The sequence below is a fragment of the Filicampus tigris genome, chromosome 10 (genome assembly GCF_054856515.1).
Source record: "Filicampus tigris isolate MCC_2025a chromosome 10, RoL_Ftig_1.0, whole genome shotgun sequence".
Classification (NCBI taxonomy): Eukaryota; Metazoa; Chordata; class Actinopteri; order Syngnathiformes; family Syngnathidae; genus Filicampus; species Filicampus tigris.
The window spans coordinates 12,112,113-12,183,852 of record NC_141226.1 but is presented as its reverse complement, the minus strand read 5'-3'; the positions used below and the strand labels follow the sequence as shown (position 1 = coordinate 12,183,852).

At 40.0% G+C, this 71,740-nt stretch overlaps 5 protein-coding genes across 9 annotated transcripts in view; 2 read left to right on the top strand and 3 right to left on the bottom strand.

Annotated features, from left to right (window-relative positions):
- LOC147140841 (uncharacterized) overlaps window positions 1–7,814 on the top strand; it is a 10,609-nt gene extending 2,795 nt beyond the window's left edge. The window contains exon 3 of the mRNA XM_086043239.1: window positions 5,126–7,814. The gene's annotated coding sequence lies outside the window, so the exon portion shown is untranslated. The remainder of the gene's footprint in view (window positions 1–5,125) is intronic.
- Window positions 7,815–15,613: 7,799 nt separating this feature from the next.
- On the bottom strand, window positions 15,614–23,538 carry LOC147140840 (protein-lysine 6-oxidase-like). The gene is made up of 7 exons (XM_086043092.1): window positions 22,817–23,538; window positions 20,008–20,116; window positions 19,789–19,926; window positions 19,061–19,217; window positions 16,391–16,486; window positions 16,187–16,302; window positions 15,614–16,112 (listed from the first exon to the last, which is right to left on the bottom strand). The coding sequence occupies exons 1-7, from the start codon at window positions 23,448–23,450 to the stop codon at window positions 16,106–16,108; spliced, it is 1,257 nt and encodes a 418-aa protein (XP_085899218.1). The 5' UTR covers window positions 23,451–23,538; the 3' UTR covers window positions 15,614–16,105.
- A 5,886-nt stretch (window positions 23,539–29,424) lies between these two features.
- On the bottom strand, window positions 29,425–33,240 carry LOC147140839 (nicotinamide riboside kinase 2-like). The gene is made up of 8 exons (XM_086042900.1): window positions 33,080–33,240; window positions 32,913–33,003; window positions 31,726–31,774; window positions 31,304–31,481; window positions 31,151–31,222; window positions 30,962–31,068; window positions 29,808–29,893; window positions 29,425–29,669 (listed from the first exon to the last, which is right to left on the bottom strand). Exons 1-7 carry the CDS (start codon window positions 33,103–33,105, stop codon window positions 29,808–29,810), a joined length of 609 nt encoding a protein of 202 aa, XP_085899026.1. The 5' UTR covers window positions 33,106–33,240; the 3' UTR covers window positions 29,425–29,669.
- Window positions 33,241–34,687: 1,447 nt separating this feature from the next.
- LOC147140838 (caytaxin-like) lies at window positions 34,688–51,582 on the bottom strand. Of its 5 annotated transcripts, XM_086043777.1 has the most exons (15): window positions 51,371–51,582; window positions 50,013–50,285; window positions 49,604–49,771; window positions 47,275–47,386; window positions 46,563–46,618; window positions 46,278–46,487; window positions 45,302–45,460; window positions 43,311–43,413; window positions 43,097–43,228; window positions 42,932–43,018; window positions 41,828–41,926; window positions 41,688–41,714; window positions 40,997–41,044; window positions 40,667–40,715; window positions 34,688–35,423 (listed from the first exon to the last, which is right to left on the bottom strand). In XM_086043777.1, exons 4-14 carry the CDS (start codon window positions 47,349–47,351, stop codon window positions 40,676–40,678), a joined length of 1,038 nt encoding a protein of 345 aa, XP_085899903.1. In that variant the 5' UTR covers window positions 47,352–47,386; window positions 49,604–49,771; window positions 50,013–50,285; window positions 51,371–51,582; the 3' UTR covers window positions 34,688–35,423; window positions 40,667–40,675. The 5 variants fall into 5 exon arrangements, with proteins under 5 accessions (XP_085899903.1, XP_085899901.1, XP_085899902.1 ...); XM_086043775.1 differs by lacking the exon at window positions 51,371–51,582 and having other exon boundaries at window positions 49,902–50,051; XM_086043776.1 differs by lacking the exon at window positions 51,371–51,582 and having other exon boundaries at window positions 47,275–47,382; window positions 49,902–50,051.
- Window positions 51,583–60,124: 8,542 nt separating this feature from the next.
- LOC147140837 (retinal homeobox protein Rx2-like) lies at window positions 60,125–67,781 on the top strand. The gene is made up of 3 exons (XM_086043054.1): window positions 60,125–60,686; window positions 63,060–63,310; window positions 66,782–67,781. Exons 1-3 carry the CDS (start codon window positions 60,386–60,388, stop codon window positions 67,220–67,222), a joined length of 993 nt encoding a protein of 330 aa, XP_085899180.1. The 5' UTR covers window positions 60,125–60,385; the 3' UTR covers window positions 67,223–67,781.
- Window positions 67,782–71,740: the final 3,959 nt, after the last annotated feature.

Sequence of the window (71,740 nt, the reverse complement as noted above, 5' to 3'; positions counted from 1 at the left end):
ATGTGTTCCGAATGCTACAGACGTTTTGCTAGTTGAACATGGCTGTATAAGTTTTGTTTTGAACAACCAATCAGAAAGATGCTAACTATATTGTCAGCAAGCTAACCTGTGAAGCGAATTTGAAATCTGACTGTATTGAAAGAAACAGTCCCATTGCTAATATATTTGAAGTTACAGAGGCCAACACTAAAGGTCTCTGACTGGTTAGATTGACATGGCAGCGCAGAAAGGTTGAAATCTGATTGGGACAAAAAACAAACAAACAAACAAACAAACAAACAAACAAACGAACGAACAAACAAACAAACAAACAAACAACGCCATATTACCAAGAGAAACACACAATTAAGAAAATGACTGTTGGGGGTAAATTGATAAAAGTTTAGGGAGCAATGTATTAGAATTTAGGCTGTACCTGCAGATCAGTGCTTGCTCCACCACTACTTTACAGTGTTGATGTTGCCAATGACGTCGGCCATGTTTACAAGCAGCTTAGTCACAGTCGGGAACTGAATTGCGGCTCTCTTTCCTGCAGTGACTAAAAAGGGTTTTTATGTGTTCTTGATGCGTGTGTGCGTGTGTCAGGTTGTGTACTTTGTGTGTGTGGGCGGCGGGGAAGGCAGCGTGTCTGTATTTGTTGATGTCACACGACAGTCCACAATGTAAAAGCTTTCTTGTTTAAGAAAACTCCAAAAGCAGTGGTAGGAAGTAACAAAATATATTTTGTTGCCATGGTTAAGTAGATTTTCAAGGTACTGTAGCTGTCTTTATTTTTCTGTAAACAGATATCTGTACTTTCTACTCCTTACTTGGTCGTAGGTTGGGTACCTTTTTCAACCTCTACGGAACATGACAAAAACCAAAACATAAAAATAAAGTCAACTGCAGTTGAGATCTTGATTGATCATGGGGACTCTGAGTGAAAAACGGGGACAGCAGTGACATATGGACAAATGTGTACCAGGGAGCATTAATGACAACGATGCAAGATCTATGATAATAATAATAATTTGAAAAGGATTGTTTCATGTTGTTACGAGAATGATGAAAAAAATCATCCGTCTAATCTGAAAAATGCAAACAAGTATGTTGTTTTATTTCAGCTATTAGCAAAGTAGTACTTTTGTTTTGTTGTCTCCAATGTTAACAAAGTTATGGTAATACATTTTGATAAGGCAAAAGCCTGGCCAGCACTCGCTGCTTTTTTGTCACAATGATAAGAGCATTGTACAAGTTAATGAAAGAGCTAAACTATTATAAGTTATGAAAACACAACGGAAATCTGCAAGTAAATTATGCACCACTGAAAAGGTTTATAATTATACTATAGCCTGTTTTAATTGAAACGCTTCCTCTCACTTCAACATAGTTCCTTGGCACCAAGATGCCTTAAGCATTAAACACCTTTATATCAAGGCCTGAGAACAAAACGGTGAATATGTGAGTTTTTCAGCGAATAATGGAGGATAGATTTGCAGCAACTGTAGATGTATTTGTGAGTAGTAAATTGCAAAAATGGTTTCATATAATCCCATCCAACCATTTTCCGAACCACTTATCCTCACTAGGATTGTGGGGTGTGCTGGAGCCTATCCCAGATGTTTTCGGGCAGTAGGAGGCACCCACAACCCTCGTGAGGATAAGCGGCTTGGATAATGGATAAACGTATGTATGTAATTGTCGATTGTGTATAATTGACAGTAAAAAAACAAACCATTTGTACTTAAGTACATTTCAAAATGTATACATTTCTTTTTAAGTGAGTTAAATCACTACATCTTTTACCAGTCTACCTTTTTTCACAAATATCTTAAGTGCAGCATGTGAATCATTATGCCATATTTTTCCCAAAATGATGTGCCACCAATACAGTGTGCTTTCTTTCTTGAAATTTTCAAGCCCAGCATAAGGAGACTTTTGTCCATTCAGCATTGCAATCCGAGGACATAAAGGGAGATAAAAACGTGAAATGCAGCGTCTTTTAAATTATTTTATTTTGATTGCAGTGTGCATTAGTCATGCCTGAACTGATAGCTGGCGGCAGCTCAGATGCACTTTTTGGCACAAGCACACCCCCGCGGCCTATTGCCTGCAGTCATGTGAAACGACACAACGGGGGCGTCATCATATTTACAGGATGATCACAGCTCTGACTCAGAATTGCCATAATTAACCCGTCTTCGACTTTTCTTGTTCATGGTGATTACCCATTATATCAGGAAGGAAGCACACTTAGATGGTTAAATGTTCCCAAATTAAAAGAAAAAAAAAAGTAAAGACCACCTTTGCGGATGTTGTGGCTAACTTCCTGTACTTCCCTCTTGTGCAGACTATGTGCAACTGCAGTGTATTTTTCTTTTTGGGCAAGCACAGTCTGGTCTTAATTATAAACCCCCCTGGCCACCTGCCATACGGAGTGAGGCGAGCGCTCGGTATATTTGCGGCGTCCATGCAAACCCCACTGCTCCTCCTCCACCGCAACGAGGGGACATGAGCATGTTTAACTCCAACAATTTGATCCACTTTGATGAGAGTTGAATTTGTTTTTAAAAGAGGCATACGGTATTATGCAATTGTTTTCTGTGGGTGCCCTGGCTTTCTCCCATAGCGTGAAAACGTGCATGTTAGGTCAGGGGTTCTCAAACTCTCAAAAGCGCTGATGTTCTTGTGATGTATTATCCTTACTTTAATCAAGCTATTTTTGCTATTTAAAAAAAAAAGGGGTATTGTTAGATGTATAAAGTTATATTTTTGTTTTTCCAAGCATGAAAGGTCGTAATATTATGAGAATAAACTTGTATTTTTTTCAAATAAGGACATCAAAATAAAGTTGTATTTTTGAAGTTCACTAGTTAAAAATATCTTTGACTTTATATCATAACTTGATAACTTAATCTTGGAAAAATATAACAATTCAGGCAATATTCTCACTGTTCTTGAAAAAAAAAAGACTAAACTTTTTTTTCTCTAAAAAGAAAAAAAATCTCAACATTATGACTGGGTTTTTTTTCTCGAAAGAAAAGGGAACTTTTTCATTTTTAAGGCATTAAGTGGTACACAGGGTAGTTATGTTAAATTGGCATCAAGATTATGAGGGGTCTTCGGAAAATTGCAAATTGCAGTGTGAATGTGGTTTATATGTGCCCCTTGAAGAGGCCTTTAACATCTCTCTTTGCAAGCAGCATCTTGCAGATTCAAGTGATGCTGTTGACATTTCAAAGCTCTGAATCCCAAGGATTTAGTCACCCAAGAGTGGGTTCAATGTTAACTGGGTGGCACAACAGATTGGGTGCAATGTTACTCAGCCGCCCATACTGTATTATTCACGAAGAAATCCAATTACAGTCAAACCGCCAATGTTGACAGACCCTAAGTAAAATTCGGAATGGATGGATGGATGTTACAAAAAAAATTGTCACGACAAAACTTTGTTTGTTTGAATTCTAACCCCATTTTAGCACAAGTATCTACACTGACTGAAATAATGCCGATCTGGTCTCAATTTGCTGTTCTCACAAATGTACTTAGTCAGTGTGAAATCTGTGCCTGTTTAGTCGAACACAAAGCTGATACACTGCCTGTCTCTATACTTTGCTGACATAGAAAGATGAACCAATAGTTTAAACGTTTTGGTAGCAGACCTGATGAGCTTTCTGTGGCTTTTTTACATCACTTATCCCCCCTCGACCACCGCCCAAAAAAAGCAGCCTCAACAGGGAGTGTTATGATTATACACCGGAAGTTCCTGGAAGTATGCAGAATGAGATTTAAACCATACATGTGGTCACTTGGTATCAAAGCTAACCTAGACAGTTTTATTATGCCCCTGTTTATGTTCCTTATTGCCTTGGTGGAGGTACTTAGAAGTGTTAAATTGCTCAGAAAATGCTCCAAAGTTAAAGGAAATGAAGTCTTAGCCTCTTTCAAACATAAAAGCGGCCTATTAGACAGACACGGAATCGAGCTTTCAGATAATTAGATACATGATTGATTCTAAATTCAAAATTGCGCTACTTTTGATAGTGCAGACATTCGAACGGTAATATGCAATGTATCGTTAACATGAATGCTGTGAAAAGTAACTACCGGTGCCGTGCACGCTGCTCAGGCATTCACTCAGTCTCAGCCTGACTCTGTAAACAAAACAGCAGCATTTATTTAGGTGAGGTTTCGTATTTCGTAAGAATTGATTATTTTGTTTATTACAAATTCTACAGAGCAACTGTGATAAAACAGCCATGGTGAATTTTACAATATTGTATAAAAGACGGATTTAAAAAAAATCATTTTATCTATGAAATACAGTATAACAACTATCATTTACAATCAATCTTTTTTTTTTTACTGTTAAATTACTATTTTGCAATGTAGGTTTGACAAGCTTGCAGTTGTTGTGACATTTATTTATTGAATTAATATTTACTGGCAATGTAAATTTGAGTCACTGATTTGAGTCAGATTACTATCAATAAACAGTACTTTCAAATTGAAAATAAATGCATAAATAAATAAACTACTCTGATGTCTTGTATTTGTAAAGGTGTGATTTTGAATACACAGTTTTATTTTAGGTTTACTAGACACATTTGGTGCATTTTCATAAAGTAGCTGTATTTTATTGATATTATCAAATTGGAATTTCGAATTTTACTCAGTATTGTAACAGCAAGTAAAGTGGTGGTATTGAAACTCACTATAGTTTTAGACTCTTTAGTGCTGGCAGGCCTGCTTAAATTTTGCACCTTGGCAGCATTGTATGGAATTCTGAACCTCTTCTCGGTTTTAGTTGAAGAGGCTGCAAACCTCAAACAGTGCTTGTATCCTCGCTCTTTTATCTTTTTCCTAATGCAACCAATGGACAACAACTTGCTAATTTGATTTAAAAAAAAAAAATCACAGCAAATGAAGAGAACATGATTCACAAGGACACAGAAAAAAAGGCTACCTTTTCAGAACGGGAAGAGATGAACACTGCTTTTTGGATCTCTGCTGATGTTACTTAACAAGAAAAACCTTGAGCTGAAATGCAGCTTGTATGGACAGTCTGATTTGATGAAAAGATATGAGCTCACTAAGGAGACCAATGTTAATCATTTCTGTTTCTTTTGTGGGGATGTCTTTCCAGGAGGAGAAGCTGTGGAGCGTGGCCTCGGGGCTGGGATATTTCTGAGCGGAAAACTCTCCCTGTGAAGGCTTTACAGTCCCGGTAGTGGAGCTGCCAGATAAATTGATGGACAAACTGCAACCAAACAAGCGCCAAGGGGATATGCGCTGCTTCCCGGGAGGATGTGTGCACGGCCAAAGTTAGTGGCAAAAACGTGTCATGGCACGTCTGTCTTTTGTAATTGAAGAAATGAAAGCATTCATTTCCGTGAGTGAGAAAGTAAGAAAAGGAACCATGGACTGATGGACTATTTAACTAGAAAACAGAAAAATGACTTTTCACAGCATCTCCGGTGATCCAGTAGTTCAGTCGACTCTTAGATTGGGAATTCTCAAACTGGGATCCCCAAGTCGTGACTTGTGGGTCTGCAAAATAACTGGCAATAAATTACGTTTTTAAATTTTTAAAAAGCCTACACATGGGACCGGCGCACCGATCATATAAACTAAACCGCTTACTCCCTACCTCAATTTTGGGCTAATTAAAAGCTTTAATATAATTGTGAGGTATCACATTAATCTGTCAAAAGCTTTTTTTTTTTAGCTGTCTCACACTCTTTTCTCATTTAGATTTATCCAGGCGACTGTGGAAAAATATTTGCGGCTTGGAAGCACAAACCCCAGGTCAAAAGTTTCCCCATATGCTTTTGCAACTCATGAAGAGTTACCATGTCCTCTCTGTTCACAGCCGTGTTGTTAGTGGAATCAGTGCATGTAGCCTAAGCCAGGAGATAAATATAAGATGAATATATTATATCAATTTAAGTCAATTGAACTCGATTACAGAGGTTTCAGTTTTATAACTGCTAGCGAGATTTGAATGTAGCCTCACTAATTTCTGCTCCCCAAAGAATCTCTGACCAAAGCCACACCCCTCACTTGCACAAGCCATGATAGAAAATAACCCGGAATCACAGTGGCCTCTCGTAGCTGAAGTCAGAGGGCAGCCATCTTGCGTTGCCTGTGTTACTGACAACTTTTGTTCGGTTCTTGCTGAAAGCACATTTGTGATTATTGATGTGCATTGTGCAAATAGAATTGATTTGCTGATTTTTTTTTTCCTGATGGGCCTTGCCTTCATCTCCTTGTTCTTTTAGTAGTACTCGCAAATATGGGTAGTTTTCAGAAAGTATGGTCCAGGAGGGCCACGCACTATGGCATTTTCATTGTGGGGACAGAAAATAATGGACGAACGCCAAAGAGAAATCACTCTGCATTTGAATTAGGCGTTGACTTCTCTCTACGGCGAGTAGGTGGCATTACGGGTCTATCTTATTTTTAGATGTCTGTGGCACAAGCCCAATTTTCAGTCATTCTCAATCATGGCTGTTAATGAAGGCATTCTATTATGAAAGCGCATAGTTGTAGTCACAGAACGATGTCCAGCTTCAGCAAAATTGCTCCCGAAACTCAAAATGTTGGAGAACTCCTGTACTATATCCAGAAAAATTACTCGGATGAATTACAAGCACATTGGATCTCCAGTTGTTCGTTGGCTATTGACAATCAGGATCCAAGATCCATTTTCCATTATCCTGGCCTCTTATATGTTAGCATGTCCCTGCTAGCTTGCACATGTGGTTATTACCACACAAAAATTCACACCTATACTCAGGTTTCAATTACTCAAAGATTTGCCCTTTGACACTGCCTATCTGAGCCATCTTGAGGTCAACGGTACACCAGAATCCCACTTTGATAAGTAAGTATCAAATTTTTTATTAAATTTTTTGATTTCAAGAATTTATCACAAAGGTGGTTTGAGGGCCAGTTAATTGCTGCCTGCAGCTTCAATTATACTCGGATTTGTAAAGTCTGTGACCATGAATGCTTCCACCTGTGTCTATACAGCTGTCAGTCATTTAAGTACTGAAAGCCAATTTAAACATTTGAAAACATAGCACTCAAACTACTTGCTGAGCTAGTTCACAGGCAGAAGAAATCAATGTCTTTTACGGGTCAGGGTTAGGGTAGCACTTTCCTTGAAATCAGTGGTTTTCAAACATTTTTCTCCAAGTTCCACCTAAAAAAAAACACTGCTCTAATAATGACCAACATTAAAGTGCATGCACAGTTTGAACATTTACACTGCCCTTAAAAAACTGTACTTAAATAATGATTCAATCAATACATATTGCATATTGTAAAATATATATACATTTTAAAAATATTTTAAAGTATCTTAAAACAAATCATTCTTAAGGATTAAAATCAAATTTAAAAGTTAAATACAGCTGAATAGTCGTTATGCAGTGATTTGTTCATTTATTTGTTTCATTTATCACTAGAGGGAGCCTGCATACCACATTTTGAGAATCACGGCTTTAAGAAGATAAAGTGAAGTGAATTGTGCATGGGGAAAAACAAAGCTATCTTTTTATGACATGATTAAATTATTGCGGTTAACAGCACACAGTCGGTGGCTGCTCGAGCAATGCAGATATGTATCGTTGAAGCTGTTTTTGAAAACAATGGATTTTTTTTTTTTTTCTAAGATGAGATAGAAGTGCACTAAGCGTGAATTCTTCTTCTGTGTGTGTGTGTGTTTCTCAAATAAATCAATTTGACATCTCAATTATCCAGTGGAAGAGATAATGCAGCGCTGAATGTCCTACATTTTAACTTTGAAATAAAAAGAAGTGACTCTAGCATTTCAGTGTCCTTGTCAAGATTTATGGGAGATGAATTTCCCCCAAAAAAGAGAAGTGGGAATAGGCATAACTTCTGTCGATCAGGAGGTGGCACTGTGTGATCTCTTTTTGTCAGGACTACTTCTTCTTCTCCATTTTGCTCAAGCTATCTTGGCTTAGCTTAGCTGGGTTTTGGCCAGCATTTGCGTGTGTGTTTGTTTAAATCTTGTCTGAGAATTTCACCCGCCTGCTCTCACAAGCTCCTGCTGCTATCACAGCTCACCACAGCCTTGGCCCGACAACAAGTAACATCATCTCTGGGCCAACTGCTTGATTCACTGATAGGAAGTCTGTCAGGGTAAGATATTAAAAATAATAATAATGAGATGGTAGTATATGTGGGGTATTTTGAAAACATGTTCCCAATTACCGTTTTTCTAAGACTCACCTCAAAGGACTGACTGGCGAATGACAGAATACCCCATCCAAAAATATTTATGATTACCTATCTTGATTGTTTAAAGTTTTAAACCATAAATATAACACAAACGATGGTACCTAAACAGTTACATGTCATTTCAAACTCATTTTACAACATTACCCTTAAAAATAAATGGCTTACAGATTATTTGATTTTGAAAATATACAGCAGAAGTACACATGTACATGAACATCTCTGTAACTTCCACTAACAACCCAGGCTAAGCTTTGCTCCTCCCCGACATACAAAGATGATTAGTCTCTCAGCCAAGATGTAGCACTTCAACATACTTCCTTGACAGCAATGTGCTCTTTTCCTATTTAGATAGGGATTTGTCAGCATCTTTGTTGATTAGAAAAAGCATACAAACCACAAAATGGTCCGTTTTTCAGCGAGTAGCTGGCAATAGAAAGGGTTAGATGTGAATCAGACAAAAATCAATAGGATACATTTATCTCCCCCATGTAATCAATGAACATTTACATTCATTACTTGGAGGAGACACTATAGGTGTCTTGAAATACCATACAAGTGACCCAACTTACAATTTATTTTGGGAGATTTGAGCCGTTGCTTGGACAATTTATTTTTTTATTTTTTTGCTTTGACTTGCAATCAAACATTTGAGATACACCCTAGATGGGCTGTTGAATAGCACTTATGTGGTAGTGTGATCATACTCAAAAAGTTAAAGGTACTTGTTTATAGTTAGCAAAGAAAAGCAATGCTAGCTACTGGTTACAACATTTGTATGAGGGCCTATTGTCTTTTTCTTTTTTTTTTTTTTGATTGGCTATAATGGCAACCAAGAGCTTGGCAGCTTTAAAGGGATCATTCGGCCTGGGTGGTCCATTTTTCACTAACAAGCTCAGTTTTTTTCAAATCAGGAAAATGAGCTTGCATGATCAATTTTGTCAATTTGTTTTGGAGGAATCAGTAAATCACTAACTACTCTCAAAATTCCCATTTCTAGTCAGCAATATAGCACCCGGGCCAGCTCACTGGCCCATAAACCCCCAGAGACGTTGAGCGTCCGATGAGTGGGATAAGGCCCAGCATTTATCCAATAACCATTCAGTTTCAGACATTGGAACAACCCACTCTAAGCTTCTTTATCGAGCCAGTAGTCGCTCAGCGTCCGAGCGCCGTGGCGCCACGGAGTAATGGATGTCATGTCAGGTACCTGTGATAAGTAGCTGATTCTGAACAAAAGATGAAGGTATTCTAGCGCATATTTAATCCATGAAATTTAGACACAGCAGTACATATTTTCACCACTTTTATGTGGGGGAGTGAGTGTGGTATTTTGGGGAAGCTGAGCTTCCCTTGCAGTCTGTTCGAGCAATCGCCACTGGATATTAGTCTTTAGCCAGACAGGCTAACAAGACGAGATTTATTGCTGGTAGCAACGTCTGCGTTCCGGACTCTTGCTTTTTTTTTTTTTTGCTTCTGAATATTGGTAACTTGTGAGCTAGCCCACTTTCCAGGAATAGTGTTGCTCCTTAATATCCTTTAACTCTTTGATCTTGATCTGTATGCATTAGTTTCCATCTTTGTTTCAAACGATTTCCTTGAGTGTCTTTGATATGGCGAATGTAACCTTCAAAGGCACCCCGCATGATTCAGCCTGAGCACGGCACCTATGATTGCCGTCAAGGCTTTTCAATCACGTTGGAAAGAGGAATGCATTTTTAGCGTTTCGTAAATACCGCAGTTGCCCTGGAATTTTAGACGGCGAACCAAGAGCAACACTCGCCATTGTCTTCTTGCTTTTGTCAACCAGAGAAGGCTGATTTCAAAGACTCTCAAGGACGGAGTACTCAGTTTGCCTAATATTGTAGTTGCTTATTGCCAGAGGTGGCAAAAGTACTGACACTCTGTACTTAAATACAAGTGTATGGATACTTGTGTAAATAAAATACTCTGTTTACTTAAACTTTCTATAGTCAGACTAGCACAGTTAAGATCACAAAATACAATCTTCTCAATCTGGCCTTCTTCCTTTCTGTGATCCCGAGTGCACCAAACAGATGGTTCGCAGGTACACAAAGTGGAGCCTTCCAGACGCAGTGCAACGAATCAACAATGAAAAAAAAAAAACCCTGCAAATCCTCAGAAGCATCCCTTTGTGAATACCACCCAAGTCACCATACCACCCAGCTCGAAAGAGAAACATTTCATCACCGGTCCCCACTCAAGAATTGGAGCATTCCAAGGCATCTGCACCGACGCTGCTCTTAATCTCAAGCGGATGACAGAAGTGCGGAGGAATTTCTCTACTCTGCGTCTGAACGGGCCTGCCACGATGCTTTCCTGCGTCCCTGTCAGTTCTTACGTGGCCCTGGCTTTTTTATAGAAATATGACCCCCAACACCATACCGAAGGATGTCCTAAGGAACGTCTCCAAACACCATCCGGAAAGTGTCTACACTTGTAACAGCTTTCTAAATTGCAATGAACTCCCGTTGACACTCACAAAGTTTTCTGTCGAACTTTGTAAACAATTATTCGCAGATTTTTTTTTTTAGCTATTTGCGCTTTTGTAGCAAAGATGTTTTGACAGTCGGCGAAAGATTGCCACAAGCTTTAACCATCCACTACACCAATCGTACAGCTTAAGTTTGATGGCAGATCCTCTTAAATTATATACCCATCTGAGGTGTGGTCTACAACCAGGTGGTGGACTTTGCCCACCTGTGTGCTGTGTTGTATTGGCTGAACTTCTCCTTGCCAGCTTGAGGGTTTTCGCATCTCAGCGCTCGTGTGAGGCTGGACCATAGACTGGGTCCAGATGTCGGTGCGAAACTCCGCAGCTGAACAAACAGTGGCGAGTCTTCTCTACAGCATGATATGTTTAAAATGACACTCTGGTCTAAAAAGATGTTGGCCAGCTGAGTTGGAAGAACTGCATTCTGATATTGAAAAGTCTACACATTAAAATAAATTTGCAGACACTTTAGGCTTATTATGAAAAATCTACACCAAGGCTGCTCATCAGCATATTTGATTTCTTTTTTAAAACAGACAGATGGTCCAAGTCATTAAAAAAAAGTTCATATAACTAACTTAATTTCCTTATCATTTTATAATTGTATTAATTATAGATAATCAGATTATAATTAATTGAAACATTTATTTGATCACATAAATGCAAAATGTATGTATTACGTGACCAATATCTGTAGTTTTACAATCTTAATTAAATTTTCAACTATTTAATAAGATTAATTAATAATCTAATCTTAAAGGTATTTGTAAAAGTGTTTATTTTACAAATAAATTAAAACAATTTAAACTATAATCTATTTATGATAGATTGCCAATATCTAATGATTTATTCATTAATTTCAGGTGGGAAAAGGACTAAATTAAACTGAAGAAACTAATTTATCCTCTTTGCTAGTGTTTGCTAAAGTCAGAGGGAAGCCATCTTACTTTGCCACTGTTACTGACAACTTATGTTCGGTTCGTTGAAAACACTGTTATCACTGGATTTTTTATGCTAGGATCCTTGTATGGAGTAATGAGAGTCTCTCAAAGAACGAGCTTCACTGTTATCTCAGTATCGTGAATCGTGACTCACAGAAGTTAGGTTTACATTTCGCTGTGATTTTTTTTTTTCTGATGGGCTTTGCTTTCATTTCATTGTTTATGCTTCTGACAACATGAGGCAGACGAATCTTTGAGTAAATATACCTAAGGAGAAACAAATATATAATTTCATTCTTATGGATGAAATGTGCATGTAGCGCGTGCTGTGGCATTTTTTCCGTATAGAGACAGAAACACTGATGAACATCACAATGTTTTAAAGTGGAAGTCAACCCAAGTATAATTTTTTCAAGAATATCTTCCCAGCAGGCCCACTAGTTGAAACACAGCATTCTGATTAATTTTGCGTTTGTGGAATATAAGTTAAGTAGCAAAATGCACTTGTTTTTAGCCATCTCTGGGGGTGGCCATTTTGTCTTCTGTCGACTGAAAATGACATCACAACTGCTTACAACGACCAATCACAGCTGACGTGTTCTCTGAATCTGAGCCGTGATTGGCCGTTGTGAGCAGTTGTGACGTCATTTTCAGTTGACAGAAGACAAAATGGCCGCCCCAGAGATGGCTAAAAACGAGTGGATTAACACTTATTCCGCAATCGCAATATTTATCAGAATACCCTGTTTCAACGAGTGGGCTTGCATAAAACATTCATTCATTCATTCATTATCCATACCGCTTCTCCTCACAAGGGTCGCGGGGCGTGCTGGAGCCTATCCCAGCTGTCTTTGGGCAGTAGGCGGGGGACACCCTGAATTGGTTGCCAGCCAATCGCAGGGCACACAGAGACAGACATTCGCACTCACAATCACACCTAGGGGCAATTTAGACAGTCCAATCAACTTACCATGCATGTTTTTGGAATGTGGGAGGAAACCGGAGTACCCGGAGGAAACCCACGCAGGCACGGGGAGAACATGCAAACTCCACACAGGGAGGCCGGAGCCGGGATCGAACCCACGACCTCTGAACTGTGAGGCGGACGTGCTAACCAGTCGACCACCGTGCCGCCTGCATAAAACATATTCTTGAAAAAAATATGTTTGCGTTGACTTCCGCTTTAAATTAGGTGCGCTTAGCTTCACTTCTTGCTACGGCGAGGAAGCCGCATTGGCATCCATCCATTATCTACACCGCTTATCCTCACAAGGGTCGCGGGGCGTGCTGGAGCCTATCCCAGCTGTCTTCGGGCAGTAGGCGGGGGACACCCTGAATTGGTTGCCAGCCAATCGCAGGGCACACAGAGACAAACAACCACACTCACAATCACACCTAGGGGCAATTTAGAGAGTCCAATCAACGCCGCATTGGCATTCCATTCATATATAAGTCACTGGTGTTTGCTACTTTTTAGCTTAACAAGTATCTAAGTAGACAACCAACTTGTCTGGAGACATTTCAATCTGTCGGTGCTGGCTGGAATGTCCTGATTGGAGCAGAACCGGACAGGAGTTGGGTGGACTTTCCAGACATTTTGAATAACACAGACAATCTACTCTGGCAAGGAAGCATCTTGGCAGCGTTGAACGTAAAACATTTCAGTTGGGATTTATCTCGCTGCAGCTCTGCCACGGTGGGCTGTAAATAACCCACAATAACATCTGTGACTTAAAAGCGCGAACATTGTTTGAAACCGTTTGCTCTCCCCAGGTTTGGTATGTTATTTCTCCCAAAACACCAATAGGAAAGAAACAAAAACCCTTTGCACGAGAACTCACTCTGGGGTGGGTTTGTTGTCTTAATGGCAACCAAACCATGTCTCAATGAAAGTTGTCTTTGCCGGTGGCCTTTTTCTTTTTGAACTGTGCCCTGGAGGAAGGGCGGTGGAGAAGGCTTTCATTCATGCGGCTTTCACAGAGACCTGTCAGCAAACATGCCACTACTGTCTGCCTGCCAAGTGTCTCTCAATCTGCAGCCGCTGCATGCACATGCACCAAAGCAAAAATACCTGGAAAGTCCTGAAACACTTTAATCCCTCAAATAGTCCCAACTGAGAAGAAAATCTCAATATGTCACTTCACAGATGCTGTCGTTCACAAACGGACATTAGGGGATTAGTCCATTTGGAATCCATTGGCAACCAAAACAGCAGCACATGTCACATGTGGCCGCTCCATAGTGTTGTATGCGTCCAAGTTTATGTTGTGTTGCACTTTTGCAACTGTTTTCTCCTGAACCCTCTGTTGCTAACCAAAACAGCAGCAATGCACAAAGTATTGCGTTCGAACAGACTCTGACGTGGTTGCTATGCAATGTTGTGTACATCCATGTGTGTGTGAGTGTTGTGGGGAGCGACTAACAATTACCTAAGGAGATGCTATTGTTATCTGCTGAGCTCATTTGTTAACCAAAATTGCAGACAAAAACACCTCACTCCTTAATACAGTTTTTATTGTATCAAATCGGACATAAAATAACAAACAAAAATGTTCAAGCATTATTAACAGTTTCAAACAACTTTCAGGCATATTGCACAGTCTCTCTGAACGTTCCTCTTACACTTTGGCCTTTATTTTGTATTTTTGGCAGCAAATTCTAAGTCCCAAGTCAACAAACAGTACATGGAGGTCTGTAAGGTAGTAAGTAAATTGATGTCCCAAACTCACTAAATTACATAATTTTGGAAGAGTATTTGGGCCACCCTGAAATAAAAGACTAAATAAATACAATTGTATTATTTGGGAAAGAGAAAGAAGAAGCAATATATTTGCATTAAAAGTTGTATATTCTCAATCTTGAAATCATAATGTTTTGTGAATAGTCTTCTATTTTCTAGAAAAAAGTTGTATTTTCCAAATTAAAAAGTTGTAATATAAGAAAAACGTCAGATTCCTGCAAAACAAGTTGCCTAGAAAAGAGAATAAAATCATATCCTTTCGACATAAGTCATATGTAGCATTTTCTTTGTGTTTTCTTTTACAGGGTGGCCCTAAAAGATCTTCATACAAACCAGTATTAGTATGTTGCATGCATGTTCCATAGATTTCTGACTTTTTTGATCCCCAAATCCATCAATTCTTAAGCAAAAAAGAGTCACTTATTGGGGTTGAACGACTTCAGAATTTGTAGACAACTGTAAGGTGATGACAGTCAAGTCGACGTCCATTAATCGATGACTTCATTTATATTTCTCACTTGTCAACCCAGTCAGAATCGTATGCTCCCCGCCATCTCCGAATGCAGTCGGCACGCCCCTCACTTGGCTCACCCGCTCACATTCACACACTCGCTCATCCAATCCCATTCAAACATCTTCACTGCCACGCAGAGAGCCAGAACACGCAGAACTCCAACTCCAATACACACAGCACAACTGCAGGGGCGCTACTCACTATAATACTGCACAATAATTTTAATAAATGACAAGGAGGAGGGAATTCTTTGCATTAATGTAAACGTGACAGCCTTTCTACCGATCGTGTTATGTGGATTCCTACCAGAGTTCTACAAGCTGCGACAGCCCGCGAGGCAGTGGCGATGTCCGAGCATAATTTGTGATTGGCTGAGTGCGGAATGAAGACTTGAGCGAAATGCTAGCTGGATGATTTACTTTGGCGTACTTAAGGCAGACATTATCGATTCATTTTCACAGTATCCAAAGAGGTTGTTGATCGACCACTGCTTATCCTTGTTTCATCGCCTCAGCAGAAGCTACTATTGTTCGTCTTTCTCGGTTAAAGGAGGGCATTTGATGAATTTGCTAATTTACATCTGATGTGAAGATTAAGGATGTTCTAGCATTTTCAAGTGCGCGTGTATAGCACCTTATATTTGAGGATAGACTTCTATATTTTGCAAGTGAACGTGCCACCAGTCTTTTATTAGTAAAACATTCGCACACCCTTGACGCACAGCTGCTAGTTTGCTCCGCAGACGCCACCATCTTTTGCTTTGTGCGAGGTGTTCATTTTGTTAATGCCAACATATGGGATCGGCAATTTAAGCGCTAACCGTCATTGCTGAGTGGTAAAGTCAACTCGTAGACAAATTGATGTAACCCCGAGTCCCTTGTCCAATTTACTTCAACGGAACATCACATACACACAAAAAATACATTCTATTATTATCCTTTGACAAAAAAGAAACAACACATAGCACCACAGAAAACATCATTGAAGAAATAAAGTAAAACGTGAAATAAAATAAAAATCATCTAGGACCATGACGTGAAAAACAAAGGAACTGTATCAAATGGAACCTCTTGAGCTGATATGACCAAAAAAATAAGATGAACAAAAAAATCATACGTGAGGAGTTTCTGTTGAAATTCAAATAATCTTCAACCCCTGAAAATAAGAACAAAATATGAATAACATGCATTAACATTCATGTTGGACATGAGTGAATCGCCTTCCAGCACCTTGTTACTTGACAGTTGCGTGTCTGAACGTAAACCCCCGTGTACGCGATGTCGCATCTCACGATGTTGTTTGTGAAGTCCGACTCCAGTACATGCAAGTCAGGATTAACGGTGACCTGAGAGCGTTGTTAAAAACTGGTTAAGAGAGCATGCTATTGAAGTCAAATCATATTGCACTTTTTTATTCCATATGTATTTTTTTACCTCCAAGACGTAATTTCCTGGTGTGACGTCGGTGATGTCGATCCACTGGCAGTCAATGTTGGCGGCGTAGAGGTCGTGACAGCCCGGGCTCAGTCCCTGAAAACAAAATGTTTAAACAAAATGTTGAAACACAAAGCAGCAGACTGCAAACCATGTTCCACGGGCAGGATTTGCTCAAGTCTCATGAGATTTGCTAACAAACAACTTGGAGTTCAACCAAATCTTTTGAGGAAAAGTATACCTCCAAAGTTGCACAAAACGTAAGGTTGAGGTTGGACCCCTGTCATACATTGCGAAAGCTTCTGAAGATCTACCAGACTCCAGACGTTTGCAGAAGTTCAAATGCTCAAAAAGTCACACATATTGTATATTATATATTGTATTGAATTTCAGATAAAAGATGTCTCTAAATTGTGCATAATTTTACTGGTGAAACATCTTGAAGTCTCAATTTCCCTAAAACTTGAACAAATCAGAGTAAAACCAAAATTTTGTGAAAAATATGCCGCAAGAGTTGCACAGAACTTCAGTGATTGAACCTTCCCAGATTTGTGGACATCTAATGAGATTTGCTGAAATTTTCTTGAATCTTAGGAGATATTCTGAAGTTTCTAATGACTCTTTTGCCTTGAATGAAGTCACATGAGACTCTGTGAGGTTTATTGAAATCTTGCTTCATTTTCTCGAGTTTCATGAGATTTGCCACAGTTTTGAATGACCCTGTCGTCTTTGATGAAGTCACGTGAGACTTTGTGAGATTTGTTGAAATCTCACAAAATCTCAAAAGTCCCTAAAGTCGTAGCTACAGATAGGAGCTCAGCTGCAAAATACGCCTATGTATATAGTCACAAAACTTCAATGGTCTGATCAAAAGACAGAGAAAAGAAATGTGTCTTTAACTGGGTTTTAAAAATTGACCGAGAGGGGGCTTGCCTATCAACCAATGAAGGTCATTTCAGAGGGAAGGACCAGTGACAGAAAAAGGCTCGATCCTCTCTGAGGCTCCGCTTGGTCCTTGGCACCTCGAGCAGACCTGAGGCTGCGGGGAGGTGCGTAGGTGTAGAGGAGCTCAGAGAGGTACGCCGGGGCCAGGCCTTTTAAGGACTTATAGACAAATAAGAGAATGTTAAATTGAACCCTAAAATGCACTGGGAGCCAGTGAAGGGAGGCCAGAATTGGTGGTATGTGCTCGATCTTCCGGGCTCCAGTTAGTAGCCAGGCAGCAGCATTTTGGACCAACTGGAGACGTTTGAGGGAGGACTGGCTGACTCCAAAATGAAGTGCATTGAAGTAATCCAGCCGAGATGTAACAAAGGCATGGATGACTGTTTCTAAGTGCTGATGGGAAAAGAGGGGCTTTACCTTAGCCAGCTGTCTAAGGTGAAAGAAGCTCGACTTTACAACAGCGCTGATTTGCTGGTCCAATTTAAGATCACTGTCCATTTTAAAACCCAAGTTTGAGACTGTTGGCTTTAGATGTGAAGACAGGGGGCCCAGGTCAACAGGGTGGGATGGAGACGAGCCACTGGGACCGAACACCATCACGTCTGTTTTCTTTTCGTTGAAATTTAGGAAATTTAGTGACATCCAGTCTTTGATGTCCTCTAGGCAGGACAGAAGTGGTCAAAAGGAGAGAGCCTCTTTTTTTTCCTTAGCGGGATATAGATTTGACAGTCGTCCGCGTAGCAGTAGAAGGAGATTCCGTGTTTTCTAAGGATGGAACCCAAGGGCAGCAAATACAATGAGAACATCAATGGCCCCGGAATAGAACCCTGTGGAACACCATACGATAGAGGGGCAAAGCTGGACTCAGAAGAACCTTGGCTAACAGAAAAAGTCCTGCCAGCTAAATAGGATCCAAACCACTCTAGAGTGTATCCACTAATGCCCACTTGGTGTTGCAAGCGAGTCAAAAGAATATTGTGGTCTACCGTATCGAAAGCTGCAGTCAAATACAACAAAACGAGACATACGTGGTCTCCAGTGTCATTTGCCAGGAGGATGTCATTGAAAACACGTAGCAGGGCTGACTCTGTGCTATGCATCTTCTTGAAGCCTGACTGGAAAACTTCCATGACATTGTGTTTATCCAAGTAAGATCTTAGCTGTGAGTGCACCACTTTTTCCAGAATTTTAGACACAAAAGGCAGCTTGGAAATGGGTCTAAAATTTGATAGCACAGCTTGATCAAAGCCAGTTTTTTTCAGCAGGGGTTGCACTACAGCATGCTTAAAATGTTGGGGGACGACACCAGAAGACAGGCTGCTGTTGATAATGGCCAAAACTGATTTTCCAATTGTCGGGATACTCTCCTTAAAGAAGTGTTGAGGAATGGAGTCCTAATGGGAGCCCGATGGTTTCATATGGCAAACCACTTCCTCCAAAAATGTCAATGAAACCGGCCCAAAGGAATCGAACACTGCTGAACAAGGAACTTGGACAGAGGGGTCAAATGTGGTGTTCGAAACAAGAGCCCTAGCTGTAGCAACCTTGTCAATGAAAAACTGCATGAATCTATCGCACATTTCAGGGGACGATTCCGTGCAAGTCGGTTGACGGGGCTTGAGTACAGAGGCGACTGTTTTAAATAGAGCACGTAGATTTTGGCGATTTGCCTGAATCAGACTTGGCAAGTAGGAGCACTTTTGGTCCATCAAGAGGCCACGTCACCTGTGTGTGAGCTGTGCAAGCGTAACGCCGTCGGACACCCGTGTCGCAGCCTGTGTCCTCCAGGCAAAAACTGGCCTTGTGTCCCTCGGCCACTTTGTGACCGGTGGCGGCGTCCAGGAGGTCGTAGTTGCTGAAGGCCTCCATGCTGTGGTAGTGTCTGTTGAAAAATAAAAAACATGGCATTTGTATATTTGAAAAAAAATGCTAGAAATTCAGAAAATTTTATCTGTTCGTGCAATTACCAATTTTATACTAGTCAGTTTTCTTGTTCTTCCACAATTTGCCATCTGACTTTTATTTTACTAATTTCCTATGTATCAAACAGAGCAGTGCTTCCAATTTCATTGCATACCTGATGTACAAAGACAATAAAGGCATTCTTTTCTATTCCTCTCTCTCTCTCTCTCTCTCTCTCTCTCTCTCTCTCTCTCTCTCTCTCTCTCTCTCTCTTTTTCTCTCTCTTTCTTTCTCTCTTCCTCTATCTCTCTCTATCTAAAACGTATTTATACTGAATTTGAGCTAAAATTATGTTAAGAATTGTAACATAATATAAAATACAATTCTCTAAATATACAAAATAGATAAATTACAACTGTTGTTTAAAAAAACCACTGTATTCTAAAAATGTACATGTATTAAAAAAAAGTGGATTGTTTTTCTTTTATCGGCTGGCTGGCTGGCTGGATGGATGGGAGTATTTAGTACCTAAATCCAAGGCAGGGACTTACTGGTGACAGCTGTGCCAGTCCCACTGGTGCCTGGGCTTGACTGGGAGAAAGTCGGCTGTGCCCTGGTTCTTCACCTTTTGCGGGAAGCGCAGGAGCACCCGAAAGTCGATGTCTCGCACCGAGGGTCCGTAAGCCGACCTGGGTGGAACATTTACTTCAATCACTGAGTTGGTTTGTGTGTACGTGTGTGTGTGTGTGTGCGTGTGTCTGTGAGTCTACTTGGCCAGGCAGTCCTCCTCCGCTGCACAACGCAACGCAAACATCTGCATACGCTGGACATAAGCCCCTGCTTGGATGGCATATGGATCCGGCACCAGGTCAGGAAGCCCTGTGAGAACACAGTACTAGGTCAGTATGTGTGTTTTTTCCCCCCTCAATACCTCAATGTTCTATACTAACTGCAGCTGTCAAAGTGTGTGACAAAAAAGTACAGGTGGGGCACCTGCGTCATATGAGTCATGAATTGCCCACGGAGCATTTGATGTATATGATACAATACACTTGCCACATACTGTACAGTCCCCTTTAAAAGTATTACAACGGCAAGGTCAATTACTTTGTTTTTATTGTATCAAAAGATGAATATCACACAAAAGTTCAGAATTCCAGCTTTCATTTCATGGTATTTACATCTAGACGTCTTAAACAACAGCACCCTTTCTTTGAATCCAGCCAAAAAACACACTGCCAACACAACAAAGGACTTCATCGGTGGAAAAATGGAAGGTCTTGGACTTGCCAAGTCAATCACTGGCCCTTAACCCAATAGAGCATGCATTTTACTTCCTGACGAGGACACGGAAGGGAGAAACCCCCAGAAACAAAGTACAACTGAAAGAACAGCAGTAAAGGCCTGGAGAAGCATTTCAAATGAAGAATGCAACAGTCTGGTGAAGTCAATGCATTGCAGGCTTGATGCAGTTGAGGTACTGTATATGATAATATACTGTAGACCAATTTTGATATTGCATTAGTTCTCTTCACTTCACTATAGAGAGTGAAGGCTGATCAATGATAGTATCAGAAGGCTCTGAAAAAGACACGGAGGGGCGACTCAGACCCCTTAAGGCTTTTGGATGAGACCAAAAGACCAAGGTGTTTTAGGAGTAAACAATGCAAGTTTGAATATTCATCCAGTGTTACGACCCACCATTTGGCCGTTAAATTGTGTGTGCGGGAGCTCTCTCAGTGTCTGGAGAGAAAATGACACACAATGTATACAGTTACAGAGGACTGGAAACTGGAAATGAAGGAGGACGTCACCGCATATGGCAGTTGAGTGAAGGGGACTTACAGTATAACGTTGAAAGAATATTACAGTAATCATTTCAGCAGCAATAGTAGGTATACCAATTCATCCGTTTTTTTCTGCTTATTGGGGTCGGAACATGGAGGCAGTAGCTCTAGCAGGGAAACCTAAACATCCCGCTCCCCAGCCTCTTCATCCGGGGAATCCCAAAGCGTTCCTAACATAGTGTCTCCATCGTATCCTGGGTCATCCATGGCGTCTCATCCCGGCGGTACTTGTCTGTAACACTTCACTAGGGAGGCCTCCAGGGGGCATCCTGATCAGATGCCTGAACCACTTCACCTGGCTCCTGTCCTGTTGCGGAGGAGCAGATAAGTATGGTAATAAGTACGGTAAATCCACACCTGCTCTGCGTCTCTCTCTGTGGGCAATTCCAGAGCGGAAGAGAGTCCAACCCTTCTCAAGAGGACTGGTACCAGAGCCCAAGCTACGTGTCAACGCGAGCCTGTAGTCTCGACTACTACTTCTCGACTTCGCACACCAACTCGGGCTCCTTCCTTGCTAGAAAGTTGATGTTCCACATCCAGCTTCTGTAGCTGGGGATCAGACCGCCCAAGGTCCATGCCTCTGGTCACCACCCAGCTCACGTTGCACCCGACCCCTCTCACAGGTGGTGAGCCCATGGAAAGGGGGACCCACGTTACCCTTTGCGGTTGTGCCCGGCCAGGCCCTTTCCAGTCTCACCTGCTGGCATGACTCCAGAGGGGGCCCCCGCTCCGGCCAAGTTACAAAGTAAAACACATTCCAATATTAGTATACATCATAGAGGTCTTTTGAGGCGAGCTATGTGTAACCCCTTACCTCGGACCTGTTTGCCATGTATGCACCTGCCGGAGCATGAAGCCCAAGCCAGGATCATTAGGACAGACAACCCTCCACCACGATAAGGTGATAGGGCACGGATGCCTCTAAGGTTAAAAATAACATAATTTTGGGTCAAAAATGGACCGATCTAATAATTGGGTCAATTTGACCGGACTTCTTGCGTAGTTTTGTTAACTTACTTTCTTGACTACAGTTGAAAACGGCATCAGTAAAGGCTAATCAATCCATAGACAGAGATATATGAATGAATTACCGGTATAAAAAACATAGACTAAAAGCCAGTTGTACTTTTGAAAATATTAGCAGTATTATATTTTGTTTGACCTTTTTTGCAGCAGGGAGTTCTAACTTTTAATTCTCACTTGTTGTTCTTTATGTTAGAATTTTAGCTTCTGTAATGGACTATATAACTAGTCTTATCAGAAATTATTAATGTATTGAATGCAAATTAGCTTTTTATTTTACTCTTAATTTTATATGACGATACTGTTACAGTCAAGGGATGTAACAAATATACTACCTATTACCAATGTAGTATTATGTTAAAAACACTATATTCTGAAATTGTACATGTATTAAAAAGTGGATTGTTTTTCTTTTCTTTTCTTCTTTTTGGATGGGAGTATTTAGTACCTAAATCCAAGGCAGGGACTTACTGGTGACAGCTGTGCCAGTCCCACTGAAATTAATCTTGTACACAAGATTAATTTTATCGCTATTAGTTATCATTTTATTGCTTACGGGATTCACTTTTTTCCCCACAGCCATTCAGGGCATATTTTCATAAAGTGCTGATTTGCTATAGATGTGATGTAATGGAGCATGTATGTTGAGTCTTAATCGTATACTCTACCACATTGCCAAATGAAAACGTGTCACTCAAACGTGAGCTACCGTTTTGGAAGTATCTCGTCCCGTATCCCGCGTCTGGGGGTCGTCGCGCGTGGCCCCCTGCTCGTCCTCTTGGGGGGTACATGTTGTACAACACCGAATTGCCTTGGGACTGATGCGAGTCGTCGTTAAACATGCCCATCGTCTCGTCGGAAGCGGTCTCCTCCAGCGGGTGGTATGGCGCTGGGGGGCCCGGGTCTCCCTCCAGGTACCTGAAGGCAGACCGTGCGTCGGGGAGCGCGCGTAACGGTACTTCCTCACGGCCGTGCTGAACTGAACCGTCCACAGTGAGACCGTCGGCCCACCTGAGGGGATCCCTATTGAAGCCAACTGGGGCGTCGACGGCGGCGCCGCGGCGAAGTGCCGCGCGTGCCTGATGCGCTCCGGGTGTTCCGGGTGGGATCCTCACCCTGCCACCGGATCCCGTCGCTCGGTCCCGACTGCTGACATAAACGCGCGCCGGGGACGCGAACTCGGAGCCGGTGCTCATGAGGCTGTGGATCTGCCCGTTGTTTTCCCATTGGATGCGGTGGAGCCAGGGGCCAGCTTGCGCCAGCTCGGGGTGCTGCTCTTGCCCACCAATGACTTTGAATAGTCCGTGGGAAAGATAGAGGAAGACAAGCGACGCAATTGCCATGACAACCAAACTACAACCCTTAAAAAAATACTCGTGTGCGTGAACAATTAAGGGATTCCACGCGCGTAAATGTCTTGCGTGCCCTTTCAGGTCCACTCCTGTCAGGACTAGAAGTGGGCTGGACCACCTACACTTTTTTTGTTTTTTAATTTTAAGTCATTTATCCAATTCAGCTCACTGAGCTCCCATGGTAATGGTCAAACCTTGTACTTTAACTCTTCACTCGCGAGACACTTTACTGAGTAAACTTCCACGCCCGGGTGTTAAGTTAACTGGCGGGGGAAGGGGGTGGGGGGTTGTCGGTTCCTGCGATTTCTACATACCACTTAATCTTCTAAGTAATATTACGTACACTATACATACAACAATATTATTGATATTATATAAATGTTATTTTGGGTGTGGGGGGAATGACAGTCCAAAAGATAAAAGGCTGAGGACAAACCCATATGTTAGGTCAAAGCATATCAAGCATTCTCCCTACAGCGGCTATTTTGATGACATCACTTGTATGAGAAAATATTTCAAAATGATTTTTTTTTTTTACAACAAATTCTGAATAAATATTTTTTCGCCAATAAAATACATTAAAATTCTGATTTAAAAAATGTTGAAAAAAAGAGTAAATACATGTATTTATAATGTATCTAAAAAAATAAAAAACTTCAAATGTATAGCTTTTCTTGATGAGTTCTAAAATTGAAATTAAAAATTATATATACATATATATATATATATATATATATATATATATATATATATATTTTTTTTTTTTTTTCTTGGCTACTGAAATAAAATCACAGTGAAAAACCTCTATAGTTTTTAAAGGTAATTTTCATTCGAGTAAAAAGAAATTCGTTTAAAATATTTTAAATAAAACCGCTTTAAATTACAATTAAAACAAACCCATAGTTCTGAATATAAACAACATGATTTAAAAAATGGAATTAAAATGTTACATTTCAACGTAAAATTTTAAACGTTATCTCATTATACACTAATAATATAGTACACTATTTATTTATTTATTTTTTTCTGGACCACAAACCTATTAAAACAGTGTAGAAGTGTGTTCATACGTGGCAAATATTAGTAGAACCTATACTCTACTACAGTGTATATACCACGTGAGGGCAGTGTTGCCAAAATGTTCTACCGATGATCGACCATTTCCCACAGACATCTTGGGAATACAGTGTCTACATTGTTCATTAAAAGTAGAGATAAATTTATATATAAATTGATATATAATTTAATTATAAAAATAATAATAACTCTGTTTTTTACCCACAGAGATTATTCGGAATGCAAATAAAAACACTTGGAATGGAAAGGAGTAGTAAAGTTGATAATGTACTAACAGCTTTATACGGAACGACTAATATTCGTGCTGTAGTGTTGAGCTGTGTTGAGATGTCTCCATGAGATGTCTCCATGTTTGTCTTGTCTGTCTTATACTGTCCTCTAGGTGGCCAAGGCGGGCACACCTGAGAGAGTTGCACAAATAGCCATTCAGATGATGCAGTGTGATAAAAAAAAAAAAAAGTTGAATTCTCTCTAATTATATAATTTCTGTATGTTTTTATAAAGTAAAATCTTATGAGGTGCTGTTTGCTGTTGCTTTTTTTTTGTGAAACAGATCACTTGTCCTCTATGATTTCCTATGCCCCCTCAAAAAAAGATGGTTGCAAAATAAACCAAGGGTGCCCACACTTTTTCAGCCTGAGAACTACTTATGACATGGCGGAGTCAAAATGATCTACCACCTACTAAAAATGCAAAACACATTATTTATAAATATAATGAGAATTATTTGTACATGTACCGTGTATGCTGGTGTACCTTGCATGACTGCATCAACCTATATAGCACAATACAACAAAATAATGTTTTGGGATTACCTTACTCTGATGACTTGCACTGAATGGAATCAGCCAGCATATAAAAAGTATATTTTCAGCAACAACAATGCGCCCATTCGCTCCATTCAGCGCGTACAAAACAAGTCAACTTTTTTGCACACTATGCTAATGCTAACAATATTGCTGTGTTGGTAAAGTTCAAGGACTGTTAAAAAAAAAAAAAAAAAAGCCACCGAGTGACAGAACTCTGTGCGGCTGTGTGTGACGTAGTATGCCCATTGCTGATTGGCTGCCGCGAGGCGAAATGGCAAAAAAGTTTACTTGTTTTATACGCGCCGAATGGAGCGAATGGGCGGATTCTCCGCGTCCCACCGCTCCAAACGCACCATTCGCAACCCCAACCGCCCGCGCGCGCTAACTACATTGACTCAAATTCAAACGCGCCACCAAAAACGCTCCCAACACAGTTGGTGTGAACGTAGCAATACAGTAGTGAGGACGGATGATAGGCTGGCGATCTACCCACAATGCCTTTGCGATCAACAACCGCGATCGCGATCGAAGTAAAGTGCACGCCTGTTCTAGACCACCATAAGAAGTTAGACGTGAAGCATTGCTCGCAGAGTTGACATTGTCACACCTTGTCCATACGAGCGTCCTCTTGCCAAATGTCGCACAACTCTTGGCCCGTCCAAATAGGGCCAATCTGCGTGTGATTCTATTCTTGGCCTTCCACGTCCCTCCCAGTGGCATTCTCGCTCGCTTTATAAGAGCGCCACGGCCTGGGCACTGGTTTGGCACAAGACCTCCCAGAGCAGGACATGTAAAAGGCACAAATAATAGCCAGTAAGTATTATGATATGATGCTGAATTGAGACTTAATTGTGTGTGCAAAGTAAAGCAATCACATCAAAATGTTACCACCCAAAAAAAAAAAGGCGGCAAACTAACCTTTACTTTCTGCTTTGAAAATAAAACACTTGAATACTTGATGCTTTGAATATGTTATAATCTGTAGGTGTCCTCCATGGCCTTGCTTGATGATGATGATGATGATGATATATGGAATACACAACTTATTGATAAGAGCCGCACACTGCAGGTGAGATGCTGAAAACCTTCTTTTCATGCAATGATAAATAGATAGATAGATAGATAGATAGATAGATAGATAGATAGATAGATAGATAGATAGATAGATAGATAGATAGATAGATAGATAGATAGATAGATAGATAGATGTACAGACAGATAGATGTGTGATTGCCAGTCGCCAATTTTATGCACCAGCCTTCACCTTATGTCTCGTGCGTGTGTGTCAGTGTGACTCCAAAGGACACCTGATGGTTTATTATAGCAGGGTTAGTGTGTGTGTGCGTGCGTGTGCGACAATCATGCTTATCCAATAGAAAGCCATCTCAGTTGTATGGTGGCAAATGCCAATAATAAAGCGAGTTTTTGAATGACGAGGTCTCAATGAAAAGTGAGCATTATAGTCTTTTTAATACAGCTCCTGAATTGGATCTTATTAGAATCATGCAATTATTGGTTGATTATAGGTTGTCACATATGATTTATGGAGATTAGTGATATGGAACTGACGGTACATTAGATGATAGGGGCACAAATGCATTTATCATTATTAATGTACATTGCAGTATTTCTAATATAGTACTTTTTGTGTTGTATTGTATGGTGTGATCATTATTTGGTTGTATGTGTGTGTGTGTGTGTTAATAACTTGCTAATGATTACATTGCCAATTTGATCCTTGAAAATGTATGAAAAAAGATGACCATACAATTATAATTTTTTTATAAGGAAAAAACGTATCTAGCAAACACTAGGTCTTTTTTAAAAAAATCCTTGAATGATTTCTTCCCAGAAAATGCACAACTATTTTTCTTATTATAATTACATACAAATGCAAAAGTTGCCTTTCTCATAAGATTGTCTTTTTATAAATGAATAAATAAATAAATATATAAATAATAAATATTTATAAATAATAAAAATAATAATATAAAAAATAATAATAAATAATTATAAATAATAATAAATCTCATAAGATTACAATTCAAAAAAATCTAAAATAAAGAAATAAAAAATACTTTTTTCAAATTAAAAATACAAGTTTTTATGAAACTTGTTCTGAACATTTAATCTAAAAGAATAAATAAAATGTACTTTTCCAAAGAAAAATACATCTATTAATCAAAACAATACACTGTACTCTCATAGGATTACAACTTTTTATCTAAAAAATAAACATTTTAAATAAAGAAAAAGCTCTATTCTCATAATGTTGCACCCTTTTATACCCCCAAATGTTTTTCTCAAAAATACAACTTATAAAAAAACCCACATTTTATTTTCATATCATTGCAAGTGTTTATCTAAAAAATAAATTAAAAAATATTTTTTCTTAGAAAAACAATAGCTTTTTTTTAAATAGAAAAGATACACTTTATCCTCAAAAGATTACAACTTTATTTCTAGACAATAAATTTAAAAGAATGCTTGAATAAATAAATAAATAAACAAGACTTTTTGACCTGAAGCAAAATACCTTTCATTTCTTGAAACCTGATTACAACTACAGTAAATAAGATGGATCATTTATTGTCATTATAAATAAATATTTAAATCATATGAGTCAACTGAGTGTATATTTTGATGTTTTTTTTTTTTTTTTAATGAAAATGTTTCACAGAAGTTAAAAAAAAGTTTTTGTGATATGAATGATGCCGCGCCCACCCAACACACACAGCCCCATGCCCACCATGTACGGAGGACCCGACTGTATTTTTGGTGGTTGTTATGGCGACGGCTGACGTGAGGGCTCCTTGTCGAGTTGTCACCTTACCCCTCCTTCACCTCCGCCCGGCAACCGACCAGTGGTCCGGTGGCATGTTTTTAAAATAACTCTCTCCCTCCTGACACCTCAGGCACTTGTTCTGAATTTAAAATGTCAGGCCAGTTGCCATCTACTCAAGAGCTGGTATGCCAACACCCACACCCCATCAGACATATCACAAGACCCACTTAAAAAGTTTTTGTAACATACTGTATGTGCTTAGGAACAGTCTTCCTGTACATTTTGTTCAACTGTGTATTGTATTTGACCCACTCCTGATTTCTGATTTATTACACTTAAATGCTGGCGATCACCAAACCAATTTTCATACAGTGGTACCTCGATTTATAAGCAAACCAACTAATGAGTTTTTCAAGATACGGGCAGTCGATGGTCATTTTATTCCTTGTGTTGCAAGCAAGAATCTGAGTTTCGAATGCTAGCTACTGTATGTGCCAGCCAACTTCGCAACAAGCGCCAGTTCTGCGTTTGATGACAGGTTTGGTCACCTTTGTCTCATACGTCCACAGAATACAAGATCCTTTTTTGGCTAATGTGAGATGATCTTTTTTATTTATTCATTTATTTGTCAGCAGTGGTTTTTGCCTCAGAACTCTCCAATGGATGTCAATTTTGACTTTTTAAAATAATAATAATAATAATAATGACGCATCAGATTTATCTGGTTAAGTCATGAACAAAGCCTTTACTGAGGTCAGTGAGGCCCTAAATTTTGTTGGATGTCGTTCTGAATTCTTTTGCAATCTCCTGGATGAATGGCCATTGTACTCTGAGAGTAATTTTGTTAGTCGACCACTTTTAGGAACATGGAACTCAACTCATCTTTTAAACACTGTAGTTAATCTCATTTAACTAATGATTTAAAAGGAAGAGCAATTGCTTTTTCACATAGAGCCACATAAATTTGGATTTTGAAACTATATTTTTCCTTTTACTTGGGTTGTCTTTGTGCGATATTAAACTAGTGTGATAACTAAGCAAAAAGTATATATATAATATAGAAGTTTGTGAATACTTTGTCATGACATCATTTATGAGTTTAATTCCTTGCGTCGTGTTGCATTCAAGGTCCAAAAAAATAAATAAATAACATCGAAGATAACATTCATACTTTGTTGGTTTTCCTGCAGTAGTTCATTGCATATCATAAACGTTTATGATATGTGGTTTGATCTTATCTGTAATCTCATACATCATGAGCGCTACTGAGTGAAAAAGACAACAGGAAACAGACTGGAGTGCTTAGTTGACTTTATGTGTTTTCAATTTGACAAACATGTACAGCAACATGTACATGTATGTTCATTCAACCCGTGCCGAAGCAAGGGCGGCTTTTCATCTTTTCCGGGCAGAGTGATACAAAACACAATGTGTGCTGCTCAGCACAATATTTACACATTCTACAAGGTGTACATGTCATCAAAATGGTCGTTGTTATTTACATTATCTATACACAAGATCCTCCCAGCCAGCATCCTGCTGCGGAGAGACAAAGTCAGATGTCAGTATTAAATATCTAAAAATAAATAAATACAATTAAAGTAATAGACAGAAACAAAAGTAATGAGCAGAAATCACAATAAACCATAATCTATAAAATTATCATAATGAATGTACCTATGAGTTGTTGAGGAGGGTGTTCTGGATGCTCTCAAACACGACGGAGTAGATGTTATCTTTTGACATCATTCCATCGAGGTACTCTAAATGGGAAAATTCAGTGGTTAGCCAACTTCTAGAATGTCAGAAAGGCTGCAAACAAGTCAAGTTTGCATTTGTGCCAAATGAGGCCACCAGATGTCCCACCAGATACAGCAGATGGCACCTGATACTAAACAATAAAATTGTCCAAAATATCCTCTGTTGTTTTTTTTCCTCCACACAAAGTCTGTCCTTTCTTTACTGTTTTGGGAAGCTGAACCCTGAGCCAAGTTAAAAGCGTCAAGGTTGTGACTGCCGTTTGTTTTTCTTAATAGGTTTGGGAGCACAAATGATGGAGACCTATGGAGTCTGCCCGGTAATGAAGGACTTCTAAACTGGACCAGGAATCAAAATACATTTGGTATTTTCCTCTGACTGCAAACTTGCACTCTAAAATAATTAATCAGGTGGACTCCATATGGTTCTTTTATATCATTTTACAATATATTCAAAGTTTAGCCAATTTTTTTTCAACCCAATATTTTTATGTTTGTCCCATTAGCTAAACTTGTATAGCAGGAGGGCTAACATAGCAGCCTATTGTTTTCTGCCCCAGTAGTAGCTAGACAGGCTAGTTTAGTAAGTCGGGCATGGTATCCAGTAGTTAACTTAGGTTGTTCTTTTATGTCAGAAATTTAGCCTTGTCCTCTTATCTGTTCACCCAAGCTAGGCAGGAAGGCTAATTTATTCTTATTCTTTTCTGTTCAGTAAGTAGCCAAACTTTACAGCGATGCTCGCTTCAGTAGGGTTAAGGTATCTATTGTCCGGTAGTTTACTTATGTTGTTTGCATTTTCTTTTATTCTTAAATAGTTTTCTTTTTTGTCTGAGCTAGTTTTAGTCCAATGATTAGGACTTTAGCAGTTTAGCAGTCAGGCTAACTTGCAGGCAAGCTTGTTTAGGAGGCAGGGTACATTATAACCTGGTTACACAACCTGTTCTTTGCCATCCTTTAGCCCAGTTTTACAGTTAAACAAAACACCCTGTTGTAGTGGTGTTTTGTTTTTGTTTTTTTTAGTATGTAGCCTACCAAAGGAGGTTTGGTATCCCACAATAGCTCGTCTTAACGTACCTATTCTGTCACAATCGCTCTCCATTTGTTTTCTGTGCTTCAGATACATGGGCCAGACATGGCCATCGAACAGCCCGGGAGGGTCGGGGACCGTGTATGTTCTCGTACTGTGGAGACACAATTAGAACTATATCATAAGACTGGCATAACTGTGACTGTTGTCATGACAATGGCGAGAGAGTCCAATACCTTCTTCTCGTCTTGCACTCCTCATAAGGAAGTGAAATATAGAAGCACCTGTCGTACACGTCGATGAGAGGCCTGCAAAGAGATGAGATGCTGTTATGACGAGCTTTTGAGGTCTGAGGTTACCAGTGACGTGTCGTCAGGAGGGTGACCCACTTGTAGTTGTAGATGAGGAAGCCCTCCACGATGAGAATATGGATCCCTTTCTGGTCCGTGCCGCATTCCTCCGCTTCGGGTGACAGGCTGACGCCATGGGAGCGGGCGAACTTGACCGGGTTCTCCTGCCAGCCTTTCACTGTGCTGACCATGGCCTCCATGTCCAGGGCCGAGATGACTAGCGAAGGAGAAAAAATAAGAAAGAAAAGCCACTTTCAGCACTTTGGGACTAGCCAATATGCTGTTAACACACATTAGTCACTGTTAGTGAATGTCTCTGGCATTCACATGGAACACCGTGTGAATTTATCATTTTTAGGTTTAGGATTGGATGGTTACCAAACCAAAAAAAAGAGAAAAGTGCAGGAAAGGAAAAAGTACATTACTGCATATTGTTTTCCTACGCCAAAATCCATTCTTACCATCCCACTGTCTAAAGCCGTCCTCCCCGACTTCTATTTGATCGGGTTTCTGAAATAACAGTCACCAGTGAAACATTGCTGCAACCTAGTAACCCGACGCAACTGATCACACCTGGACAGGGCAAGTCAAGGACTCGTCTCCACCCAAAGAAGTGCCCAATCTGGGGAGGTATTTTGGTAGGATTCGTACGTGATAGTTTAGCCTTTAGGATTGTGGTCACTCTCCAGAGCGAGGATGCTTGAAAAGATCGCAAGGACAGGACAAAATCTTGTCGTTCAATCGTCGGATCTTGCGTACAAGGTGTCTCGTTGCAGAAGGGGGATGAGATGAAAGTGTTTTTGGGCGTCAATTTTGTGGATCCTATGGCTGAGGTATTTCAAGGATTTGTAAAGCAACATAGGGATTAGACGAAAATATTTTTCCGCCTGCGTTCATTCAGAAGGTCCGACAGACCACGTATTTCAGCGGTTCATTCGGAGGATCTTATGTACCAGTAACGCATAAAAGGGACAAGACAAAAACATTCAGGTCTTAATTGGAAGATTCTACCAAACAAAAGAAAGGCGAGGCAAAATCATTTGGAGTGTTAATCTGTCAAATGGACTAGATATCTCGAAGCATGGGTGGGCGGGGGGAAAAGAGGACCAGATAAAACTGTTTTGGGGGGTTGATTTGGTGGATCCTACAAACTTGGTATCACATACAACAGTAAAACAAAGGATAGGTATCAGATTTCAGATTCTCGCAGAACAGAAACAAAAAAGGGGGACTAATTGAAATCATTTACGGGGCTAATTTAGTAAATCCTATGGACCGAAAAAATGAAAATTTTTGGGTGGTTCATTCATTTGATCCTTTAGATCGTGGGTCACTGAGGATATGATGGTGCACATGGCTGATTTCCACTCAGTTACTTTAGGCAAGCGTCATTGTATCTGTCCCTCCACGGGACCTGAGTTTCAGCAAAGTGCACCATACAAAAAGATTTACATTACTTTCGTAGCCAATCGAGGCTCAAAACATTTCTTTTGGACTTTAAGAGGGGACGCCCGTCCTTGATGATTGGCTGTCCAGGAGACAATCAGCCACATGTGTTACTAGGCTACTGCCATGACGGGGCAGAATTTTAGGCTTGTGTCCTCAAATACAATCAGTGTAGCGTACCTTCATCGCCATCGACTCTTACCTTGAAAAAGTCATCCTGGTGCACCACGCAGCAGTTGGGCAACGTCCTGAGCAGTTTGCTAGTCAGGGTGGTCTTGCCACCGTTGGTCACTCTGTGGAATGGACAAACGGAAATGACCTGTGATGTCAAAAACTATGGATGATTGAGTGGGACAGATGGATACTCACCCTCCAATGCCAATGATGAATTTCATGTTGGTCACCTTTGTTCGGAATGAAGTAACTAAAAGATGGGGAACCCCGCTACGCTAAATCTCTCGCAAAGCCTTCTCCTCCCTCTCGGACCTCAGCCGTTGCCCCCTTTTACTACTTCATTGATAGACAATCTCTGTGTGGGCTATTTAAAGGATGAGAGCCGCCAGGAGCACCAATCAGATCGCTTTTCCTGGAGGAGGCAGGCACTCATTTGCATACAAGCCCAAAACTGTTTCCACCTGTTGGGTGGGGGGGGGGGGCAAAAGCAGGAATGTGGCGCCTCAGAAGCTTCTTAAAACAGCGCTTTGATGCCAAGCAGTCAGTATGGACGAGATTTTAGGAAGTAGTCCTAAATTTAAACTCTGCATGTGAATCAAAAGAGTTTAGGAGTTTTCAAGGGGAAAACCACGGCGGTGCTATATTTAGCTCACTTGGCATCACACATATTTCTGATGCAACTGGATGACTTGTGGCAGCAAGCCATGTGACTGGCAGCCCGCGTGTCACGCCCCGCTCTAAGGGGTCATAAAAATAAAAAAATAAAAACTCCTGAAGCTCGGGGAGGGTTGCTGACTAACTACAAGCTGCACGTATCTCATGTTTGTTGTGTTTATGGATAGAAATGATTGGATATCTTATCCTGTTCACGTGTATTTGTCAAGGAAGTGAACTTCACTTTGGCTGTTGCCGTGCACGTGATTAAAAATATAAAAGTGGCATGGACACACGTAAAGGAAGTGAACTTTGCTTTGGCTGTTGCAGTGCACGTGATATACTGTATAAGGTATGTTCTGTATGCTGTAGATACAGGTATATAGACTTTATTTATACTATGGCAGGGTTAGGGTCAGGATTGGAGCTGGGAAAACCTTTGGGTTGGATTTTGAGCTCTGGTTCTTATTGGCTTTATCTTATTAGTTTTTATTGAAGAAAGGTGGTCTTTTATTATGGACAACCTAAGTCACATTTGTGCAACCACCATGCTGGCTAATCAGCATATTAATATGCCACACCTGCAAGGTGGATGGATTATTTTGGCAAAGGAGAAGTGCTCACTAACACAGATTTAGATGTCTGCATTTGAGAGAAATAGCTATTTTATTGAAAAGTCTTGTATCTTTGAATTTAGCTAATGAAAAATGGGTGCAAAATCTAAAGTGTTTGTGTTTACATATTTCTTCAGTAGTGATATTTTTTGACCCTTTTTACCCTTCTATCCAAATTTTAATCCAGTTCAGCAACACGTGGCTCGTGCTGCTTCGTCAGAAAATATCCCAAAGCCTAAATATGAATGTAAATGTGGCTATGATGTGCTAATAGTGACAATAAACAATCTTTAAATAATGAAGTTGTAATATGTCAGAAAGAGTGCCTCTCACAAGACTGTCAGGCAGGGGCGGAGCCAGAACGTGGCTAATGGGTGGGCTGGAATATTTGTCTCAATGAGCACAATCCCCCTCTCACGACACATCGCATATTCAAATAAAATGACAAACTGAATAATATGAAGTTCCTGAGATAACCACAATTATGCCATTCTTAATAGTCAATAAAATAAAAAAATTAAAAACACAACGAAACACAAATTAAAAAACAATTTAATAATAATTTACAAAAAACTTTTAAAGTATATATTTTTTCATGAATTTCACTGGGTGGGCTGGCTGTCCATCTGGGTCGGCCTGTGCACACCCAGGGCCACCTATGGCTCCGCCCCAGCTAATATAACAACAACTAGTGTCTTATACAGTATATGTATACGATTTAGAACTTTGACCAGGAAGTATCAAACGCATCCTGGCAATGAGGCGATCACCAGCAGGCCAAGGTCGTATTGATGAAGTAAAGCATGACAAGCTTGTTTATTCTTTACATGATTCCCTTTTTTAAATATTACAAACAGCATGTCACATTTTTCTTTTTTTATAAATAACACTTTTAGGATCTTTGAATTGGCTTCATTTGTTGACAATTTCCATCTGGCGAAAACAACGCATTAATGACAGAAAACAAACGGATATCTACAAGCATGCCAACTTTGCATCGTCCACAGAGGGGCCTTAAACAACAACATCATTGCACATGAATCAATCACATAGTATTCATACTAACAAAATATGTAAGACATGTTTCTTTTTTCCTCCCCCAAAAATATATAAACGGATACAAATTCCCCTCATGCGAATGAAGAGAGTAAAGCTTTTCAGTACGAGCTTGTGTGAAGCTTGTACATAATGTCCTTGATGGGATGATTTTCTTGCATGTTTCACATCCAGTCAGGGCGTCTCATCTCGAGCAATCTTCACCATCCAAAGTGCTGCAATGCAAACACACAAAATGAACTTTGTGTTCCATCTTTATACCCAAGGACTACAACTTTGGTTAAAACATCACAACACAATCCCCATTGATGAATGATTTTGCTTCCAAGTTAAAAAAAAAACCCACAGGAAGTGGTTAGAGTCAGTGTCAGGTAATACAGATATGTTGAACAACATGAGAATAGGCCCCCTAGTGGTGTTAGGTAGTAAATGCAATGATAATACCAACAACATGGAGGTGAGAATTTGCTCGGGGTCGACTGTTTATCGGTGGAGAGACTCTGCTTTTTTGATTTTAAAAATCTGACGACCGATAAGAGATCAATTTAAACCTAGGTTCAAGGGAATTATTTATTATTATTTATTTAAAAGTTCAATTAACTTCATAAAATGCTGCTGACCCTGGCTACTCCCTGCAATTTGTTCCTGTTTGAAATTAAAACAAATACTGTATTAGTTCAAATTTAACATCTCAGTTATTTTGAAATGTTAAAAAACTGCATTTACAGCATAAAAGTTTTCATTTAACTTTTTATCAAGTCATGCTGATGACCCTGGGAGTTTCCTGCACATTTTGTTAGAATTAAATAAATAGATAAATACATAAATAAAAAGAACCTTCGAAATGTAGCAAATCTGAAAAGTGATCTCATAAACTTATGCTTAAAGGCATTTCAATAAAGTCAAGAGTTGGAATTTGTATATATATTTTTTAATTTTGACACCAAGGCTAGGGTTAGTAAGTGAAAGAAGTCCAATATATATGTTTTGTTTTAATTAATTTTTAATTGAATGTCACTCATGTCTGTAAGACAGTGCACCTAAATAGGAAGCCCCCAAGTCTGAGATACAATGACTTGAGATTGAGTGTCAGAATAGTAGCGTGGTCGTAAGGTACAGTTGACTTCCAACCAACACATTCATTGTGCATATGAGGCTAGTGGTGCACACGGCAGGCGTGCTCGAATTGAAAAATATTTTCCTTCCTTGTGTGTTTTGGTTGGGTCAGCACATATATACCAGGAATTGTCTCCATGCCAACGATATATACAGACAACATGTTACTGGGTCACTGGGTTCCCTGCTGCGGGTGTAATTTTTCACTTTCACTGACACTTTGTCAGCAGTAGGAGCCAGATTAGTATACAGTACAAAAATGGCAAGTTCCAAGTTGGCTGCTAAAAGAAAAAAGGAAAGTGAAAATCAACAATTTTACAAAATTTCATTCAATCTCCTTCCAACTGGCATAAGGTCAATGTGCTTCCATAAAGCCATTTAAAAGATCTCCAATTAAAAACAACATAATGAGACGGGTATAGGAATTTTGCAGAGAACAAGCTAAATAAATACACTGAAATCATCTTATCAAGCTGCAAGAAGGATACTTGTTACATTTATGAAAAACACAGAGAACCTTTCCCAAGCTGTGGTTGAGTCACACCACTGACACCACTGATATTGCTCAGTTGATAGTGTTTGAAAGGTCAAAAATGGGTCAAAAAGGGAATGTGTTGGACATTTGGAAATGACATTTGACTTCAGTATGTAAAGTACTTTTGTTGTTTTGAATAAAAATGACTTTTTGTTCTGAATGTTCAGTACTTATTAATACATTATGTGGCTTGAGCGACCTCAATGAATTGACTTTTGGCGCATTGAAATAAAGTATTTATCCTTTAAGATCTGTATTTGGGTACCCCTGCACTAAAACCAATAATAAGAACTGGTGAGAATTTGACACTTCGGCCCCAATTTACATTCACAGCACAAGTCTAGCGCAAAGTGCAGTCTAACTGTACGCATGTGTGGAGTTTTCTCTCTTTTGGCATTTTGTTAGACTTTGCTCAGGTAGAATTGGGCGTAAAGGGGCGTTTGCGCCGTTGAGGGATGGAAGGTAGCCTCTTCCGGGCCAATCGTAGTGGCATCCCTCATTTACGTTAAAATCAAGACGGTTGGAATGCAGCACGCTGGGGTCCGTGCATGACATCTGCAAGATCTTCCCTTGCAGATGATGTACTTGGCCGTATATGTGACATGGGCGATTGGAGAACGCCTTAATTGCACCCATGACCATGCGTCCATGTGTGACCCCACGCCCCACCACAACACAAATCTTGATCAAATCCACCGAAACCACGCTACACCACCTGCGCCAAACAAGATACCTCCTTTTAAATTGTCTAAAATTTGCTGATGCACCAGGGGGCATGGCACCCGTGTCACCCGGAACACCCAGTGAGACATCACAACTAGACTTGCCCCAGCATGAAAATGGAGATGTGCCCGTTCTTACGTCTGAGCGCACAAGCATCTACTTTCTGTGACCAAATAAGTCAGGTGTGGTGGGGACGCGGCAGCTCTGTGCACTGGAACGCCCACTGAGGTGCAACACACACGCTAGAGTAGAGTTGCCACTGCACCAAAAATGTAGTTGCGCCTGTTTTTATGCAGAGCGCACGGGTACCTGTCTATCAAAATCGGGCCCATAAGGTTTTTTTTTTCTACAGTGGAGCAATACATGTCGACAGACAATATAACACTTCTCACAGGCAGATATTCTTTATCCTCTCTGACAATGACGTGCACACCGGAAGGCACAGTGTCAACTCAATTCAAGCAAGGCAAGCAAAAAAAGGCAAAAACTGTTCAATTCTTTACATTGCATTTAATTGTCATTAATGTTCCATTCTAACACACTGCTGTAGTACTAAAAATAACCAGAACATGCTACGTAATTGTTTGTCATTTTGAAGTTGTCTCCTGTATCTACAAATAATAACAAAAGAACGCAATTCCCTCAAGAAATCGTTGTGAAAAACTTCCCTAAAAGCGGTCTGAACTGAGCTGAGATGCGATCGCATGAAATGTTGCCTATGACTTAATAAATGAAAGTGTGTCAATGCTTCTTGCCTAGCTTGAACCCTGTCGAGCATTCCCAGACCAGCTGAAGGCTAATGTGATCTGGCGTATGGAACGCTATCGAATGGCGGGACGAGCGCAGTGCAGATTTCCTCCGATTTCAGGACACCATATGCGACGCGGATCAATTTGCCTGGCGTTCGTTGGCCCAGGGGCTCGCTGTTAAAAATAGAACTTATCCGGCACGTACAGGACAACTTAAAAAGATTAGCAGCTGCGCTTTATGTAACGCTGGCGTCCTCAGGGAATATGAGGTGCGAGGATTGTGTGACACACACGCATACACACACGCACACATTGAGCCGGGATGGGACTTAGCACACACTAAGTAAATCCAAAGAAAAAGCAACAAAACCGAGCGTTACTTCTTCTCTACTGATGAACGTGAAGGGCTGCCAGTTTGAGCCGTACTTCTGATATAACAAATTTTCTCAAATCTTTGTCAGTTGTAAGATATTAATCCTAACTAATTAAATTACTCTGTGTGAACACACTGAGCATGTTAATAAATCTGCGCAATAATTCTGGATAATTATCAACGATTATTAAACAAGGTAGGAAACAGTATTTACTGTGCACCGCTTTGCTTCTATAAATCTCCCGCAAGTGTTTACATTTAGAAATGATCCCTTCCACAACATTCCGAGGAAATTACAATGTCCGCTGCCACCACACTGGTGACCCCTGGACTGGAGTCTTTCTTAACTGTCATATTACAGGTGTACAAAAGAAGTAATGACAACATTTCCAAATGCTTTCTTCTGAATCAGTCCAAGAAAATCACAATGTCTTATCACTTGTGAATTATTTTAGAACAGCTGGTGGGCTACCGATGTGGTCTCTGTGCGCTACCTGGTGTCCATGGGAACCACGATGGTGACCCCTGATCTAGAATATTTAGTAATTAGAATTGAAATATACAATAGAATAATTATATTAAACAAAAATAGTATAAAAGTGGTGTAAGTCCAACCATCTGTCAGATTGATCAATATTAATTAAAGATGATAAATCCAAGCTAAAGCACTGTTTACTTTCTGACTCTATCAATTTCTGAACCTTGGGACCTTTTTGCAGGAAGTGAAGTGGAAATGGGAGTTGATATAGTGTTGCACTGATGAATCAGGATAAGTACTGTTTGCAATGATGGAAAGAACTTTGAACTATTCAAGTTTGTAGTTGGACTTGCTGACGGAAGCATGTTTAAATTCAGCCTAGGCAGGTGCTATTTTTTTACCCCCTGAAAAAAGGTGAATGACGGACGACGGAAGGGTACCCATGCTGCAGATAATGGACGCTCAATTTTTTCGTAAAGATTCAGGCAAAATGTCGCCCTATTTTCCCCGGTAACGATAGCATATTGCATGCTAGTGGAATGTAAACGCCATTATGCCAAAAGCATTCACGGACGTGTAACCGTATAAAACTTTTCTTACCTCTATAAACATTGTTAATTGGTTACGACGATTTCAGCCTCCGTGCTCGTGTGAGAACGTGCATCATGCACGCAAAGAAAGGAGCGTGCAATTTCATTTTTCAGCCGCAGGTGGCAGCAGCGATTAGAAATTCAAAATCCTGCAGAGTGCAGCTTTAACTTAAAAAGGACAAAAACCGGGTTAGCGCACTCTAGTTCTCAATTGCTCAATTTTCGAAAAAGGACTACATGTTACATGTGATGGGATAACCATATCTTTTTGTGAAGACGCACTCATTATGCAATACAATTTTTCGCTACGTAACCGTAATATCATCTGTCAAGTTGTAGTATTCTTGAATTTATTAGCTGAGTTTATTATCTTAGTTTACTATCCTCAAGTCAAATGGTGAAGACATGCCAAGCAGGAGCTCAGTATTAGCATGACTTATCAAAGTACGTGTTTGGTGTCATAGCTCACCGTGCATTCCCCATTACAGCTGCTCTATTTCACCAGCTACTATAACATTGGATCTCAGGGCTTGCCTTTCTGACATTCAACCTGACACTCTTTATGGCAGCAATTTTCAAAATGCGATAGGTGACTTGAGTACTACTAGTGGTACACAGGCTCTCTCTAGTGGTATGCAAAAACAATCATTGAATTAAATGCAAATAAAATTGATATTTTAAAGAAAAGTAGGTATACTGGGTATTTTACCCAAAAAATTGAGCATCCGTCATCCGTCTGCAGCGTGGGTACCCTTCCGTCGTCCGTCATTCGCCTTTTTTTCCGGGGGGAAATAAATAGTACCCGCCTATAGACCGAATGGCGGGTGGCCTGAGGCCGAAAATTGGGGAGCCCACTGACATTGCAAACCAGCCTTGTCTCATGCCATCACTTACCTTTGAATGTCAGATGTCGCGGCCAATCTCGCCCATCGTTGGCACCGGCCTGGAAGGAGGGAGGCAAGATGTCACTACACTAATTAGTCATCTGTTTCTGGATCAAAGTGTCATCAACAGAAAACCCTCATTGTAGAGGCAATGGGTTTAGGTCATATTTGAAACTTCCTCAAATTAACTGTCATCGAAGCATAAACGAAGTTAACCAAATTATTCTGCTGCGCCCCCGTAGAAAATAATGGAAGGAGAAATAATTTTGTTTCCTTGGTAATCACTGTTTGATCGACTTGTCAAAATGTGTGCGTGGCCGTGAACGCAGAATGAGGTCACCTTTCTTCGGGAGGTGGCGAGTTGGCGTTCTGCTGCTCTTGCTCCATTCTACACACAAGTAAACAATTGATAATTCTATGAAGTCCAATGGTAATAATAAGAATAATGCAATAATAATAAAATATGTAATTACTGTAAAATAATAACCAATATGTACTGAAAGCGGAAGTCAACGCAAACATTTTTTTTTTCAAGAAAATGTTCTAAACAGGGCATTCTGATAAATATTGCGTTTGTGGAATAAGTGTTAATCCACTGGTTTTTAGCCATCTCCGGGGGCAGCCATTTTGTCTTCTGTTGACTGAAAATGACATCACAACTGCTCACAATGCCCAATCACGGCTCAGATTCAGAAAACAGGTCAGCCGTGATTGGTCGTTGTGCGCAGTTGTGATGTTATTTTCAGTCAACTGAAGACAAAATGGCCAGCCCCGGAGATGGCTAAAAACCAGTGCATTTTGCTGCTTAATTTACGTATATTCCACAAACGCAAAATTAATCAGAATGATGTGTTTCAACTAGTGGGCCTGCTGGGAACATATTCTTGAAAACAATATGTTTGGGTTGACTTCCACTTTAACTATTATAATTAAAGGCTTCTGATGAGACAACAATATATATATATATATATATAAAAAAAGATGGTCACTGTTAATAAATCCTAACTGTTAATCACTGCACCAACACTCACCTGGCTTTCAGCTTCTCGTCATCATACCTGAAGAGTCAGAACAGACAAGCTTGTCAAAATCAGCATTAACAGTGATGCTGTTATTGTTGTTTTTAATTGATGCGGCGCACGGTGGTGGTGGGCCAGGGTGGGCTACTCACTGTAGCACGCACTCAGGCACCTGCACGTGCTCCATGGGGATGAGCAGACTCAGCTCGTCCAGTGTGTGCACGTAACGAATCTTGTCCAGGAACTTGACGCTTAGGCACAAACGGAAGCGTACGAGAAATGTGATCAGTTCTCATTTCAAATTGTCCATAGGTGTGAAGGTGTCTATTAAGAGTTGTTCAAAATATTTTGACCCCTCTCACACATTTTTGTTTCTTCAGGAGACTTTAATTATGATTAATAAATTCACATTGAAATAACTTTAGGAAATAGTACTTGCTTATCAAAACTTTTCAAAAATACATTTTGTCAAACACAATATTCCTAAAATTATGTTTTACCTGTATTCTCAGCTGTAGTGGTTGTCATTATTACGATGTACAGTATGTTTGGAATGATGTTTTTTGAAGCCTTTAACTATGATAACTATTGAATTAATTACACTGGTCAACAGCAAAATTGTGTTGTTTTTTAGACTGATTAAAAAAAACAGTCATAACTATATTCATACTACATCAGGTTGTTGAGATATTTTCATTTTTTTGTTTTTAAGTTTGACCTATAAAAGCTTGCGCGATATGGATTTTACCATGTGTTGTAATTTATAGCTATGACGTTTCAGAAAAAAAGTCCACCTGGTGTTGAACCAAATCCTTAACTCATAAATATTACAAAATATATTACTAGCGCTAGTCCGCCTTTCGCCCGAAGTCAGCCCCACAACCTCCCCGCGACCCTGCACACTTATTATTATTATTATTATTATTATTATTATTATTATCATTATTATTATTCACTAATTTCTAATACTGTATTTTTAACCCTACCATATGTTCCAAAAATAAATTTTGTCTCCTTTCTTTTATTCTTTTTTTCCCCAGAGTAATGCGCATTTCCAACCTGGACCTGTTGAAAGTATAAAGTGCCCTGGTAATAAATTCAAAATCTATTTGGATCAAATCATTTTGAGTCATACCTCAAATTAAAGTACATGATGAGGTCTTTCCAGATCACTGGTCAATATACTCTTACAGTATATGACAAAACAATGACTGAAAAACGTTTTGGTTTTTTTTTTACAGGAAAATGTCGCCTACCTGATGAAAGGTCTGGAGATGGCCAGGATGGTCCGGATGAACCACGTCGGGTGAACAATGATGAGACACTTAAGGTTCTTCCTCAATCTGCGATAATTAAAAAAAAAAAAAAAAAAAATCAGTGCCCTTTTACCGTTTTATTGCCAGATGATCCAAGAGTCTTACTTCCTGTCAATCATCTGGTAGCATCTCTTGAGCCAGCCGATGCCGGGCATCTTCCTGCGTGGCGTGGCTCCGTTCAGGTAGATGATCATGTAGTCGTCAGCCACTAGCAGCTCCAGGCTGCTCACCACGTACCTGAACACAAACCACACACACACACATACGCACACATGAGTGAAGAGTAGTCGAGAAAGAGCACGCCTTCCTAAGTACCTACAAGAAAAGGTTCTCCATGATGTAGGAGTAGTCGTCACAGCTGCTGTCTGGGAGGTAGCAGGCTGCAAACACTATGATGGCATTCAGGCCTTCCCCGTAATAGCCTGATGGGGGAAACGGGGTGGATCAATATCGTTGCCATTAGGATTCCTTCTTTGTCAAAGATAGCGTTAAGTCTTAAACTCAATTTCAGCTTCTTTTTTTTTTCACAAAATAGGTCTAGGTAGTAACTCACTATGGCATTATATAACATTTTAACTGGAGTGAGTTGTATTGCATCACATTATAATTGAAGACTGTGGTAATGTAACTGGAATGAATTGTATTGCATCACATTTTATTAAAGTGAATCATATCCGTATATCGTAATTACATTGTATATCATAATTGGGGCAAATCTTTTCCTCAATTGGAGTGAATTTTAACATATTTGTATGGAGTTGCATCATATTGTAATTGGAGTGCATTGTAACAGATTGCATAATAATTGGAGTGAATTGTATCATAATCTGAGAGCATCATATCGCAAAGTATTTTGAGTGAATTGTATCATAAGTGGACTAATTGTATTGTATCGCTATTGGAGTGTATCATATCATATTATATCATGTCATAATCGTAGTGAAACGTACCGTATCGTAATTGGACTGAATTGTATCGCAGTTTGATAGCATCATATTCCAAAGTATTTTGAATGAATTGTATCATAGTTGGAGTGAATCGTAGGGTTTTGCATTCAGACTGTATCATATCATATCATATCATATCATATCATATCATATCATATCATATCATATCATATCATATCATATCATATCATATCATATCATATCATATCATATCGTGAATTGTATCATAAATTGATAGCAATAGATTATATTGCATTTTATATATTATATTATATTTATATTTTGAGTGAGTGGAGTGAATCGTATGTTATTGCAACTGGAGTGAATCATATCACAAAGTATTTTGAGTGAATTGTATCATAATTGGAGCGAATAATTTTATGTCATACTTGGATCGAATCATATGTCAGATTAATTTGAGTGGTGTGTATCATTCTTGTAGAGAATTGTATCAGATGGTATTGTGATTGGAGTGAATCATACCATTTTGCAATTTGAGTGAATTGTATCACTCTGCGTCATAATTTCAGTATTTGATATCCTTATTGGAGAGTATCATATTGTATGGCATCATAATTAGTCAATCATATTGAACTGTAATGGAGTGAATGGTATAATATCATAATTTGAGTGAAATATATAATATCATAATTGATGTAAAAACTTTCGGAAAGTAATTTCTAGTCTTTCAGCTAACTTGGGTGCATTTATATTTATTAAAAAGAAAATGTTAATTAAGGTACACTGTCCCTTTTGACAAAAATAAAGAATTTAAACTTGTTTTAAACTGTTGTAATTGAATCAAATCACATTGTATTCTGATCGAAGTGCATCGTATCATATTGTATGTTAATTGAAATGTATCGTAATTTGAATAAATCATATTTTATCATAAAGTAGTATGATTGAACTGTATCGCAATTGGAGTGAATTGTATATACATATATATATATCTCATTTATAGTTCTTGTTTCCGAACTGGAATGAATCATATTTTGTTACTGGAGTCATATTATGTCCTAATTGGAGTGAATAAAATTGTATCACAGTTGGGTTGAGTGTACCACATCATTTGGCAACACTGACTGAAGTGAACCGCAAATCATCAAAATTTGAGTAAATTCTATCGTACTGCATTATAGATGTAATGAATCATATAAGTCACATCGTACAGTAATTGGAGCGAATCCTCAAAATGGGAGTGAAGGGGATGGAATGGCAGAGGGAGTAGCTTTATGGTATGGCATGGCAGTATATGGGAATATGAATCAACTCACTGATTCCTGAATGACAGAACATTTTAAGAGACATCAAGTGACGCGGCGGGGCTTTTTGACGGGACCCCCGCTCAATGACAACTCACCCCCGTGCGTGACCACCCTGAGGTATGGCCTGATGACCTGCATGTCGATGCGCTGCTCCTGGTCGCCGATGATGACCGTTCTCCACAGGCGGCCCGACGAGTCCCTCTCCTCCTCGCTTTCACCCGGGAGACACTTGGCGCTGGCCACTGGGGTGTCGTCTGGATGGAAACAGGGAGGGAGCGTTACTGTCTTCCGAAAGGCTGGCCTTTGACTATTATTATTACATGAGATGTATGTTTGATTTAATCTATATGTGCCTTTGATACAATCTATATTTGCCTTTGGTATATTTGTCTTAGACATTGATTGCGTTTGTTTTATTGGACAATATTCACCTGTATGTAATGCAATACATTACATATTATAAGGGTGATGTGTCAAAAAAAAACCCTCTAAAAATTCAATTAACAATGCACAATATTTACCTTTGATGCTAGACTGACTTGACCTGACTTTGATAGACATATGTTGATGTTACGACAATTTTTATATTCTTACTATTTACTCATATTTATCTTTGATTAGACACGGTGGTCGACTGGTTAGCACGTCCACCTCACAGTTCAGAGGTCGTGAGTTCGATTCCGGTCCCGGCCTCCCTGGGTGGAGTTTGCATGTTCTCCCCGTGCCTGCGTGGGTTTTCTCCGGGTACGCCGGTTTCCTCCCACATTCCAAAAACATGCATGGTAAGTTGATTGGACTCTCTAAATCGCCCCTAGGTGTAATTGTTAGTGCGGTTGTTTGTTTGTCTCTGTGTGCCCTGCGATTGGCTGGCAACCAATTCAGGGTGTCCCCCCGCCTACTGCCCAAAGACAGCTGGGATAGGCTCCAGCACGCCCCGCGACCCTTGTGAGGATAAGCGGTATCGATAATGGATGGATGGATAGACTGTTTAATATTAGACAAATTGTTTTGATAATTTTCAGCTTGATGTCAGTAGTACTCGCTAGTGTACCTGACGAAGTGTCCACACACCTTCCCACTCCAGCTCATTGCCATTATTGGCAAAGTCCAGCGAGTCTATGTCGTCAGGGGTCTCGATGTCGTCCACGTTGATGTCCAGGTCGTCAGAGAGCAGCGAGCCCTCGCTGTGCTCCAGTGACAGGTTCATGTCGGGGGCGGTCAGTGTGCGCCGCTTGGACTGGTCCCTGGCCGACCCGCCCACATTCAAACTACTGGGGGGGTCTAAGCCAAGAAGCCAGTAAGGTAAATGTTACATGACATAATAACAAACCGAAAACATGTCGGTGGTTCACATACGGGTGGTTCTGTTGTCCGTCAGGCCACACGAGGTATCGCCATCTTCTGGTAGAGGCCTGTGGAGATACACAACTTATTGGACACAGCATTAGGTACACTTGTACACATGCAGCAATCGCTTAGGATAAAATATATTGTATTGTATTTTATGTACACATGGCCAACCCGAGCGCCAATGCATGCCTTGAGAAAAGAGTTCCACGCTTACATAACACATCACTCATATCTCAAATCAGTTTTTATTTTTTATTGAAATGCCATTAATGCATTCCAGACTCACCCCCAGAAAAGAAAATAATAATAAAAATAGCACTGTATCATATTGTAATTTAGAAAAACATACCATATTACTCTCTGCATGAATTGATAGGCCATTGTGCTGCTGCCCACCTTGGCCACTTTGGAACAGTATAAGACAGAACGATATACTGCACTGTCGGGACAGTAATGATGTCTCTGCTCCTCGCAGAGGATAAAGAATATATGACTGTGAGCACTGTTATATTTGATGTCGAAATGTTTTCCTACACCGTTTGAATTCAAATATCAGTTTCTTAAAGGGCAGCGCACACATCTCAAGTTTGCGCTCGCAAGTCAAAGCAAAACATTGGCCAAATGATGGCTCGTATCTCGAAAAACTAAGTTGGGTGACTCGTATCTGAAGTACCCACTGTACTAATTTCAATCTCCAAAAGGAGACTCTGGTGGTTACCTGGGGAAGTCCTCATCCTGCCACTCGTCCTTCACTTCCATGCTGTCCATGCGTAAAGTGGCCTCAGCTGTCCCCATGGCGTATGGAGCTCTGTCGGTAATCAACTGGCTGGCTTTGAAAAATACACAAAACAACATGGCTCGATGGATCAATGAGTCACATTCATTTTCTTTACCTGTTGGTTATTTTTTTTATAGAGTATTGCTCATTGGATTCATGTTGCATTCCCAATAAAGGTTTTGTCGGAGAGCCCTTCAATATGCATGGGGTCTCATTCTTCCCAAAGAAGTCCTAGGCCAAATTTGAGCTTTGATTGTTGCCTATATTTTGGCGTTCTGTGCAGCACTGTGGGCGCAGTGGTTCTTGGGTTGTCGGTTCAAATCCAGGTTTTCCATGTTCATGTGGGTTTTTTACCCAAATACTCTCAAATTTTCTCCCACATTCTAAAAACATGCTTCTTACATTTTTGTGATTTTCACCACTATTCGTCTTTGATATTAGACTGAAAATGTGGATATTCAACTTTATTTGTCTCTAATATAGTTTTCATGCATCTGATATTCAACTATATTGGTCACAATATGGTGATCCACTGGTGATAATCAATAATGTGCGTAGGGGCAGAGTTCATTGTATAGTCAATTTGTTCACTGGTTTGGCGCTCGCAAAGCACACAAAATCCCCCCCCCCCACACACACACACGCACAGACAGAAACAAAAAAGCCCCCAAAGCAACATTGAGACTAAAAGGCCTTCTGCCAACAAAATGCTGCTCAGCTGATCAGATTCAAAATGGAGGTGGCTGAATTGCATTTTATAGCTAGCAAAGGGCCTCAGTGGCCAAAGGCTGAAAAGAAATCATGAGAAACCATTTACCACAAACATGGCCTGCAGAAGCAGTGATGACTACAAAGTATCAATAGAGCATTGCAATAATGCAATAAAATAAAAAACACATATATGTAATATGAGACAACAGTACGTGACTTTTCTTTGTTTACTAGGTTCATATAGAGGACTTTTGTGCTCACCGGTCTCTAAATCATCTTTAACTGTTTCCATGCCAGCCAAAAGAACTCACTGAGTGCCAGCCAATTTAGAGCATTCTGATTGATCTTTCATGGCTCACAAAATATTGTGTTTTATGTCATTGCAGAGACCAAATTAAAGCTCAAATTAAAGACTTGACTCCATTCTTTCATCACCCCAAAACGTTTGTTGTTGTTTGTTGTTATTCAATTTTTTTAGTAATCTGCAATAGAGCATAGGTTTGTTTTCACCCAAGTCACTTATTTAGGACCAAAAAACGCAGAAAACAAGCTGAAAATGTGTTCATTTTGAGCACAGCAGTGAATTTTCTGCTAATAATGGTTGGGAGGGGGCTGCGGAGACCGCCTGACCTCCTGATCCCACGGGAAATGGAGGTATGACCGAGCCACTGCCGTTTCTACTCGACGATAGTTTTTGTACTTCCTATTTGTATGAAATATTCAAAGACAAGTTTAGCGTATTGGAATTTCATTTAGATACAATATAACCTGCAAACATTACAAAAGGGCGTGTAGGAATTCCACTGTGGACACTTTTCCCTGACGAGGATGCAGGGCTCTCCCCAGGGGGGCTTTGTCTGTGATTGCCAAGACCAACTTGACATCATCTGCAAGTGGAGGTCTGCTTTCAGTTCCTTATAAACAGACTTTGCGCGCTTCGATCTTCTCACGGGACTCTAGCGAGTCTATTAATGCCTCCGCCACGTCAAAGACCGTGTGCGCCTCTCCTACACTGAATTTAAAGGGAATGAAGAGCAGCCGCTTTCATTGGCCAGGAAGTAAATCAGTTCTGATCACTCCTACAACAGCACAAACACTTCTTTCCACCTGTGCCCGTCCACAAAAACACCAAAAGGAGAAAACACCACTCATGCGCACAGTTCGACTGCACTTTGCAATAGACGTGGACTGGGCACGCTTACGTTTAGGAAAATTTGATACTGACTTCATTGTTGATGTTTTCAAAAACATGTACACTAGGTTCATTGAAGGCTTGAATCATCTTAGATGCTGACAAAAACACGTAAAATGAATTTTGAAGTTTACAAAAACGTACGGTCACTTCAACGAAGACCCTTAATCGTCTTTGTTTACAAAAACCTCTGTGGTATGTTTGATGATCAATCCGGGGCGTACCCCACCTCTCAAGTGACATCAGCCGCGATAGACTGAATGAATGAAATCCCGGGAGACAAAAGTGCAGAAGACGTCAAATCTGCTACTCAAACGCCGCAAACGTCATCAGCGCACAGGCAAGCTGCTGCCTGCGTGTACTCACATAATAGATGGGCGGCTGTGTGATGCGATGACAACGATGAGCCTTTAAAGACGACCGAGCATCCCCCGTCTGGCAGGAGAGAGCCTCAGGGATTGATCCTTTTAGGAGCAAGAACAGTGAGCTGTAAAATCCATCTCAGCCCACATTGCTGCTTTTTGGACGCTCCTCCTAAAAATGAGCAGAAAAACATAATCCCTCTGTGTTTTTCACCTCTGCAGACTGTCCCCTCTGCTATAGCCACGCCTCTTTTAATCCTGCGATGATGTCATCCATATGCCGGTTATGTAATCAAACCAACCTCCTGTTTAGAATTCAGTGCCTCCAGGATAGCACGTTTCTCCCTTCTCCGCTTCTTCGTCACGTTCCTTCTATTTGTCATCTGGTGTGTTTATTTTTAAAATGCACTCACGCACTGGCCAGTGTGGAGGTTTCCACTCTGCTGTTTCCAGGCAACCGCATCCTCCTCCTCCTCCTCCTCCTCCTCTCTCCGCATCCCTTTTAAGCTCTCTCACTTTTTCTGCTGCCGCACGTAAACATTCCTCCTCTCGCTCAGCTGCCGTTCTTTCGTCACTTGATGCACTAAGCTCTCAGGGCAGTGAGTTAGTGCGGCCTTTGTTTGGACAGACAAAGTGCCGTAGTGTTTTCAAGGCTTGTCATGTTCCAGCGCTTGGGTCGCTTCTGCCTGAAAAATAAGGATTTGAAAACAAATGATGGATTGTGAATGAAAAACAAATGTAAATAAAGTCAATAAATAAAAAGAAAAGAAATAAAATGAGTTTTAAGGATCAGAAAATGAATATGAAAAATACATAAAAATGTGTGGGTATATCATTTTTGTTTTTTTTATTGATGTATTTATCAAATATTTTGAAAGTATAAAATACAGTAAAAAAAACAAAACAATGTAACATTTTACAAATCTAAAATGTAAAATTGTAAATGAAAAATAATTTAAAATATACACATTAACGAAATGAAATTCAAAATGATCTAAATATATTTTTTTAAATAAAAAAGTCAGAGCTTTTCTTAAGCACAAAATAAAAAAGGAACAAAACAAGACAATGTAAAAGTTAAATTTTAGTAACATTTATCATAATAATTAATAGTTAATGATTAAAACATTAAAAATGAAAACGATAAAGATATACTCTATATTAAAAGCAAATTTAAAAATATACAAATAAATAAGACTGTACTTTGGGAAAGTACAGGCTGTGAGAAATGAGACTGCCATTTGTTCGGAATTTTAAAGAATGAAACCGTGAAAATCAAATCCATCCATCCATTAACTATACAGCTTATCCACAAAAGGACAAACAACCGCAATCACAAACACACCTAGGGACAATTTAGAGTGATCAATTAACCTACCATGCATGTTTTTGGAATGTGGGAGGAAACCGGAGTACCCGGAGAAAACCCACGCTGGCACGGGGAGAACATGCAAACTCCACACAGGGAGGCCGGAGCCGGCATCGAACCCACGACCTCTGAACTGTGAGGCGGACGTGCTAACCAGTCGATCACCGTGCCGCGTGAAAAGCAAATAACATTGAGAAAAAAATTAATACTTAAAAATATGACAAAACAAAAATGTGTACTAAACCCGAAACCTTTACTAATTAAAAATTAGGACATGAATGAATGTCATACAGTGTATCTATGTATAAAGTTAATTAATTTGTTTTACTATTATTAATCCTCAAAGAATAGTTTTTGTACTAACATACAGCACAATAATTTTTTTTTTTTTTAAATACATACCTCTGTTCGAAAATGAAATTCGACACAATAAGTTGTCTGCGTAGATGCCACTACTTTAAAGTCTCCACTGGAGGGCGGTATGGTGCATGTGAAGCTGTGAAAGGCTGACTGTCAAAAGCTGCAGGCCCTAACACTTCTTTCCCATGCTTCCTCCTGTCTCCATTAAACCGGTTTGTGAAGATTCCGATAGAGCTGCTGTCGACATTTCCGTCGAGGTGTAGTGGAGTGTGAAGACAAACTATGACCTAAATGTGCATTAAGCACGGATTAGCACACCCGATAAGATGAACTCGTCCAAGGCATGCATGCAGGCACACACGCACACACACACACACACAAACACACATTCCCACGCACCCCCACACGCACACGCTCACACGTCTCCAAATCACACGCTTCACACCTCGTAATGACTCCATGATTGATAAGCCATCAAATTCATTAATGGAATTTGGATTGTGTTGACTTTTGTCAATGATTTTTATGAATGGTTACACAAAGGAACAATGGATTACAGTGCTTGGAAGCAACCAGTAGGAGGTGCTATTTATGTAGGTAGTGGTGCCTTGCCTAATGAGAAAAATAGCTAAATAAATAAATAGCTAAATAGCTAATAAAATGTACTCCATAAAAACATACAGTACAATAAGAAAAAATGATATAGTTTGTCGATTATGATAATTCCATGGACATTTTTCCTGGGCCACCAGGGGGCAATACATAGAGATATACTACACTACATTACTTCTGATGATGATACAGAAGACCATTGAAACTAAGCTGCAATAATAGTGGTTGTTTTTCCACAAAGGACAAAGAATATACTGTTGCTACACGTGTGTTGCTACACCGTTTGTGTTCAAGTATAGGTTGTTTAAAGGTTTATAATTATGGCAACCGCTGCCACAATTTAGAGCTTGTAACAAATTATTATGTGTAATACTCAAGACAAAACAAGAATCGTCTATCATTCGTATGTCAAGGTACTACCATAATTTGCTGCCTAGATGGGCTGCAGACATGATCGAAGCCTGAGGTCAACAAAGAAACACACAAACACCGCAATTGTTTGACCGTCCGTCCATCAATCTGTCCAACCATCAATTTGTCCACACGTTCATTTGTCCACACATCTTTGCATCCATCCATTCAAGTGTCCGTCCACTTTTCTCTACATCCATCGGTACAGGCATCATCTATCATATTGATTTCTTAGTCTGTCCATCAGTACATGTTCCAGTCAATTTGTCCATCCAGTTGACCAACCATCCATCCATTCACTCATCCACCTAGTTGTCTTGGCATCTATTCATTCATGCGTCTTATGTAATGGAGATTTCCCAGTCGGGATTTCAGCTGCTGTTATTAGTTTTTAATGACATTCTCCTGGCTAATGATACTGGAGATTTTGTGTCTTGTTTTGCTGGCCCTGACTGCAGCGTTTGATACGATGATCCACTGTATTCAGTTGGCTCGCTTGCAGCACCAGGTGGGCATTAGTGGTATTGCTCTAGAATGGTTCAGGTCTTACTTGGCAGGCCACTTTTTTTTTTTTGTCTGAAAGAAATCAAGGCCTGGATGGCGCTAAACCTCTTGAACTTCCTCCCTCGACTGGCTCCCTGTACATTTTACAATCATTTTAAGATTCTTTTTTTTTCTTTAAATCTTTAAATGGTCTCACCCCAACCTTACCTCTGTGAGTACTCCACCCCTAAGCACCAGCCTGGTGCCTCAGGTCAGCAGACCAGATGCTGAGGTAGGTAGCAAGGACTAAGCAGAGCCTGAGAGGGGATCGAGCCTTTTCTGGTGCCTGTCCCTCCCTTTGAAATGACGTTTCGTTAAATGTTGGGCAAGCCTCCTCTCTGCCCGTCTTCAAAACTCATCTCAAAACAAATTTTTATTCTTTGACTTCTGATCCAACATGAGACTCTGCATTGTTTTATTATTTCATTGCGTTTACTGTTCTTACGTTACTTTGCATTAATGTATTGTTTTAACAGCTTTTGTTTTTATACGTCTAATGTTTACTTTATGTACATTAATTTGTATGCAGCTGTGGTTGTTTCAAAGTGCCCTTTAAATAAAGTTGAGTTGAGTCATCCAGTGATTTATCCATTCATTAGTTTGTCCATCCGTCCATTTATCATCTGTGATCACATTGCCTGTGTACTCAAAGACAAAGATCAGACAGTTGTTTTCAAAGCTTTAACGTTGTGTTGACATCCACAGGAAGCTAGAGGTGCGTATTAGACGGCCTGCACCTCGTACTGCGTGCGCAGCGCTATGACATCAACGGATGCAGCGCGGCTTACGGGGCAGCTTTTAGGTGTCTTATTTATTTTACTTGGGCTCAAATTAGTCGAGGGCCAGTGAAGATCGGATTAACTTCATACGGGACCGTTCAGCCAGGTGCTCCCGTGTCAGGATGTCACTGTTTAAACACGCCTCTTAGCCCAGTGCACTTTAAAACAATAACTTAATCACATTAACATCTCCAGCCGCTACACTGACGTCATCTTTTCAGCGGCGGCGGTTCAAACCGAGCCGTTGTTCAATGAGCTTTAAATTTCCACAGATAAGAGACTAATAGGAGGCAGTTAAAGGGTAAAATAGATGGAGGCGCAGTATAAGAGAACAAGCACAAGAGTGACGATGTGTGCCAAGCGACACATAAGCTTATTAAATGGGAGGTCAGGCTCTTCTTGCACAGACCCCTTCATAGAGAAGTATACTCGACTGTATTGACTGTTATGTCATCAGCATAAAACCCTTATGTACCCAATAGGCAATGTTTTAAGAAATGACATTTGATTAATAGCTGTCAAGTGAAGCATTCTAATATGAAAACACGCTCCAAAATCGCTTTGTGATGTTAGTGAGAAATGTGGAAGGCTAATAAACTAAACACCAACACAAACAACAACAACACTAATAACACAAGTAGATGAAAAAAGGTTACAAAATGAATAAATAACTATTAAATGACTAAATAAAAACATGGTGAGGAAATGTGAAAAGAATCTAGACTTTACACTGATCTGATCGACTAGATCGAAATTGGTCGATATTTTGCATTTTTATGCAAAATCGCTCATTGACTGTAATGTCATAATTTGCGTGATCAATGGCGTCACTGATTGGATCTGCAAAATAAGACATTACAGCAAACCCCATTGAGTCCGGGGTCGTTCTGTGCTGCCATAGTATAAATGTAAGCCTGAAAGCTAATCTATTTTCAGCCTCGTCTCGTGTCATGTGAGCGTCCACCTCCGTGTCCTAGAGTATGTGTGTATTTATTTAATTTTAACATCTCTTTAATTCAAAATAGCTTCCATCACTCACTGTAAGTTTCATGAACCTCGGGCCACGCACATTTAGCCAATCACAGATCGCAGGTGTGTTGTTTGATCTAACTCGGAAATACAGTAGGTGCGTTGATGACAGATGCACTGAACGTTTGCAAAACAAGGATACAAGATATACTGCAGGCATACTGAACATGAGTTCAGCTATTCTCGTGACGGAATTACATATAAAATCAATAAAGTTTGCGTAGATGGGGCCTAATCCGTACAGCTACACCGGAGCCAAACGGCTTCGAGAATGTGCTTACCACGGCACATACACGCCAGGTAAAAAGTGGCCAAACAATATAAGACGAAATAATCATTGCGGTCTGTGGGCACCGGGACTTGTACGACACAGCCAGCTTCCAATATGAGCCAACAAGGAGCAGGCAGCAGGAGAAGAATGTGAAGTGAGGAAATTTGCGTAGCTGGTAAGTGTATGGACTTGTTTACAGCTGTTGAACCAAAATAGCAATACAGTAGTTTGAGCAAAAGCCTCGGCCACCTGAATGACTGACGATGTTCATGCATCTTGTGATGGTCCTGTTCATGGGGTTTGCGCCCCAAACAAGCTGTTGGAGTAGGCGCTAACGCCACTAACACCAGCACCACCATAACCACTCCAACACAAAGCTTTGCTCAAAGCCACCTGCTTACTCCCTGCGCCCTTTGAACTTATAATAATGCTCGCCTTATGTCAGGTCGCTCTTCTCTGACCTACAGCTCACATGGATTATACACAGTGATTGATAGATTGATGGGTAGCCAGATAAACAGAGATGGATACGATAGATACATAGATCCGCCGATAAATATACATATAAATGAATAAATATGATAAATGACAATCAAAAATGAAATTGTAAAAAAAATAATATATATTACATTAAATGATTAAAACGTACATGATACATTCACTATTTGCTCAATTATCTTTTACCTATTAACTCAAAATGAAGACAAACAGTATTTTGCCTTGAGTTATCAAAATGTACATAATAAACTAAATTAAGAAAAAAATAGTTACTTTATCAAACTAAATTAAATTAAATTAAAATGACCTTGAAATATGAAAATTGCCGAATAAACTAAGTACAAAATCTAACTGGAATTATTAAATGGTATATGCTTTTTGCACTTCTTTGCTGAGTGGCTGGGAGAAGTGACGTGGCGCTACAGCCTAACGGTGAGATGTCAAAAGGACAGCAGCAGTTGACGTAATGTTGAAGGGTTTGTCTCAGAGCAGAAACAATCCTGTGTGCAATAAGGGAGCCTAAGCTGGATGAATGCAGGAAGGGTTTTAACCCCTTTGCCCATTTTGGCAAACTAAAAGATTAAAAGATAAAGCGGCAGAAAAGCTCCCAAGGTTTCTTAAAGGCTCGCCAAACAACTTGTCTGCTGCGTCACCTGGGAAAATATTTGCCATGTTCACTGATACGTTTCATAAGCAAAGGCAAAAGCACCTCAGCGATGACTTACTGAGAATGCCGCGTCATTGGTAGAACAGTATTTTCATCACAAAATGATATATAAATAAAATTTGATTTGATTTGAAGGTGAAAGTACGTTGTTCACTATAATTTTTGAAACACTTGAACAGCACTCCATTTGTTCAACGTTTTAGCTTTGGACCTCATGGACCTCATTTACAAAGTACCTTAAATCTTTGATCACGAGGAGATTTATCATTGAGTTTTTGATTAAATAAGGAAGCGACACCATTTTGGTCTGTCCCGTTACGAATTGCTTCATCTTAAAAAATGTCCTTCCTTGCTGCCATGATCTATGTTGATCTATTATCATCCATGTTGTGAGTGGAAAAAGACTAAAAGTTGCTTAGAAGTAGCATTCAAACATTAATAAAAAATAAAGGTGCATTTGGAATTTTTTGTAAAAAAAAAAAAAAAATAGCAGCTATATATATATATATATATATATATATATATATATATATATATATATATATATATATATATATATATATATATATATATATATATGCTATATATACATGAAGTCATTATCATAAAAAGTTTGCCATGGTTAACCCTAACTTTAACTCTAACCTCAGAGATTAATTTAAAGATTTAGGGCACATCTGGGCAAAGTTTATCATTGTAGTATGTCATTTGAATGTAACTTTTTTCAGCTTTCAGTTTTTATTTCCTAATTCCAACAACATATTATACCAGCGCTTACACAATAGCAACTGAAAACATTAAAACAATACCATTAGCCAGCCAAGTCAAGCCAGTCGCTACAACTGTTGTTCATAGACTGCAATACAACACACCATGAGGGTCAACTTAATAAAAAAAATAAAAAAATCTGTTCCAGTAGTTTTGCTCGCTTGAAAAGTGTGTGGCTTCAAACAAGAGGTGCTCTGTTCTGGGTTGGAAATACCATGAAATAAAAGTTTGAATTTTTAGCACTTTTCTCAAATATTCGCCAACTGAAACATTCCATTCAGTTCATTTGAACTGAAAACCCAAATGCCTTTAGTATACAAGAAAACAAAGGACTTGACCTTGCCATTGCTATACTTTGGGAGGGGACTGCATAATATATTTGTTTTACCCCACATTTGTCACCTAGCTGGTCACATGGGCTTAGGCAGCAGCGCCTCCCGTCCATCATCACCCTGCCCTCCTGCTCCCCATCCCCCTTTCTTTTTCCTGCCTTGCATCCTTTCTTCCTCCCTCGTTCCCTTGCAAGCTGACACAGCGCCTTTGCAGCGTTAGCCGCTTTGTGGCTAATAGGATGTGGCAGGCTTAAAGTGTCATCTGATAAAACTAAGATGCTTGGTAGCTACACTGCGCCCGCTTAACCAATTTGCACTCAATTAGGATAATGGTGGGGGAAACAAGCAAAGAGGGACAGCTTTAATATAATAATGTGATAACATGATTATCAATTTCGCTCGCCAATGACTCGCTAGGTGTCACTAATGACTCCTCAGACAATATGACGTTCGTGTCAGATCTAAATGTATTACCTGTATTAATTCTTGTGGTCAAGCACATGATGTTTTCAGTAAAAGAAAGGGTCCTTGCCCTTAAAATGTTTTAAAGTTTTAAAAATATATATTTAAAAAATAGTTCTACTGCCTTACAATATGGCATGTGGCATCCATTTTGTTACCAAAATGGTTAAATATATACCATATATATCATGGTTGTGTTCCTTATTTGTGGTTCTGTTGAGAGAAGTCACATAGTTTTGTTGCCTTATACCGAATTGTGCGGTTTCTATTCCTTTTTTTTTTTTTTTTACAAAGCCTTGTTTATTGCCATATCAAATAAAAAAAAAAATAATAATTTCAAAAATAGTCATACTGAAAGAAAATACATGACAAGTATTTTTTGGGAATAATTTATATACTATAAACTCTGTTCTTCCCTGTTGCGGAAACGTTAAGATTCAGTCAGTGATGAGTCATATGTAAAATGAATGTGACAGGAGCCATGTTGTAACACCGAAGTGAGTGGTCTACTATAAATGGAATAAGCTAGGCTTGTTGGCAAAGAGGCCCAATGTTGACAGTTGGGTTTAATTTTGTTAGCAAGCCTTTCAACAACAACAACAAACTCAATGCAACACGCACAGTCTCGATGGATGACATACATTGGAGAAGTGCAGTAAGTCTTTTGGGACGACTGTATGTTACCGACTACAGTGGTGTCATGAGATGCCGTACCACAGATTTAATTTGTTTTATGACCAGGGTTGTAACTCAAAACACCTGTACCTCAAATCATCTTTTCCTATTGAAATGAATGGAAATACCATCAATTGGTTCCACCACACTCCACACCCCAAAAAAACCCCAAATTGTTTTAATGTGTATTTAATGAGGAAATCTAACACCCCATAACGGTCACACTGCATCAATTGAATGACCATTGTGCTCGTGTGGCCGCTCGTGGGCATAGCATTTATATTTGTCGTCCTTTCCTTCACTCCTTAACATTTTGTTACATTAAAAGAATAATTTGCCAAATTAATGGGTTATTATTCATATTACTAATTACTATATTACTAAAAAACCTGAACCCACACAAAATTCCAAGTAAAGCCAAAGTGAATAAATGTCTTTTGATGTGTTGTAAATTCATTTAAAAATAAACCCCATTGCATACCTATTCACATTTTTTTGTTGTTTGTCATATGACAGAAGTATACCAAAATTAATGTACTCATAAAAACTAACCCGCCACCCCCAAAATGTCCCAAAAGACAAAGTGGAAAGGGCATCCTAAATATATGGTGTGCGATGGGGTGGGAGTGAGGTCAGAGGAAATCTCCAGTGAAGTCTTTAGGCTCATTAAGGAACCGGATTGATCTGTGCAACACGCCTGCTGGAGCTTCGGCAGCTCGGCTTGACCTGGCCAGCAGGCACACCAAAAGAAACTTGCAAAGACCCCGCAACACTTGTGACCCTGCACACCAGCCAATCCCATTCCTACCTCTAGTGCACCAAAATGCATGTTTAGCCATCAAAATAACCTCACTTTTTCCCCCCTCTCATAAAAATAGACTTTATTTTGTAACGATTGGAAATTACAGAGGGGCGTCACGGTGGTCGACTGGTTAGCACGTCCGCCTCACAGTTCAGAGGTCGTGGGTTCGATCTCGGCTCCGGGCCTCCCTGTGTGGAGTTTGCATGTTCTCCCCGTGCCTGCGTGGGTTTTCTCCGGGTACTCCGGTTTCCTCCCACATTCCAAAAACATGCATGGTAAGTTGATTGGACTCTCTAAAAATTGCCCCTAGGTGTGATTGTGATTGTGAGTGTGGATGTTTGTCTTTGTGTGCCCTGCGATTGGCTGGCAACCAATTCAGGGTGTCCCCCACCTACTGGATGGATGGATAATATTATATATACTTTTAAAAGGGTCCAATTTGGTAAAACAACAGGAGGGTGTTGAACATGGTTTTTGGTGACAACTTCGACAAGAAATCGAAAATGGAAACGATTCGGGGGTTTCCGGCGGCTAAGCATTCAAGTTAAAAGTCCATCCATCTCTTGTGTCTCTGGAGTGTGTAATGAAGGGATTAGTGCACAACTCTCGCTTAGTGGCCTTTATCTGGCGCACAATGGCTTTTTTGAAAGAAAGTTTTGTCAAGGCTTCATTAGCGATGGTCTCCAACTGGGCCCTGAATGCGGTGCACATTTGGAGCAATTACTTGGGTAGAAAACAACTGCCAGTCATTCTTAAAGGGGAAAGATCCCAATTAATATATCTCTTAATCCCTCCTCCATTTTTTCTTCCTTTTCGCGGTCCATTGTGTTTTTTATTTATGGAAAGTTTGGTTTGGCGGTGGAAGACGGGAACGCCGTCATCACATTTGCTCACTTGGTGGAGAGGCGGGGGGGGGGGGGGGGGGGATTTGGAGGACTTAACGTGGCGCAACAAGTGCCACTCGCAACCGGATAGTGTCAGTAGACCACTTAGATACTACAGGCAACGTGCTGCCTGTGACCGAAAGCTAACGTGGGTAAGATCGCCGTGTTTCTTAGAGTCCAAGACTGGTCAATAGTTCCTTCATCTCGGAAGACAACCATGTCCATCCGTCGGGGCTCGGCAGGAGAAACCGCCAAGTGATCTGAGCGTCAGCATTCCCCTCTCTCCACTTTCCCACCATCCGAAGCCCCCCCAAAAAGGCTCGGATGCATTTGTCAATGGATACCCTGGCAATGGTGGAAGATGGTTGCCTGGACAACTATGACATGGCAAAAGGCGCTGCCGGGTCGAGCTCCGGGAGCAGGGTGCACAGTATCGATGTTATCCTTGGCTTCGCCAAAGAGCAGGACTCTCTGCTCCAACACCACGCCATCCACGACCACCACCACGAGGACGACGAGCACAGGCAGAAGACCACGCAGGAAAACTTGCAACTTTCTGACAAGCACGATCCGTATGGGCCTCTTTTGGAACTGGCCGACAACTCTCAACATTCATCCTATCATGGTGAGCGGTTAAAATCCAAGGAAAAGAAGTTATGAACCCATGCACTTCCTTTCCACATAGGAATGTCATCGTGTATATCTAAGAGGTTTGCTGTTTTTCGTCTATCAACCCTTTGACCAGAAGATCTGAGGCAGAATTGATGTACTGGAATACAAATGTATTTGAAATTAAAAAAAAAAAATCTTATAATCAATTAATGAAAAAACAGATTCAATCAGTTTAAAACTGAAAATATATTTCCTTTAAAACATTTGCGACAAGATCATATTAAATATAGAATTTGCATGATCTTTACCAAAATTGAACACTTTGACTCAACTGCCAAAAGCTTAAAAAATATTTTTTAATTATGAAATTTATTTGAAAATAAATATACATGAAAAATATACTTTGATACATTTGTAACTGTAAAATTACTTAAAATTATTATTTGTAAGATCATCATAGGGCAGGCAAACTTGTGGACACTGATTTCTGGTGAAATTCTTTGAGGCAGCTGCGGTACAAACATTTGTAAAAATATATATATAAAAAATATATATATACATATATATATATATATATATATATATATATATATATATATATATATATATACATATATATATATATATATATATATACATATATATATATATATATATATATATATATATATATATATATATATATACATATATACATATATATATATATATATATATATATATGATTTACATTTTTTCTAAATTCTAACATACCATATGTTAAGACATTCGCAACTTTATAAATCTTTTATTTGTTAATATTTTACTTCCAAATGTGAATAAATAATAATCATAAATGATAATAAGATATAATGTAAAATGTAATAAAATATCTCTATCTATCATTTGTAGGATCACCATAGTAAACACTTTGACTGTTAAAAGTGTTTTGAGGCATGACTGGAATACTGTACTGTATAACACGTCAAAAAAAATTGAAAATTTAAAAGTATTTTTAAAAATTAATATTATCATTGTAATCATTTTCTGATTGGCTAGGAGGAGTCACATGGTTCTACTGCCATAAAGTGAAGCATGTTACGTCCATTGTTAACAAGTTACTGTACCATCTATGGTTCCTTACCTTATATAATCTTACAAAAATATATTCACTGTTAAGAAAAGGAAGAAATATATTTTTCACAAATCTATATCAGGATATTTTCACTTTATAAAACCGTATACTGCTTTTTGGCTGGAACAAGTCACACGGTGAGGTAAATTATCCGTTTTGACCTAAGTTTAATTTAAATATGGTTCCTTGTCCTATGAAATCATACAAAAATATTTTCAATATCTGTACTTTTTTAAAAATAGTTACAACTATTTAAATAAAAACCTTCAAACACATTTGGGACACCTTAAATCTATCTGCGTTCATGTACCTTTCGAATCTGGTTCTAAAAGTTGTTTGATGTAGAATTGGCGTACTATATTCTTAATCGGGAAATGCATGGCAGTAGGCGGCCACAATGTGTCCCAATGGGCATCCTCTAAGGTACTTTGCATGGAAATGTAGCGATTGTTTTTTTCTTTTATTAAGACAATAAGTTTTGTATTAACTTTACTAGTTTCGACATTCAAATGTAACATTGTTGCTTAACTGAAAAAACACTTCGTGAAGCAGCAAGTGTCTCATTACTCAGTATTACTTACTCCCTCTTCCAAATAACTAGCAAAATGTTATGTTTATGAGTATGAGATGGCTGATGCTTAGTAGATGTGTGGCAACTGCCGCAGTGTTAGCGAGAAGACCTTTTAAATAATATAGTGCATTCAGTGGGTCCGCTTTGTGCAATCGCTAGGCAAACAAGTTTAATACAAATTTAATTTCGGTTCTACCCTCATAGGTAATTCAAATAAAATATGATTTAGCGTAATTCTTTATGACATGCTAGCCAAAAAGCTGTATTCACAATCCTGCCACTAAAAAGTGGCTAAAACTACAATATAGTATGCTGCATCATACTATTTGGGCTGTTCCAAATATATTTATCTAATCTAATCTAGCTACTGTGACATTATATCATCATCTCAAGCCAGTACCCGTCTTGTCTTAAAACATCTTAGTTATTTTTTAGTAGACACAATGTGGAATGCATGGAAGGATTAGAGTGGGATTTAACTGGTAGGTAACATATGTTCCTGCGGGATTACTTCAAGGGAAGAATTCAGTGAAAGATGTCATGTCACTTGGGGCTCGCCAAGACCCCCCATGGTAAGGACCTATCGCCAAGGACATCAATCAGATTTCACTACTCTAAGCGCCAGGGCATCACGTCCGGAAATGTTTAGCTGGAGGAATTCAGTCATTCAAATAATCCAACAATCTTCTCCGTCTTTTCAGCGTCAGACCTGTTCTCCAGCGACAAGTGCGATGGAGAGATGAGCAGCATGCAAAAGGAGCTGGCCGAGGACTCCCCCAAGGCCGCTGTAGAGGAAGAGCACGGCAAGAAGAAGCACCGCAGGAACCGAACCACCTTCACTACCTACCAGCTGCATGAGCTGGAGCGCGCTTTCGAGAAGTCCCACTACCCGGATGTCTACAGCCGTGAGGAGCTGGCCATGAAAGTCAACCTGCCCGAGGTTCGGGTGCAGGTAAGGTCGGGTTTGTACAACATCATTCAGAAGAAAACATCACCTTCCCTGAAACATTTGGGACCAGGACCTTCCACCTGCAAACATTTAGTCTAAAAACAAGTCCTTAGAGATTGAGGTACTGTGCGCAAGAGAAGTTGAGAGTTTGATGCTTTGCGTCAGGGCACTCGCGTAGTGACTGGAAAGTGAACTTGTCTCCCTGGCCCTGAAGTCCCTGAATTCATATTTTAGTCCTTAGTAGGTCTTAAACTTGAAACAATTGAACTGGTCCAAAGCCAAGTCCTTATAGAGCAACATACTACACTCCAAAATTACAGAATCAATCACAAAGAAAAGAACAATCATCATCTTGTTTGTCATTTACACGCACATACACAAAATTGGACCTCCGCATTCCCGGAAGTGGGATTTTGGGGCCTTGCCCCAGGGCACTTTGACAGTGCTTGGAAAGTAAACTTGCATCAGGGGCGACCACTCCAAGGTCCGATATTGTCGAGCAGGTCTTTACCTGAAACCAAGTGGGGTGCAAAGCGAGGTGCCAATGGAGCGGAGGCCCCGGGCATCTGCCTGAGGGGGGGCATCCACAGACCACTCGCCGTTCATACCCCCAGGATTCGAGGTGTAATTCCATGGGACATCCATATTAAACAATGGGGCATCCAGCCTTATAGGCGGTGGATATAGCATATCGACTTATAGTTTCAATAAACTTCCCAAAACCTTCGTCCACAATCAAGCCCCCCAAAATGTTACAGAACAGGCCTGTCTCTGGCAATCAGTTCATAGCAGAACTTAAAACCACAACCATCTGGTCTGAGGTTAGAGCTGTTGTGATCAGTTGAGGGTTCAGTCCCTTCCTTGCTCAGGGAAACTTTGGCAGAACATCCAAGTTCCACATTTTAGGCCATAACAAATCTGAAAGATGAAAACCTCTGGTTCAAAGCAAAGTCCTAACAGATAAAGCTACCATGCCTCGAAGAAAGGGAGCGAGGTTCAGTTCCTTGCTTGTGGGCACTTTAGCAGTCGCATGTTCCATTGTTTAGTCCGGGTGGATTTTACTACTTAAATCATATCCCACAAACACAATATCAATCAGAATGCCGTTGTCAGGGTCACACCAAGTGAGACATTAGTAAACAACGCACACAATTAGGAGAGAAGACACTCGACACAATATTGCCTTTTTTCTTACAAGGAGAGCGCAGGGAAGTGTACTATTACAGTTCCCAAAACCCTCCTGTCCTATGCAGGCCCACTAGTTGAAACAAGGAAATATGATAAATATGAAATATGAGTTAACAGCAAAATCCACCTGTTTTTAGCCATCTCAGGTGGCGGCCATTTTGTCACTTTTGTTGAATGAAAATGACATCACAGACCTTCAGGGCTCAGATAGTCAATCACGGCTCACCTGTTTTCTGAAGCTAAGATATGATTGGTCGTTATCTGAACCCTGAGGGTCTGTGATGTCATTTTCATTCGACATAAGTGACAAAATGGCCACCGCCTGAGATGGTAAAAAAAAACCGGTGGATTTTGTTGCTTAACTCATATTTCATATTTATCATATTGCCTTGTTTCAACTAGTGGGCCTGCATAGAACGTATTCTTAAAAAAAAAATTGTTTGGGTTGACTTCCGCTTTAAGTGGAAAATTGTGGCAGGCATCAAGAATTTGATTTGTTTCCGATTCCCCCATCAACAAAAGCGCTGCTCTATTTTTAGGCTGTTGCTTCCGCGCATGTGGCCAGCATCTGCTGACTGCTATCCTTTGTCCAGTTCGCCGCAAGCGCAAACATAAATGACAGTTTGGCTAAGTGGTCTTGATGAAGGCTGCTGTATGATGTACAAGTAGTAGGTGGGAAAAAAAAGTCAACACTGTTCATTTATGAGAAACTTTGCTTGAGAGAATGGGAAATACCAAAAAAAAAACACAGTGGCATTGAGTGGCAACCAATCCACAGCGTACTCCAACACTTGCTCACAGTCAGATGGGATATGCTTCTGTCACCCTAATGAGAACAAGATTTATACAAAATGGATGAATGGACGATGTTTTTTTTTTTCTTTTTCAAAATGCTTACCTCTTTCTAGCATAAATTTCATGAGGCAACACATTATGCTTTGATTGGCTGTTGTTCGTTGTTGGTTGGTTATTTAGTTCAATTTTTCCAAAAGTCTATATTTAACTAATTTCCCACAAAACATGCCTGATACATTGTGATGTATACCCCCAAAAGTTTGAATTGAGGAATACTTTTTGGACTTTTGCCAATGTAATTGTGCAGGCCAACCCCGAAATCCAAATGGTACTGTCAGTTTAATTAACTCTTGTGTCATCAAATACAACGTTAGGGCTGCATAATTCATCAAGTGTTGATAGTGATCACGGTTTTGGCCGTCACGATTAAATTAACCTGATCGTCTGCCATTTTCACATTTAAAATGTGATCTCTGCTGCATATCTCATCAAGCACTTTTTCAACAGTAATCAGCCAATCGCCAGCGAGAAAACACCTGGTTAAGGACACACATTGAGAGACTGAGCTAATGTGACTCTAACAGTGTGGCTTTGGTACCTTTTTGAAAGGGACATGGACGGCTAATGGTTCTTAGGCCATAGACTCCTTAAACTGTAAGGACTTGGCTTTAGAGCTCCTGTCCAAAACCCAATAGTTGAAGACTGAGCTAGTGTGCCGCTAACAGTTTAGGTTCGGTGATTTGCTCAAGGGGGTGTGGACTTGGAAAACAGTACCAAGTTTTATATTTTAGTCCGTATTCTTAAGTAGTCTTAAGTCAGTAGCGGGTCTTAGTTATGCAATTCTCGAGTCTAAAGATTTAGAGACTAAGCTAATGTGCCCGGAATAGTTTGGGTTCAATAACTTACGCAAGGAGACGTTGATTCAGGAATTAGTCCCAAGATTCAGGAAATATCGTCATATTGGATATTAATCGTAGTTAGAGACTGAGCTGGTTCACCCCTAACAGTTTGGGTTCAATGTCTTGCTCAAGGGGATGTGGACATGTAAACCAGTCCCACGTTCCATATTTTGCATCCGTAGCGAATCTTAATCCACAGCCATCCTTAGACTTCTCAAACTGTAAAGTGTTGGCTTTAGCTCTCCTGTCCAAAGCCACATAGTCAAGAAAATGAGCTACTACATCCAGTTGGGGGCAGTGCCTTGCTTGAAGTGACATGAACTCCCAAACCACTTCCAAGTTTCATATTTTAGTCCATAGCAGGTCTTTGTCCAGAAAGTCTCTAGTCTAAGGACAAGTGCTGCTGTGCCCCTAACAGTTCGTTTGCTGTGCCTTGCTCAACGGCATGAAGCCTTGGAAACCAGTCCCATGTTCTGAATTTTAGACTGTCTTTAAACTGCAATGCTCTGGTCCAACACCAAGTCCTTAGAAACTAAAAGTGACACTCTAGATTCTACTGGTCCTGATGAGTGAACTCTTTGCCTGTGTCCAGGTGTGGTTCCAGAATCGGCGTGCCAAGTGGCGACGCCAGGAGAAGATGGACTCCTCCATCATGAAGCTGCATGACTCTCCCATGCTTTCATTCAACCGGCCCCCAATGGCGCCCAGCGTTGGGCCAGTGGCCAACCCCATGCCCCTGGATCCCTGGCTCACCTCACCTATCTCCAGCACGACGCCCATGCACGCTATCCCAGGCTTCATGGGCTCGCCGCAGGGCCTGCAGCCGGCCTACCCGGGCCACGGCTTCATCGGCGGACCGCCCGGCCTGATTCAGGGCATGCAGCCCATGGGTGGGCCGCCGCAATACCAGTGCCCACCTAGCTTCAATGACAAATTCCCCATGGAGGATGACAGGAGCTCCAGTATTGCAGCACTCAGGATGAAGGCCAAAGAGCACATTCAGTCCATGGACAAAACATGGCAACACATGTGATCCTCCTTTTTTGTTTTGTTTTTTTTCTGGGCTGCTCCAGTGAATGTTTACAAACTATGGCGAATACACACAGGGACTTTGGATGTTTTCTTACCCAGGAAATAGGACTTTTTGGAAGACCACTGTGTGTTTCGACCGCGTGATCTATTGCCTAAATTTAGTCTTGGGTTAAGTTATCGGGGCCAAAAGAAAGGCCCTAGTATTTTTCATTAGGTCCAGAAACCACTGCGATGGGGTCTACAGCTTTGAACATATCTGAATGGAGCCTTTGCGTATAGTCAACTACAAATACAAGGTGGAAATTTGACTACTGTCAGTAATGTTTTTTTTGTCTTTTTTTTAATGTACTCATTTGAGATTTGACGTTTTTTTCATCTCCATTGAATACAGATGAGACATTTATATATACAGTATATATTAAAAGAAAAATGCAAACGTTGGTGTCATTAGTTGTACATCATGACTTTTTATTAATCTAACAGTCAAACTGCCTACATCCAGTGAAGGTGACCTATGTGTATTTAGGTTTAACAATGTTCTTTCTGAATAAAAAATAATGTCTTAACCGTCACTTTAAATGCATCCACCTTCATTGTTTTGCTTGGTACTAGCGGCAGCATCACCTGTACTTGTTCGAAAATTCCGCCATGACATGTAGACCCTTACAAAATTATCTCATGGGTACGCACAACATTTTTGTTTTTTTACAAACCCCCAAAATTCTTCCAAAAATGCTGATGAAAATTCATTATAAGTTCCCTATTGGGCACAAGAGGAAATGTAAAAAAAAAAAAAAAACGAACTCGAAAATACCCAAAAGTCAATTATCTGTGGCTGTCATCGTATTTCATTCATAAATATGACAACAGCGTGGGACAATCCCTCATTCATTCACTCATTTCAGACATCAATTCATTAATCGAGTTATTATCAATTCATATCATTATAATCTTAAAAATATTTCAATCGCACCCCGCTGACAACATCCCTGCTAATCTCATCCACGGACCGCAGCAAGTCGATTTCAAGCACTGTGCATGCCTCGACTACCTTGATTTTAAAGGGAATGAGGGGACCTGCTTTGAATGGCCGGGAGCCGACTGCGTTCAATCCCACAATGGCGCAAAAGCTCTCTTCCACCTCTGCCATTTGGGTTTTAAGCAGGCATTGTGTTATATTTGAAGCATCCCCAGATTTGGGGGGAAAATACAACACCCATTTCACCAAACAAGATGTAATTTGGTAGCTATGACTTTGATAAGTAAAGCCACAAAAAAAGCCTCAAGAACTCATGCCCCAAAAGACTAGGAAGTCTACCATTTTGAAGCATTGTTAAATATCTGTTGAACTGCGGCTTATTGTGAAGTGAGTTCAGTTGAGTTCACTGCCACCATATGGCGATCAAATCTGAAGTTTGCGCAAGCAAGTTGAAGCAAAAAATTGACTGAATAGCGGCTCATATTTCGACAAATTCCTAAATCGGGTCATCCGTACCTCAAGGCACCACTGTACTGTCAATACAATAACTGCTCATACTCAGATTTCCTCCAAAGTGGGGGCTACAAGGACCCGTTCATCAACTGTCATTTGCTCATGTTGAATTTATTCAGATCAAGCCTCAATTCTCAATTATTTTTGAATTTCAAAAACTTCTATTATCTTACGAACACTCATATTGACTTGAATTGCAGTGTTTGTACTTTCTTTACCGTTTTGGTGGCACACTCAACAACGCAACAAGAAGAGGCCTGCTGCAAAGTTAAAGAGTGTAATCTGGCCACTCAGAGGCTAATTTAAACAGACAAGCCTGCCTCTTAACACCTAATTACTGCTTTTAAAGCGATTAAGTCCAGATCCTCAGTCATAGAGGGAATGTCCTCAGATGCCCCTGAATAAAAAAGCCTTTTCATGACCTGATTGTCAGCCAACAACCATTTTACATTATTTTTAAATGTGAATATCTCTCAATTTTTAGATGGTCTTTAAAATGACAGAAACAAGAACAATCAGGTTTCAATGCGTTTCACTTCTAATGCCCGTCTTCATTACGCATGTGCAGCCCCCCCCCCTCCCAAAAAAAAACCCTAAACATTAAAATTACAGTAGCTCCACTGTAAGACTTGTTTTTCTTGACTCGGCTGATTTTAATGAGAGATGTTGTACAATGGGTGGGATGGCGGCCCACCATGGATATTTGCCAGGCTGTTAGGCAGATGAGGCTCCACTCCATCAAGCCCAAGAGGGGGTGTCACAGGACCCCCCATCTGGCCCACTAATTGCCCGCTGACAAACCTTAACTACCAGAATGTTGTTGTCCATTTTATAATAAGTTATATGTGTCCTGGAACTTTTGTTTGTGCATTGAGACTAAATAAAACAGTAATCAGCAGATAATGAGGTAATGCTAGAGTCACACTACCTGCACCATCCGGACAAATGGCCGACTTGTTAGGGCGGAGCTTATGTGACAGTGTGTATTTTGGTCCACCAAGTTGAAGAGCAAAGACGCAAAAAGATTAAAAGATTGAAAACAACACATTTACCAATGTATATGATGTCAGACACATTTATATTCGCACTGATACTTATGCTATTTTTTTTCATTAAAGAAAAAAAGAGGTGGGAACGATAATCATTTTTTTAAGAATAAGAATAAGAATAAGAATGCCTTTATTGATCCCACAGTGGGGAAATTTTCATTGTTACAGTAGCAAAGATATAGGTCACACAGGGGCGGCGGCATAATGTGGCCATTAATGTATAACATTGACGGCAAACATTTAGAATCAAACCTATGTAGATATACGCAGTAACATGTGTATATACACATGTGTATACACACCAACCTACATCTACATAAAAAATATGAGGAACACTCATTTCGGCCTGTACATAGTACAGAGGAAAAAAATACTCTAAGTGACAGTGCTGCAGTGCTGTAGTGAAATGTAAGGAACAGCATTGGATAAAAATAAAACTAGACTAACAGTAGTGGGGAATGTTGAGTATTGCACGGTATTACAGTAGTGGGGAATATTGGGTATTGCACGATACGAGCTCAGGTGCAGGACTGCACAATTGCACTAATGACCGCCAGTTTGTAGAGACTACACAATGTTCTTGTTAAAGAGTCTGACAGCAGCAGGCAAGAAGGAACGGCGGAATCTCTCCTTTGCACAGCGAGGGTGTAACAGTCTGTCACTGAAGGTGCTGTGGAGTGCTGTTAGGGTGCCCTGGAGGGGGTGGTCCGGGTTGCCCAGCATTGATGACAGCTTGGCCAACATCCTCCTGTCCCCCACCGAGTCCACAGAGGCCAGGGAGCAGCCCAGGACAGAGCCGGCCCTCTTGACCAGTTTGTCCAGCCGCTTCTTGTCCCGGGCCGAGACGCCGCCTGCCCAGGTGACCACTCCCTGGAAGATGACCGATGCAACCACCGAGTCATAAAAGTTCCTGAGGAGTGTCCCCTGAACCCCAAAAGACCTCAGTCTCCTGAGTAGGAAGAGTCTGCTCTGACTCTTCCTATAGAGGGCGTCTGTGTTGTCGCACCAGTCCAGTTTATTGTTCAGATGAACACCCAGGTACTTGTAAGTTGAGACTCTCTCAACATCTGTTCCCCGGATGTTCACTGGTGCAGGTGAAGAGTGCTGGCGCCTACCGAAATCCACCACCATTTCTTTGGATTTCCCCGCATTGATCAGGAGGCGGCAGGAGGATGCATCGTTCGGCGCGTTAAAAAGATTCTGAATCTATTCATAAGTATTAATAATCGATATTTAAAGTTTAACTAAAAAAATAAAATAAAAGCATGCGCAAGCGATTATGACCAAATATGTTTGCATGTCAGACATCTGTGCTAGGCTAAGATAATACGTGACAAGATGGCGGAGCAAGCAAAACCTCATACGCGTAGAGAAGTCAAAATATGAAATAAAAATCTTTGCTCTTGCTTGAGATTTTTGTTTTGATAATAAAACCAGTGTTGTACATGGACTATAAAATGTAAGCCAATGAAGTGATGCATCGGAATCACAATCGAATCCAATCATAGGCCTCTGAATCAGAATCAGATCGAATCGTGAATTACCCAGATACCCACCCCTAATATATATATAAATTGTCTGCTGCTTTTAAATAAAATTAAAAAAACAATTTTGGGGGGGATCATGTCAGCAGATGAAAAACGGACACTTTTTTTTTTAATATAAAAAGAATTGGATATTAATCCAATGTTAACATACTTTCAGGATATTTGGGGGGAGGCAGGAAGTTTCCTTTTTGAACATCAACACTGTAGCCATAGGATTCTACAATCAAGAGGAAAGCATCAGAATTAGAAAAAGTGCCAAAATTGGTCTAAAATTAGTGAGAACTGCATGAACACACCTTAATTTAGCAACAGGGCCCATTTCAATGGGCATTAATGACGCGCGCGCAATGATGTTATTTGCTCAGCCGAGCATGAGCCGGGGCTCCAGTTAACAGGCCCATGAGCAGACAGGGACCACGGTGGAAATAATA

Bases quoted from the DNA above. Each gene is read 5' to 3' on its own strand.
- LOC147140840 (XM_086043092.1), bottom strand. From the start codon at position 23,450: ATGGCAATTGCGTCGCTTGTCTTCCTCTATCTTTCCCACGGACTATTC. The intron at 16,487-19,060 runs GTGACGTGGCCT...TTTTGTTTTCAG, and splicing joins CTTGCACAGCTCACACACAG to GGACTGAGCCCGGGCTGTCA. The intron at 16,303-16,390 runs GTAAAAAAATAC...CAACGCTCTCAG, and splicing joins CAGGAAATTACGTCTTGGAG to GTCACCGTTAATCCTGACTT.
- LOC147140839 (XM_086042900.1), bottom strand. From the start codon at position 33,105: ATGAAATTCATCATTGGCATTGGAGG. The intron at 31,482-31,725 runs GTAAGAATGGAT...CTCCTTCGCTAG, and splicing joins CGGCTTTAGACAGTGGGATG to TCATCTCGGCCCTGGACATG. The intron at 29,894-30,961 runs GTACGTTAAGAC...TTTCCCATTTAG, and splicing joins GAGCGATTGTGACAGAATAG to AGTACCTCGATGGAATGATG.
- LOC147140838 (XM_086043777.1), bottom strand. From the start codon at position 47,351: ATGGGGACAGCTGAGGCCACTTTACGCATGGACAGCATGGAAGTGAAG. The intron at 46,619-47,274 runs GTAACCACCAGA...GTATCTCCACAG, and splicing joins CAGGATGAGGACTTCCCCAG to GCCTCTACCAGAAGATGGCG. The intron at 45,461-46,277 runs GTGTGTGGACAC...GTTTCCATCCAG, and splicing joins CAATGAGCTGGAGTGGGAAG to ACGACACCCCAGTGGCCAGC.
- LOC147140837 (XM_086043054.1), top strand. From the start codon at position 60,386: ATGCATTTGTCAATGGATACCCTGGCAATGGTGGAAGATGGTTGCCTG. The intron at 60,687-63,059 runs GTGAGCGGTTAA...CCGTCTTTTCAG, and splicing joins TCAACATTCATCCTATCATG to CGTCAGACCTGTTCTCCAGC. The intron at 63,311-66,781 runs GTAAGGTCGGGT...GCCTGTGTCCAG, and splicing joins TGCCCGAGGTTCGGGTGCAG to GTGTGGTTCCAGAATCGGCG.